This window comes from Microcaecilia unicolor, chromosome 8, assembly GCF_901765095.1.
Source record: "Microcaecilia unicolor chromosome 8, aMicUni1.1, whole genome shotgun sequence".
Lineage (NCBI taxonomy): Eukaryota > Metazoa > Chordata > Amphibia > Gymnophiona > Siphonopidae > Microcaecilia > Microcaecilia unicolor.
In genome coordinates this window covers 73616773-73688861 of record NC_044038.1, presented here as the reverse complement: position 1 = coordinate 73688861, position 72089 = coordinate 73616773, and the positions used below count along the sequence as shown (strand labels likewise).

Sequence of the window (72089 nt, the reverse complement as noted above, 5' to 3'; positions counted from 1 at the left end):
GTCCAACTGCCACCTGAAACTGAACATGGCCAAGACCGAACTTCTTGTCTTCCCACTCAAACCCACTTCCCCTCTACCTCCACTCTCTATTTCGGTTGATAACACCCTCATCGTCCCCGTCTCATCTGCCCGCAACCTCGGTGTCATCTTTGACTCCTCCCTCTCATTCTCTGCGCATATCCAGCAGATAGCCAAGACATGTCACTTCTTCCTCTACAACATTAGCAAAATCCGCCCTTTCCTCTCTGAGCACACCACCCGAACTCTCATCCACTCTCTCATTACCTCTCGCCTTGACTACTGCAACCTACTCCTCACTGGTCTCCCACTTAGCCACCTATCCCCCCTTCAGTCCGTTCAGAACTCTGCTGCACGTCTTATCTTCCGCCTGAACCGATACACTCACACCACCCCCCCTCCTCAAGTCACTTCATTGGCTTCCGATCAGGTACCACATTCAATTCAAGCTTCTGCTACTAACCTACAAATGTACTTGATCTGCAGCCCCTCCTTACCTCTCAACCCTCATCTCCCCTTACGTTCCTACCCGTAACCTCCGCTCTCAAGACAAATCCCTCCTTTCAGTAACCTTCTCCACCACCGCTAACTCCGGGCTCCGCCCTTTCTGCCTCGCCTCACCCCACGCGTGGAACAAACTCCCCGAGCCCATACGCCAGGCCCCCTCCCTGCCCATCTTCAAATCTCTGCTTAAAACCCACCTCTTCAACGTCGCCTTCGGCACCTAACCTCTACACCTCTACCCAGGAAATCTAGTCTGCTCAACTTGACATTTCGTTCTTTAGATTGTTGATAATAATGACGTAAAGCATGCCTGGCGTTGAAACCTTGGTGTGAGCGGGTTCCCTGATGAAGATATTCGAAACGGGACCGTAGGAACCGGCACAGTACTGAGATGGAACAGGTGCAGTATTGAAAAAAAGAAAAAAGAATATGACAAGTGAACGGCTTTACTTTTTCTAATTAGTGAACAAGTTATTTTTTAGTTTCACTTAGACATCACAGTCATTCAATTTAGAGAATATATATATATATTTTTAAAATTTTCAATAAAAAGTATAGGGATAAAAAATAAATATTTGAGGGTTTTTCAGTCGGTGATGACTTTTTCTACATGCTATAAAATTAACACTGATGTGTGAATATAGCTGTAGTAGTTGAGACTTTTCCCTCATTTACAGAATAATCACTGCTTTTGTAGTTATTAGATAGTAATGCTAAAATGTTTGTAACGTCAACATAGCTTAAGATAATTAAGGGACTTATTTTCAAAACAGAAAAACATCCAAAAAATGGCACAAACATCCAAATCACTATTTTCAAAACCCATTTTAAGACATTTTTCTATGCAATTCTTCTGCAGTGCATCCAACTCACAAGGGAGCATGTCAGGGGCAGAACTTGGTTGTTTTCAAAACTTGGACTTTTTCTGTCATAACGGAACAAAGCAAAAACGTCCAGGGCTAAAAGTTAGATGTTTTGGTCTAGACCTGTTTCAATCATGGCTAAGTCACAAAAAGGTGCCCTAAATGACCAAATGGTCACTGACCCCCTCCCACCCCAAATTTGTGAAGGAACCAGCCTCTATGACTGCTTCAGATGTTATGGCCAGTCCTATTAGAGCAGCAATCATGGTCCCTGGAGTAGTCTAGTGGTCCGTACAGTGAACTGTAGAGAAGGGAACCCAAGCCCATGTCCCACTCTAACTAGTACACTTGTGGTGAAAAGTGTGAGCCCTCCAAAACCCACCAGAAACCTACTGTACCCACATATAGGTGATAATTGTATGCATAAGGGCTATTGTAGTGGTGTAGTTGGGTACAGTAGGTTTTTGGTGGATTTTGGGGGTAACGGTAAAATGTGTACCTGGGACCTTTTATGTAAAGTCCACTGCAGTGCCCCCTAGGGTGCCCCACTGCTCTGCTGGGATATCTGTGTGGCCAGTCTGCTAACAATGCTCCCCACCCCCATACATTCCAATGACTTGTTCTTGGACGTTTTTTCCTTGGAAATTATGGTCCATAAAAATAGACACACTGAGCACAAAAACATCTAGCAAATGGCCATTTTTGAAACAAAAAGATAGATGTTTTCTGGTTTAAAATCACTATGTTCGCCAGACGATGTTTGGACATTTTCACCGAGCTATGGGATTGACATATCCTATATAATAATTTGCACCTCCAACGTTCCATCACTGTCTGGCTGCCTGGGTTTGTAACATCTCATGACGTCAGCCAGCCTCCAGCGTTCCATTCCCCCTCACTGCCCCGCCCTCGCGTCAAAACGTAATGACATCAGAGGGCGGAACAGTGAGAGGGAAGGGAACGCTGGAGGCAAGCTGACATCAGGATGTTACCAATGGAAGGGAAGCCAGCCAGGCCAGCCAGAAAATGATGAGGTACAAAGGAAGAGAGAATCGCGCCACATCAAGGGGAGGGCAGGGCAGAAGAAGAAGAATCTATGGACATGGATGGGATTGGATGGGATGGGAGGAGAGGACAAGAGAGAAAAGAATCGCGGGACATGGATGGGAGGGCAGGGAAGAGGAGAATCGCTGGACATGTAGGGGAGGGAAGGGAAGGGAAGAATCGCTGGACATGGAGGGGACGGGAGGGCAGGGGAGAGACAAAAAATCGCTTACAAGAGAGCCTTTCTGGGGCCCGTTTCATTGTTGAGGAAATGGGCTTGGTTCCACTAGTTATATACATGCTGACAATGTTCAGATAGTTTTTCTATTGACAAATTCTTTAAGTCAGTGTTTCCCAATTCCGGTCCTGGAGTACCCCATGCCAGTGAGGTTTTCAGGATATCCACGATGAATATGCATGAAAGAGATTTGCATATAATGGAGGCAGTGTATGCAAATCAAGCTCCTGTATATTCATTGTGGATATCCTGAAAACCTGACTGGCAAGGGATACTCCAGGAGCGGATTTGGAAAACACTGTTTTAGATGATACATTCAAATGTATTACAACTAGTTTGAAGGGTATTTCAAGATGGATGATCATCCATAGACTAAAATTAAACACTGAGAAAACCTCTTTGCTTTGGATGGGAGGTAAGCAGTTTCCAATATCTCTGTTGAATTTTAACTTTGATGGTAAGATCATTCTTCTCCAAACAACAGTGAGAAGTTTAGGGTGTGGTTAGATTCTACCCTAGAAGGAATATCCCAGGTAAATCATGTTGTATCATCTGTCTTTGTACAGGTATATTTTCTGCATCAAATTCATACATTTTTCTCACTAAGGGGCCCTTTTACAAAGCTGTGGTAGTTTTACCATGACAATGGTGTGCGGCAAATCGGTCCTACTGTCAGGCTACCACATGAGCCCGGCAGTAGTTCCGGTATGTGCCACTTACCATTTCCAGTGCTCATAAAAAATGGTTTTTTTTTAAATTCTGGAGGCTTACCCGATTACCACTGAGTTAGCACAGGAGCCCTTACAAGTGCTTAACTTACTGCACAGCCATTTCTGTAAAAAAAAAAAAAAAAAAGGCCTCCTTTTATCCTATGCAGTAAAAGGGGGCCTCAGTGTGAGGCAAACCATGCGCCAACTCCACCGCAGGGGTTCTTTTACTGCAGCTTGGTATAAGGACCCCTAAATGAACATCAAAAGGTTATGGCCATAATCGTTTTCTTGGCTATATTACTGTAATTCTCTGTATTTAGGTTTCTCTAAGATTTTGTTATCCCACTTACAGTTATTGCAGAATACAGCAATATGGATCATCATGCAGAAAAATAAAATTTAACAATGTCACCTTTATTAAAGAAGTTTAATTGGCTGCCTGTTGTGACAAAGATTGAATTTAAAATTTTACGTTTTGCTTTTACATTTTTATATGGAAACTGTCCTTTTTATTTTCTAAAGCTTTGAAAAGTTAGATTCTGTCAGGTTTATATGCAACCTGTACACATCAATAAATTTGAGATTCCATTAGCTTCATCTATTTGTTTAAACTCGTCACGCAACAAACCTTTTGGTTTTGCAGTTCCTTTGTTACGGAATTGTTAAGATGTGAAACTGATTATCTAAGTTTTAGAAAGATTCTGTATTCCTGGCTATATTCTAAGGGCCCTGTTTACTAAGGTGCGCTAGAGCTTTTAGCACATGCTAAACACTAGAGATGTCCGTATCTTCCTATTAGCGCGTGCACCTACTAATTTTAAGCACGTGTTAAAAATGCTAGTATGGCTTAGTAAACAGGGCCCTAAATATTTATATGAACTATTAAGAATTATTTATATTGTTTCCAATGTTCCTATTGTCTATTATGTTTTTTAGATGAATGTATTTTTATCATTGCAAACCATTCTAGTTATTTTGTTAGAGATGGTATATAAATATTCTATTTATTATTATGATTATTTAAAGTCTGGTTAGGTGAGTTATAGGGGAATGGTGTGCTTGGAAGGGAGAAAGAGGGGCAGATGGAAGTAGGGTTGCTACCTGGCAGAAAGGCTTGTGCCATCCTGGTTTTACCTTAATTTCCCTATGAGACCCTCCTATGAATGTAAGAGCATCCTCACTTGCCTTTTTATGACCAGAGATTTTGCTAACTTTAATTATGTTTGTTGGGGGGAAAGGGAAAGAAAGGCATGTCCTCTCTCTGCTCTACTTCTCAGAGCTGGGGTCCCTGAATCCTCAGCCATGCCTATGACTTCTGATGGGTCACAGTCACCACTGCTAATTCTCCAAATGCATTAGAGTTGACTATAGAATCACAAATCTGAGCATCCCCAAGGATGAATATCCTTGACTGAAAAGCCAGAGAGAGGAAGCCCAGGGTGAAGGGACAGAGTAAGTGAGCAGCAGTTTCTCTCTGTGGAATTCTCTCTTCCACGCCACCTCCCTGCTCACCATTACTTAGATCCAAACCCATCCTCAAACCTTAAACATAACAACATAAGCTTTGCCATACTGGGACAGACCGAAGGTCCATCAAGCCCAGCATCCTGTTTCCAACAGTGACCAATCCAGGTTACAAGTACATGGCAAGATCCCAAAACAGTACAATACATTTTATGCTGCTTATCCTAGAAATAAGCAGTGAATTTCCTCCAAGTCCATCTTAATAATGGCTTATGGAATTATCCAAACCTTGTTTAAACCACGCTAACTGACTGCTTTTACCATATTCTCTGGCAACGAATTGCAGAGTTTAATTACAAGTTGAGTGAAGAAATATTTTCTCTGATTTGTTTTAAATTTACTACTTTGTACCTTCATTGCATGCCCCCTAGTCCTAGTATTTTTGGAAAGAGTAAACAAGCAATTCACGTCTACCTGTTCCACTCCACTCATTATTTTATAGACCTCTATCACATCTCCCTGCAGCCATCTTTTCTCCAAGCTGAAGAGTTCTAGCCGCTTTAGCCTTTCCTTATAGGGAAGTAGTCCCATCCCCTTTTTTTGTTGCCCTTTTCTGTACCTTTTCCAATTCCACTATATCTTTTTTGAGATGCGGTGACCAGCAGTGTAGCAAGGGCGGGGCGGTCCGCCCCGGGTGCACACCACTGGAGGGGTGCAGAGAGCAGCTGCACACCTGTTGGCTCCGCTGTTTCCCTGCTCCCTCTGACCCGGAACAGGTTGTTGGAATGTAATTGTATTTTACATGCATTGCCTGTCACCTATTATTTCTCTGTGATTACTCTGTGACCTCTGATGTGAATTACTTAGAGAGGTCACATAGCTATGCAACTTCCTGTGGGGGTTAGACACAGCAGATGCAGCACATGCAGCACATGGAGAACATGGAGCTCATGATCTCTCCTAACCTGAGAGGATCTATGGTGGTGTGAGCATCCATTACCATCTAAGCACATGGAAGGAGCTGATAAGACAAATGTATAGTAATATGTATATATAAGCCTGTCTGATTATAATCTAACTACAAACTGTGAGTAAACAGATGTTTTGTTACTTCAACTTTAAAGTGACTCAGCAGTGAATTATTCAGGGGGTGAATGAGAGAGAGATGAAGAAAGAAATTAACATTTCTAAAGCTGAAGCTGTGTGTACTAAAATCTGCTAATTATTTACTACAAATAATCCAACAAAAGGGTTATGGGCCCAGGGTCCAGGAATTGAAAAAGAAGAGAAATATTACCAGGCAGAAAAAAAGCCACATTTTTCTCTTAAGTTTTAAAGGAAAGATTCAGTCTGTCTCTCTCTCCCCCCACACAGCAGACAGAAGGCTAAGAAAATGGCTGAGGGAAGAAATTCACCATTGTTCTATTCTCTCAAGGTGCCTAAATTAACTGAGTTTAATTATCAGCAGTGGGAATTAAGATTCATATGTCTCCTTCGAGCAAAAAGATTAAATATATGCTTAGACCAAGACAGAACAGCTGAAAATATGGCTGAATGGGACAATGCAAACTATTATGTGAAGTGCATGCTTTTGGAAGCTCTCTCAGAGAAACAAGCCATATTAGTGGAGGGAAAAGATACACCAAAGGACATTTTATGTAAACTGAGAACTATGTATGCAACTACATATGCAAAGCAGCAACCAATTTGGTTGGCAGAGTTGAATGAAACCAAATTAAGGGATAAAAGTAAATGTAATGATCACATTATGCATCTTATGTCTTCATTTCAAAAGTTAGAACTTTCTGGAATTCCCATGTGTGATGCATTGAAAAGAGCATTTCTTTTTACCTCACTATCAAAGAAGTTTGATGTTTTTAGGTCTGTAAATGAGGCCATTGAAGGGCAATCTTTTGAACAGACAACATCAAAACTAAGGCAGGAATGCATAATAAATGATTCTGAAGAGATCTGTTCTCAAAGTCAGTCAGAGAGAAATGAAACAAATTTCTTGGCAAAGAACAGAGGAAGGCGGAGCTATGGGAAAACTCCACCCAAGGGCAAGCTGATTTGCTACTCATGTGGAAAGGAGGGACATGTATCTAAATGGTGTAAGGAAACACAAAACACTCCCTCTAGCTCACCTAAGCCAATGGAACTAAAGAATTTTCAAACCAGGAAATGTATGAAGGACAAAGATAAACACAAGGGCTTTCTAATGGCAGAAAAATCTTTGACTATGGTAAATAACAATTCAAATGAAAGTACTTGGATTTTGGATTCGGGGAGCACATGCCATTTAACCAATTCTAAGGATTTCTTTCAGGAAATGTGTCCAGAGGAAGGTATTCTTAAAACTGCAAACGCAGGGACTGCTAAGATCCAAGCAAAAGGTATTGGATTCTTAAAATGCAAAGTGTCTAATGAAGTTAAAGAAATTCCTGTAAGTGATGTCTTGTATATTCCCCAAGCAGTTTGCAATATGCTTAGTGTATCTACATTAGATAAGAAGGGATTTGTGATTCATTTTGAAAACAGTAAGTGCACAATCTCTAAAATGATGAAGTGTATGCTGAAGCTTTTATGCATAATGATGTTTATAAACTGAGCATTTCAGGTGAAGCCTCACATATGGCGCAAGTAAGGAAGAATGATGGTAAATGTAGTCTGGAAATCTGGCATCGCCGCCTGGGACATCGTGATTCTAAGGTGATCCAGGATCTTTACAGTAAGCAACTGGCCACCGGCATTCAGATAAGTGCAAATGCTGGTAAAATGGAGAAATGCATAGACTGTGTTACTCAAAAAGGTGTAAGACCCTCATTTCCTGCATACACAGGAAATAGGAGTAATAAAGTGCTGGACTTAATACACAGTGACTTATGTGGACCGTTTAATATCCCATCATTGGGAAATAACAGATTTGTGCTAATATTCTTGGATGATTTCTCTAGATATTGTGTGGCCTATTTGCTGAAAGAAAAAAGTCAAGTCACAGACATGCTGAAGAAATACGTAGCCATGGTGAGCAATAAATTTGAAAGAAAACCAAAGGTTCTTCAGACCGACAATGGTGGTGAGTTCACTTCGCAAAGCATGCGCACATTTCTAGAACAAGAAGGCATTCAGCATATCACAACAGTAGCTTATACACCAGAGCAAAATTCTGTTGCAGAGAGAAAATTTAGGTCACTTGTGGAAATGACCAGATGTATGCTGTCAGATAGCAATCTCCCTAAAAGACTATGGGGGGAAGCCATTCTCACAGCAGTGTACCTACAAAACAGAATGCCAACTAAAGGCGCTGAGCGCACACCACATGAGACATGGCATGGTAGGAAGCCAAACCTGTCACACATAAGAACATTTGGAAGTACAGCATATGCTCATATACCAAAGCAAAGAAGGCATAAGCTGGATTCCACAACAGAAAGGGGCATTTTAGTTGGCTATGCTCCAGGACACAAAGGATATAGAATTTTAAATCTGAAAACTGGCATTGTTGGCATAAGACATGTTACATATTTTGATGAAAACAAAAGGGTTGATAAAGGCTGGATTATCCCAGATGAGCCTTATCATCCAGAATATGAAACTAGAACCATAATAGACATGCCAGTGTATATAAATGCCATACCAAGGCAGATGTCTGAAAGCAACTCATCTGTATCTAACGAGGAACAGGCAGAGGAAGCAGACACAGAAAGGATCATTGAAGAAGACAGTACAGTTGGAGAAGGGGAATCAATTGGAGAAGTACTCTCAGATTTAGAGGATGCGGAAAGGTCAGACCAACCTGTTGTCAGACGCTCACCCAGGGAAAACAAAGGTGTTCCACCCCCAAGACTGTCTTACTTAACAAAGTCAGCAGAAGCTCAAGAGCCCTTAACATGGGATGAGATTGAGAAAATGCCAGCAGAAGAAGCTGCTGAATGGCATAAAGCTGCACAAGAAGAAATTGATGCATTGGATAAAAATAATACTTGGATTCTTACAAAATTACCTCCTGGCAAGAAAGCTATAGGATGCAAATGGGTATTCAAGTTAAAAAGGAATGCACAAGGAAAAGTGGAAAGGTATAAAGCCAGATTAGTGGCAAAGGGATATCTTCAAAAATATGGAGAAGATTTTGATGAAGTGTTTGCACCTGTAGTGAAACACACGACAATCAGAACACTTCTGAGCATTGCAGTCTCAAAAGGCATGCAAGTCAACCACATTGATGTGAAAACAGCGTTTCTTCACGGAGATATAACTGAAGATTTGTACATGGAACAGCCAACAGGTTTCATAAATACAAAACAAAGACAGCTAGTGTGTAAATTAAACAAAGGTCTTTATGGATTAAAGCAAAGTGAAAAATGTTGGAATGAAAAATTGCATGAAATATTGACAAATTTAGGATTTAAGCAAGGTGAAGCAGATAAATGTTTGTACACTAGGTGCACAAATGGACAATATGCATACATTTTAGCTTTTGTTGATGATCTGCTCATTGCAAGCAAAAGTGAGCAAGAGTACAAGGACATTGTAAAGTGTTTAAACCAGAATGTTGAGATAAAAGAACTGGGTAATGTGTCATACTATCTTGGTATAGAAATTGAGAAACAAAATGATGGTTCTTATCTTCTAAGCCAGAAGCAGAAAATAAATGAGCTTATTGAAAGTTTAGGTATGCAAGATGCCCAAGTTGTAAGCACTCCCATGATCACTGATTTTCTGAAGGATGAAACAGTAAGAGAACCTTTACCAGATAACATCCAATATAGATCAGCCATAGGTAAGCTTTTATATCTAGCTACTACATACAGGGCTGATATAGCAAATGCAGTAGGAATTTTGAGCAGAAGGGTCAGCTCACCTACCAAATCAGATTGGACTGCAGTTAAAAGGATGGTAAGGTATTTAAAGGGTACCATTGATTGTAAATTAAAGATTTCAGCCAATAGTAATCCAAAACTAATATGTTACTGTGATTCAGATTGGGCAGGGGATCATTCTAATTATAAATCCACAAGTGGATATGTGTTTATGTATGGAAATGTACAAATTTCATGGGCCAGTCATAAACAAAGTATTGTGAGTTTGTCTTCTACAGAAGCTGAATATGTGGCCGTATCGGAAGCGTGCAGAGAACTGATGTGGATTGAAAAACTTTTGCTGGATTTTGGTATAGCTGAACAGAGACCAATCCAGATAATGGAAGATAATCAGAGCTGCATCCGACTGTCACAGAATGACAAGGTTCAGTCACGTACCAAGCACATCGCAACGAAATACCACAACGTGCGAGAGTTGGTGAAAGAAGGGGTCATCAGTCTACACTATTGTCACACCAGTGAGATGACAGCTGACATCATGACCAAACCGTTACCCAGAGAACATTTTGTGAATCTGCGTATAAAGCTTGGACTTTGTATGAATAAATAATTGCATGACAGTTATGCATGAGAAGGGGTTTGTTGGAATGTAATTGTATTTTACATGCATTGCCTGTCACCTATTATTTCTCTGTGATTACTCTGTGACCTCTGATGTGAATTACTTAGAGAGGTCACATAGCTATGCAACTTCCTGTGGGGGTTAGACACAGCAGATGCAGCACATGCAGCACATGGAGAACATGGAGCTCATGATCTCTCCTAACCTGAGAGGATCTATGGTGGTGTGAGCATCCATTACCATCTAAGCACATGGAAGGAGCTGATAAGACAAATGTATAGTAATATGTATATATAAGCCTGTCTGATTATAATCTAACTACAAACTGTGAGTAAACAGATGTTTTGTTACTTCAACTTTAAAGTGACTCAGCAGTGAATTATTCAGGGGTGAATGAGAGAGAGATGAAGAAAGAAATTAACATTTCTAAAGCTGAAGCTGTGTGTACTAAAATCTGCTAATTATTTACTACAAATAATCCAACACAGGTTACTTCCTGTTCCGAGGGAGCAGGGAGCCAGTGGAGCCGAGAGCCGCACAGCTGCTCCCAGCAGCCAAGAATGCACCCCCGGGGGGGGGGGGGGGTTTGATGCGTTGGGAGCGGGTGTCATTGCGCCGGGGGGGGGTCATGCTGTACCCGGGGGGGGGGTCATGCTGCACCTGGGGGGGTGCGCATCGGCGATCCGCCCCGGGTGGCAGCCGACCTAGGAATGTCACTGGCGGTGACCAGAATTGCACACAGTATTCGAGGTGTGGTTTTACCATGGAATGATACAAAAGCATTTTTAACATCCTCATTTTTGTTTTACATTCCTTTCCTAATAATACCTAACATTCTATTTGCTTTTATTTGCTTCTTAGTTGTTGACGCACATCGTACAGAGATGTCAGTGAAGAATGCATTCTCTGAATAAATCCATTTTCTGCAACTTGTTATAAACAAGTTTTTGAAACCTGGACACTCCCGCTGCAAAGTATCTACATACATCTGGGGGCAGGAGGGCTTTGCTATGTAGATCATTATCAGAATCCCAGAAAAGCACCAGCCATACATGCAAATCCTGAATATAGCTAGTGAGGAGATTCAGTGAAAGGAGATTTAAAAAATAAACACCACATGCAACCTTAATAATAAGTGCACACCTTTTATTAATAAAAAAAGAGAAAAATTCCTGAAATAAAATATATCAAGACAACATACAAAGAAGAGCTAGAAATAAGAACAAATGTAAAAGTGATATAACCAAGAAATAGGCAAGTTGATGTTTTGAAGTTCTGAGCTTGTGCTAATTTTTCTAGTGTACACCCCAGTAGGGTTGGGCAGCCATTTCCTGTGTTGTTTCCAGAAATGTTTGTTTCGATTGTTTTTGTTTGGCTGTTTTTTCATCACAGGAGCAGTCATATAGGGGTGAATTCTATAAACCGCGCCAAAAAAAGCAGTGCTGAAAAAATCCACTCAAGTGTATTCTATAAGTTGCACCTAAAGTTAGGCGTGGTTTATAGAATAGCAGTTAAGCACAGGGTCGTGTGTAAATTTAGGTGTGTCCATTTGTACAAATGAAAACATACTGCGAAAACCCTACCTACATTTACACATGGAACCCCCTTTTCTATAATTGCATGAGTAACTCAAATACATGCCCAGGCTCCATCCCAAAACACCTATGACCCTCCCATTTCTGCGCCCCATTTTCTGAGATGTGAGTAAAATTTAGGTGCAAATCATGTGCTTAAAGTACATAAGTACATAAGTAATGCCATACTGGGAAAAGACCAAAGTTCCATTGAGCCCAGCATCCTGTCCCCGACAGCGGCCAATCCAGGTCAAGGGCACCTGGCAAGCTACCCAAACGTACAAACATTTTATACAAGTTATTCCCGTGTACATGTACACTGATTTCAATTCGCACCAATAATTGTTTGTTTAAAAGCCAATTATTGGCACTAATTAGGGGGATAATGATCAATCTTTCTATTAGAATGTACGCTCTTTTCCTGATAGCATGAATATGCTGTTCACGCATGCGCAGTAGCACATTATTGAAAAAAAATGTGTGCTCTTTTGGAAATAATGCACTCTTTTTCCACATAGGATGCACTCTTTCCAGAGAGGGGGCTATTATTAGCAAATAACAAAATACAAATTTCTGTGATGTTTTTTTTCGTCTCTTTGTCGGGTTTTAACAACATACAATGACACAAAATACGTAATTTTCATTTCCCATATTGTTACATATAACAGCCCATCTCTACACCCCAGGCAGTATTCTAATGTGAGGCTGGGTGGGGTTATACCAACAGGATGCTCTTCATCCATAGAAAACCTCTGTTGGCTTAGATGTAAGTGGTCTGTGCTACTGTGCTTGGGGGCGGGAGGAGGGGTAGTAGGTTAGGAGACAAGTAAATAAGGTCAGTTCTTGGTTTTCGCCTCTTCACTGGTACCAATACCCACTTGGTTGCAAAGTGATCCAGAGCAGCAGCTAGTGCTGCTCTTCACAGGAATCCGGAAGTCTGGATATAATCGCTGGCAGAAGGAGGCTGTAGCACAGCCTTTCATAATGATCCGGTTGTGTGTATCACCTGGAGTTGTACAAAAAGAGAAAGCAGACTTTGTGAAACACTTTCTTATGTTAATGTCAGTGGCATAGCCATGGGGGGCTTTGACCCCCTCTTTGGGCTCAGGCCTCCTCCAAACCTGCGACACCCCAAATGGTTGGCAAGGTTGCCTAAGCCCCGCCAAAGAAATTAGGTGTCTAAGTTGCTCCCCTCCACCTATAGCTGCTGCTGTAATGCGGAAATTGGCAGCGTGCCTCCAGCATCGGCGGCTTGAAGCATGCTGCTGACTTCCACATTACAACAGCAGCACAAGTTGGAATGGAGTGTCTGAGGCATTTAATTTCTTTGGCAGGTGGGGCTTCGGCATCCGTGCCAGCAAAGGTACTTTAAATGCACACGGAATTTCAGATTGGGCGGAACGTTGGGTCTTGGGGGGGCTATCAGAGTCTAGGCCCTTGGAGACCAGAGTGATAGGGCTTACTAGGGGTAGAGGGGTTGAGAGGGGGCTGTAGGGGTATAGTCAATAAAACATTCCATATTCTTGCTGGATTGTTGGCCATATTTCCTTGAATTCAAAATTTTTGTGCACATAAAAGCACTAGGTTACAGGGGGGTATGGGATGGGGGGGGGGTAATGTTAAAACAAAAAAGTTAGATGATGGTTTTGATTGTCTGATTTGCATTATGTCTATTTTGTTAGTTATATTTTGGATACCTAAATTGTTGTTTGCAATCTATTTGAATGTCACCAATAAAAAATTGTTGAAACATAAATGCACACAGAAGGGGAGAAGGGAATGCATTGCCCCCTGTCCAGTCCACCCCTGGGCTCCCCCAACATTGGACAGCTGGTTATACATCTTTTTAATGCATGTGTCACTACATGTGGATCAGTGTGTTCATAAATAGAAACTGAGGACTCCTGCCTGGTTAATCATGCTGAACGAGTTGGAAGGGGATATTCAGTGCATCCAGGTCTAATTTACTTTTTTAAAAGATGCTGATCACCGCCCCTGGTCAACTTGTATGCTTCAATGAATTGTTATGTGAACAGAAGCTGAGACAACCTCCACATGATACAAAGTTAAAGTCAACAACTTTCTGCAACTTTTAATGCATAATTACTATTTATTTGCTGTTTTGTTAAGATTCAAATAAGAAAACAGTAAATATGACAGGTGCAACAGCTGGGACATCCTTCCAGTCAGTATTCTGTAACATCTCCTTTGGCAGAAACAACAGGGCCAATATTCAGACTGCAGGAGGGAACCAGCTACTTCTTGGGTTTGGCAACAAACCTGGAAATTCAATGTCAGGACTGTATCCAGTGACCAGTATTAAAATTTCTGGGGGGTTTTTGCTGCTAAAAACATAGCTGGTTAAGCTGATATTCATTAGCTGACCGGCTAAGTTATAGGAGCCAGATATGCATGGGTGTAGTTTGGAGGGGGGAGCATTGCCCCCCCCCAAACGGCTTGCATGTTGGCATCTCTCTCCTTCCAACTCCTTCCTGCAGGCTCCGGTGTCACTCCTCCACCTCTCCACTCTCCTCCCACTGCAGCCTTTCCATCTTCGAGGCTGCTGTAAGCGTAAGCATGCTGCCTTTGTGTGACACAGACACCTTCTCTGTATTGCGACTTCCTGTTTCCTCATAGGTAGGTTGCTCGCTGCAGAGAGAAGGCTTCCAAAACTAGGTCCTGCTGTGCCTTATCTGTTAATGCTGTGGTACAAAATTCAAGTTTTAAAACTAGGGGGAAAAGAGTATGAAGATGAGTTGATAAAGTTTGCTTTTTTTATATTTTTATTCTGCCTATCACTAACCTACAATTCCTCCTTTAAACCCCAATCTTTAAATTCCCAAAGCACAATGTCACATTTACAAAGCTGGAAACTAGGTTGTGAGCCCTTGGGCCACTGCCGAGGAGCAGCAGTGGCAGGCAAAACCACCCCACGCTAGAGACAGGGCAAATCTCAGGCAAGCAGTTAGGCTTCACCTGCACTTGGCCACTTTTCACCCAGAGTTGAGCTCTGGGCTTCAGGTGGCCAGCAGGACTTGCTGGACAGGGCAGGACTGGATAACAGCAAGGCAGCACAGGGACTGAGGGTCAGAGGGGAAAGGGAGGAACATGGGCAGCAAGGCAGGAGACTGGGCAAGGAAGGGAAAGCTAAAGGGCAGAACAGAAAGCTGCAGAACAGCCACTAAACAGGGAACAAACACTGACTAACAAGACACAGAACTAAGAGCTGCAAGCAGCCCCAAAGCCATAACACAGACAAACAGAAACTAAACACAGAATTACAAACAAGAAACCAGGCAAGGAAAGCAAGCAAAACCTAAACTAAACACAGACTAACTAGAAACAGGCAAGAATCTCAGGCAAACACTGGACTAGGAGAAGTGCAACAAGCACCAACATACCAGAGCCTTAGACGCAAGGCAAAGGCAAAGCCAGAGAGTTTCAAAATGGCTAATAAGCCCAGCAGCAGCTGAAGCTCAGGTGCAGCAATCACCAGGCAACTACGGGTGCTGTGTAGGTTCAAACAAAGCAAGCAAGTCTGGAAGATCTGGACTGGACTGGGCTGAAGTCTGGACCGGGTAGGAACAGCAAGACAGTCTATGGCAGTTCATAGCAGCCACCGGTTCTGGCCACCAGAGGGCGAGGTGAGCACAGATGTGACACACAAAGCAAAATAATCTTCACTTACCAGAGAAATGTCCTCTTCTCTCAGAACTTCTCAGAAACAAACTGAAGTGGGACCTTTCCTATTTATATAGGTTTGGATCTAAGGGGACTGCTTCAAACAGACCCTTTCAAGCTAACTCAGTAATCAGATTATCCCTTAATAACCTCTGCAAATATTCTACTTCCTCACACCTCAATTAACACCTAATTCAGGTCAGTAGTAGTGCTACCTTTCCAGCAACTAAAGAACAGAAAATAACTGTCTTTTAGAACAAGATTTGAGACTTCCTACTATCCTTTTTAAAGTTCTTTGACTTTTAAGTTTCTACTTGTAGAAAAAGTTTCAGTTTAAAACTATGGAAAAGGGGTTGTACACTATGGAAGCTAGTTAATAATGCTTGCTTTTTTCTCTCTCTCCACCCCCCAGACTAAACTAGGTCCTGCTGTACAGCTAAAGCCTGTGCCAGCTAAGGTGGAAGCTATCCAGGGTTGGCCCACTCCCGAAACTAAAAAGCAAGTACAGTGCAATCCGCTTAAGTGCAAGGGTCTGGGACCAAAGAAATACATGCAGTTTACCGGAGCGTGCACTTAACCGTTGTGACCCAAAGAAGCTTGATATCTGATAAACATATGTACAGTATTGTTTATTATACGTACAGTATTATACGTTAGGCTTACTTGAAGTAATCAGTCATAGTCCTCTGTACACTCTTGTGTCTGTGAGTTCCATAGACTATGTCTGCCAGATAGTAAAAACTGTCATAGCACTGACATCCAGTGGCCTCCAGATAGGCCCACACGGTGTTGAGACTCTCCAGCGCTCTTGCAAAAATGACAGGAGGTTGTTGAATTTCGTCAGCATGTGTCTCGCTGCTCATTTCATCATCTGTTTCATCATCAGCTGTTGCCTGCGTGTAGGCGCATATCTCGACATCAGTGCTGTCGTCAGCTGTTTGTAGATCGTAATCAACAGCTATGTAGTGATGAAACTCCTCTTTCGTAACACTGGCTGGGATGTCAATAGCCTGTTCATCTGACGCGTTTGCAACAGCTGCATCTGTTTCGCCCATCTCCACATCCTTAACAAAGCTTGCCCACTTGTAGCAGTTCACAATGGTTGCCTGTGTAACATGATTCCAGGCTTCTTTCTGCATATGTAAGGAATCCAACAGTGATAGATTATGAGCCGGTTCAACAGCATGTTTATCCTTGCCAGTCTGGTCATCCATAACGCTCATCAGACGACATAGCACAAGAGCCCGATAATGTTTTTTGAAATTGGCTATTATGTCCTGATCCATAGGTTGGATCAGAGAGGTAGTGTTTGGTGGCAGGAAGACCACCTCAACGTTAGACAGCCTGACATCATCACTGTGTGCAGCACAATTATCACAAAGCAACAAAATCTGACACTTTTGTGCCCGCATTCTAGTGTCTAACTTCTTTAGCCACTGCTTCCAAATTTCCCCAGTCATCCATGAATTTGCGTTAGCCTCATATGATACAGGAAGTCACTTAACATTCTTGAAGCAACGGGGCTGTTTGCTCTTTCCAATGACGAGTGGTTCCAACTTCTCACTCCCATCCATATTGCAGCAAAGGAGGATCGTCAGTCGGTCCATCGATGTTTTACATCCTGTAGTTTCAGCTTGTTTGAATGCAAGTGTTCCATCAGGAATCGCTCACCAGTAGAGACCGTTTTCGTCTCTATTGAAATGCCATGAGGTGCAAACTCGTTCAAGATGGTAGGAAGAACTGAAACAACCCAATTTTCAGCACCAAAGTCATCAGCATCTTGTTTTTCACCATGCTGTTTCTTGAATTTTATGTTATTCTTCTCCTTCCATCTTTCCAACCATCCAACAGTGGCTTTGAATTCAGTTAGTCCAAGACTTTCAGCTAGCTGATTAGCTTTCTCCATAAGCAGTGGACCACTGACAGGAAACTGTCTGCTCCTGACTTGAGAAAACCACCGAAGAAGAGCATCTTCTACATCCTCAGCTTTTCCCTCCCGTTTACATTTCCTGTATGGATTTGTAATGTTTTGCCAGTCTTCCAGAAGCTGATCTTTCTGCTTCAAGATACGTGAAATTTGACTGGGATTGACACCATATTCTTTAGCAATAGATGCTTGACTTTGTTTTCTAATTTTTTAAGAACTTCTATTCGTTCAGCTAGTGTTAAAGTCTTACAGTTGCGCGATGACGACGACTCCAGTGTACACTCTAACAACTTTCTTTCGCTTATTCTGCCTTTGGCAATTAACCAATGAGATTTCAAATTTATTGCCCCTTTGTCACGTGCCAATTGATTTCCATATTCCATGCGTACGCTCATGCGGAGTCGTTCCTGCAGAGGAGCGGTCTTAAACCATGCATATAACGAATCTTGCACTTATCAGTGGTGTGCTAAACCGAAGTTTGTCCCCATAGAATTTGATGGTGCCAAAAACGGGACCGAAGTATGGCATGCAGTTAAACAGAGCATGCGCTTATCCGACGTGCACTTAAATGGAGTGCACTGTATTGGCCTTCCTTGGAACAGCGGGGTATTACACTACAGCACTATAGCCAAGCCCCTGACGGACATGACTAAAAGGAGACTATCCCAAATCATTACCTGGTCGCCAGAATCAAAAATTAAAGACAGCATTAGCTAACAACTAGATGCACCTGATTACCAGTAAAGATTTGTGGTACAGACTGATGCCTCGGCATATGGCATTGGGGCTGTACTCGGTCAAGTGATTAGCAGAGGGGTGGAGCACTCCATTGTGTACCTGAGTAGCAAGCTCCTTGACAGAGAGGTAGCTTATGCCACTATTGAAAAAGAATGTTTGGCCTTAGTGTGGGCCTTTAAGAAACTGCAGCCATTCTGTATGGGCGAGACTTTACTGTCATCACAGATCGCAATCCATTGGTCTGGTTTAAAAGAGTCTCAGGTGAGAATGGGAAGCTACTTCGGTGGAGCCTGTCCCTGCAGATGTACAACTTCACCATACAGCACCAGAAGGGCAGTGAACATAATAATGTTGATGGACTCTCCAGAACGTAAAAGCCAGAACCGCCCTGACACTGGACTGTCAAGACCCAATCAGGAGTCTATAGAGGCCACAGTCCAAGTTCTCTCTCTTAAGGGGGGAAGTGGAATGAAATGGTGAATTTATGAATTCTAAGAATATTTCATGGAAGTGTATTTCTCTAGTTTGGCCAGCAGGTGGTACATGTTTATGTTTAAAGCTGTCACAGGAAAAATGACTGTTCCTTCTTTAGGTTAACACAGAAAGGAAGTAACCTGCAGTGATGTGGTCATCTACTTTTATAAAATATTATTCTGGGCTCTGAATGGCGCAGGAGCTCAAATTCAATCAAAATGTACTGGCTTTTTCCCCAGTCTCAACCAGGGAGAGGAGAAAGAAAGATCTCTTCACTGAGACCCTGTGAGCAGTTATATTCTGTACCCTGTGAGCAGCTATATTTCCTGTACTTTCCAGGCACTATCCAGGTATTGATTAAATGTTTAGATAGTTTTAATATTGATCCATATTCAGTTACCTGTTATTGTTTGCTGTTTTTGTTCCATCTGTTTTTATGGTTCACTGTTCAATATTTTTCTGACAACAAACCTTTTTAGCTTGTCTAGACTGACTAAGAATCTTGGTGGTTTATGTTCTTGGGTCTGTGGGTGCTTTCTAGGAACTGGGGGACCCCTGGAGTGTGACCCCTGTGTCCAAGAAATCACTGGGGAATAACTTGTGGGTGGGAGACTCACACAGAGGCAATTGGAACCTAGTACGTGGGGGTGGAGGGTTGCTAGTGTAGAGCATAAGCGGCAGGTAGACCTGAGCTCTGCTGGAGATAGACCCTCTAAGAGGCCGCAATGTTAGCCCCAGGCGGGTAGCTAAGCGTTCTGTAACACCTAGTTACTCTCTTCAATAGGATAGGGGGCAGTTCAAGGCCAATTATGATTTTAGAATTGTGTTAACAAAGAATCTAGGTTTGGTGTGATTGTAATTAACTGGAAAATGTTAAAGGGTTGATAATATTGTTAAGGGATTTATACTGAATTTGAATTTTTATTATTGAAAAAGATAGGTATGTATCTGAATGTAACTCGCCTTCGAAAAAGTTATGAGCTAAATAAGTATATATATAAATAAATAAAATACATGCCGAGACCAAAATAATTGTTAATAAGGTGAAAAACAATAAAATTGTATATTGCTTTATAGTCCCTGATCTATTGAACCTGGTTCTGAAACTTATTGTTAGAAGCAGCTCCTTGTGACTCTGGGCAAGTCACTTAACCCTCCATTGCCTGCCGCATTGAGCCTGCCATGAGTGGGAAAGCGCCTGCCATGAGTGGGAAAGCGCGGGGTACAAATGTAACAAAAATAAAAAATCCTATTTTAAATTAAATTAAATTTGTATACACTGTCTCTCTTATGTATGCAGATTTAACTTATGTCCAAAGGAGTAGGGTGAATGGACACATTGGAGCCGACTCTGTGGGTGCTGTGGGTGCTTGAGCACCCCCAATATTGAGAAAATTCCTTGTATGTGTCCAGGGAGGGGTTATTTCCATTGGGCTTAGCACCCCCAATAATTTTGAAAAGTTGGCTCCTATGAATGGATGGCACTTCAAACACAAATCATGGAAACATAAGTCTATGGCATAAAGATGCTTATTGTTGTGGATACACTCAAATCATCTGAAGACAACATGGAGCCGAGTTTCGGCATAAATGCCTGCCTCAGGAGTCTTTGCTGGTGTGAGAATGTAATTTAAGTGTTAGAAACAGTGTGTTGAGTAGTCTAAATACTTAAGTAAGTAATCTTTAATAAAATGTGGTGCTGCCTGAGAGAATCGCAAAAGTGCAATTGTGCGAGAAAACTTGTGTTTAGACTACTCAACACACTGTTTCTAACACATAATTTACACTAGCAAAGACTCCTGAGGCAAGCATTTATGCCGAAACACAGCAACATATCTTCATAAGGGTTGAGTGTATCCACAACAATAAATCTCTTTATGCCATAGACTTTTGTTTCCATGGTTTGTGTTTGAAGAGCCATCCATTCACCCTACTCCTCTGGATATTTGTTTCACGTTCATAGGAACTTTGCAGTTCCTCCACCTTGGTGGTTCTTTCCACACCACCTCGGTGGTTTCTTTTCCCATCTGTAGATTTAACTTATGCATATTCATTGTGAATTTCATGAAAACCTGAGTGGCTATGAGGTCCCCAGTAGTCTTTAAGGTTATAGGTTTTGGACTCTCAAGGCCCTGACTGGAAGAATGAAACTGTAGGGTTGTACCTATGATATCCAGACACTGAGTCATAGCACCAGTGCACTTCATCTTCTTCACATGCTCTGGAGAACAGCCCCCCTGCTCTGAGTCCGCACAGCTGTAACACTCCACACCATTTTCCTTCCCAGGCTCAGATTCTGTACGTGAGAAAGAACAGACAGGAGATACCGTTAAGAAGATATGAGATGGATCTACTCATTCACTTCTAGTGGCAGAAGCTCAAATTAAGACTCCTTAGAGCAGAAGTGATTCAACTCAGAAGATACATAAGCTAAAGAACTAAGGACAGTGACTGGAGCAAGTTACAAAGACAGCAACAGAGATGACAAACAGGTACAGTGAAATTGAACAAGACCACAGTAACATTCGGCAAGGAGGAAAGGAGAGAAGGTCCATGGCGTTCTACTTGTCCAAGCAATAGATACACTCTGTGCAACTCATCCACTGACAACCTCCCCCCCACCTGCCTGCTTCAGCACCACAAATCATAGGAGCCAACTTTTCAGAATGGTTAGGGGTGCTAAACTCATCTTAAAGTACCCCTCTTGGACAAGTTGAAGGCATTTGCTCAATAATGGGGCTGCTCAATCATTCACAGCACCAACAGAGCTAGCACCTATGCAATCAATGAGATGAGATGGTGGTCTGGGAGCAAGTTTTGCACCCCCTTCATATTTGCAGCCACTGCGCTCACACAGCCCTTGGCACGGCACTGTCTGGATATATATTTAAACACTGTGGCTGGCATTTAAAAGAAATGTCAACTGCAGAGCTTGAATATTGTCCAAGTGGTTTTAACCAAACAAAACCGAGTATGGCAGGACCATAGGACTTCCACAAAGGAGCCCAAGCCAGAAGTCATAAAGTGTATGTACAAAGTTTATTGTTCAACAAAATTATTAAATAGCACCAGCACTGCATATCTGGGCCTGACTAGACTGAAGCTAGCTGCCGAAACTTATGTAGGTCACAGCCAAAGGCCCACCTTCCGATCCAATCCTTCTCCCCCAAAGGCTTTAAGCCCCATAGGACCTCTCTCGGGCTTACTTTTAACATCCATAGGAGTCGTTGGAGCAAGAGCAATCCCCCTTGTTCCTGCTCATCGCAGCATCATAAGCAAAATGGCTACCGCAACCTCTAACAGTAGTCTCAAAGTAGTATCTAGAGGTGGAAGCAGCCATTTTGCCCTATGGAAGGGGGCCTACAAGGTATTGGGGAGCCCCATGTTGAGGTTTAAAGCCTTTGGGGGAGAGGAGAGGGGAAAGGAGGCGATCAGATTGGTAGGTGGAATTGGCCTAGGGGAGGGGGGGATCGGATTTGGCAGGGGGACCTTTGACCTTACAAAAGGGTGGGGAGCCCATAAAGGGGGCCTTGATTTTGAGGAGGAGGAGCAGAATAACAAGGCATGTCATGCAGGGGGAAAATCAGTTGTTGGAGGGGATTCTGAGAGGGAGGTTGGATCACATGGGAAGGGATAAGGAGGGATTGGGGATTGCTCCTGCCATGCCGATTCCAAATTCTAATGGCTGCCACGACCTCCAGCAGCAGTCTTGCAACTGGAGAACACTCCTGCCATGATTAGGCCACTAGACCACCAGGACTTCTAAGGTAGGCTTGGGGGGTGGGCCAACAGGTGGTAGGAGGGTGACGCTTTTGGTCAGGGGGGCCCACTTTCTGTTGAGGGGACTGGGAGGGTGTGTGCGACATGCTTTTAGTAGGAGGGATTGCGCCATACTGGTTTCAGTTTCAGCTGAAAATGTGTGGTTCATTTAGGCTACAAATTGGTTTTGGCCAATATCAAAAAAACCTGGTGTTGGTCGCCCTCTAGTGTGTATTATATGCACATACGTGCTAGTATTCTATAACCTATGCATACAATTGGTGCCTAACTTTATATGCCAGATTATAGAATGAGGGAGATAACCTTTTTGTTTGAATTATATATTCAATGGGATTATCTTTATTATCAGCATTTACGGCAGAAGTTATCAAAGTGGACTACCATGAAGATGGATCATTTTTACTACAACTCATGCTATTTTAACACAGATCCATCATCCTATTTTATGCAATGTTGACCTAGTTACTACAAGCCCAGGTTAACAGTAAAATAGCCCATCTTCATTGTAGCCCAGATTGAAAACTTTGCCCCTTACATTTGAATCTAATCATGTTTTTAGCATAAATTATGCTGAAATGCAGGATATCCTAGGGAGGTCAAAAACTTTCTCTCAGCATTTTATTCACCCTTTATTACAGCAGCTCCTGGAACTTTCCACATTATGTACTGATGAAGGCATAGCAGACCTTATATATGTCTACATTGCAAAGATACATTTAAGCTGACAATCTTAGAATGACCACTAGTATGACTTTGAACACTCATTGTCCCATCAGGTTTTGTTTTCTTTCTCCTTGGCTCAATACCCTTCTGAGTAAATGATATATGGAATTATCCTGTCCCATGTGATAATAATAATCAAAGCTGCCACCAAAACTAGAGAGGCTGGTCAGTTAAGCCCCTTTTAATATCAGACCAAGTCTTGATGAGACACATGACATATCAATTACAGACACGTAAAGACACACATCACTCATACCAACGGTTTCACCCCTTGACAGAATTTTAAATAATCAGATTCCAAAGTATTCCATAACACTGGACCTGCCCTATCTCACATACTAACTTTAGCCTCCTCCTTCATCGAGGTACAGACAATAACCCACGGCATGCGATTAACAACATGTGGAGACATTCCATCTTGTAGCCAGAATGGATGCTTAAGTAATTAGATCAGGGCGTAGCCACGGGTGGGCCTGGGTGGGCCCAGGCCCACCCATTTTCCCTCCAGGCCCGCCCATCTGCATTGCTGTCTCCCTTTTGTCCCACAGAGGCAGCGCTTCCTTCCTGCCCTGTCTTCTCCCGAAGCTCGGCTGCATCGGTCCCTCCCTGCAAGTAGAATCCTCCTTCGCCGGTCGCGCAGCTACGCTCCTCCCCCTGCCGCGTCTATCTGGCCCTCTGTGATGCACTTCCTGTTTAGGGCCGGATGAACGCGGCAGGGGGAGGAGCGAAGCGCAGCGCAACCGGCGAAGGAGGATTCTACTTGCAGGGAGGGACCGATGCAGCGGAGCTTCGGGAGAAGACAGGGCAGGAAGGAAGCGCTACCTCCGTGGGACAAAAGGGATAGAGACAGCGCGAAGGATGCGGATGGGCGGACCTGGAGGAAAAATGGCTGAGCTGCTGGGACATGGGAGGGAGAGGAGGAAGGGGCTGGAGGGAAGGGAGAGAGTTGCTGGGACATGGGAAGGAGAGGAAGAAGGGACTGGAGGGAAGGGAGAGAGCTTCTGGGACATGGGAGGGAGAGGAAGAAGGGACTGGAGGGAAGGGAGAGAGCTACTGGATATGGGAGGGAGAGGAAGAAGGGACTGGAAGGAAGGGAGAGAGCTGCTGGATATGGGAGGGAGAGGAAGAAGGGACTGGAGGGAAGGGAGAGAGCTGCTGGGACATGGGAGGGAGAGGAAGAAGGGACTGGAGGGAAGGGGAGAGCTTCTGGGACATGGGAGGGAGAGGAAGAAGGGACTGGAGGGAAGGGAGAGAGCTGCTGGGACATGGGAGGGAGAGGAAGAAGGGACTGGAGGGAAGGGAGAGAGCTTCTGGGACATGGGAGGGAGAGGAAGAAGGGACTGGAGGGAAGGGAGAGAGCCTCTGGGACATGGGAGGGAGAGGAAGAAGGGACTGGAGGGAAGGGAGAGAGCCGCTGGGACATGGGAGGGAGAGGAAGAAGGGACAGGAGGGAAGGGAGAGAGCCGCTGGACATGGGAGGATAGGGAGAGAAAGAGGGGAGATGGATGGAAGGATGCAGAGAGAAAGGGGAGAGACTGGAAGGATGTGGGGAGAGAGAGAGAGAGGGGAGACTGAACAGAAAAGGGTAGAGAGATAGAGACACTAGATGGAAGGATCAGGAGAGAGGGTAGATGGGTGGAAGGATGAGGAGAGAAAGAGGGAAGACACTGGATGGAAGGGTAGGGAGAAAAAGGAGACGCTGGATGCAAAAGAAAGAGGGGAGCTGCTGGATGGAAAGAGGGAGAGGACAGAGTAGGGAAAGACTGGAGAATAAGAGGAAGGGGCATGTGGAGAACAAAGGTGAGGAAAAGATGAAAAGCCATAGGTGGTGAATGGACAGGAAACCCTGGCAAGAGAAAGACGAAGGAAAGCAGAATCTAGAGACTGGGAGCAACACAGTGAGAAAAAGTAAATGACCATACAACAAAGGTAAAGAAAATAATTTTATTTTAATTTAGGATAAAGTAATATGGTACCTGTGTTAATAAAGTTTCAGAGACCAATACTTCCTTCCTTAGGTCAGGAGAGGATACCATAACAGCATTATGCTGACCTGAGGGAGGAGGTTTTGGCCTCTGAAAGCTCATTGAAAAGGGTGTTAGGCTTTTAAATAAATTTTCTGAAACCTGATGCACTGAAAAGCAGCACTTTACCCCTATGTGACAAATGCATCTGATTAGTGTGACTAAATTTTGCTGGGGAAGGGGGAATAGAGAGAAAATTTTGTGCCCACCCACTTTAGGTTCAGGCCCATCCAAAATTGGCAGTCTGGCTACGCCACTGGCGTAAATTTTGTTCACATAGTTATTGATAACCAATGTATGATTTCAAGTCAAGGAGTAATATTTAGAACAGCCAAGTGTTATCCTAACTGCTGCATTTTGAACTATTTGCATTGACTGGAATGTAGACATTGGTAGTTCAAGATAGATAGCATTATAATAATCAAAAGTCGACAGACAGCGTTCTTCATTTTGTATATCAGCAAAAGTAAGGGGAGGGGATTTCCTGTGACATAAGCTTTGTGCTAAGGGAGTAATTCTAGAAAGGGAAAGGGAAGAGAGATGGGATTTGGTCAGTGGTGTGCTGGTAAATTTTTAACAACAGGCTCTCTCCCTGCTCCACCTCTGCGCCCCCCCCCCCCACACCTCTATGCCCCCCCACCCCCCACCCCCACCCCCGCCAAAAAAAAAAAAACAATTGCAGAGCTGGCTATACCCGGGGAGGGAGCGTGCTTTCAAACAATCCTTACATCCAAATTTACCTTCTTTTAATGTAAAAAAAAATCTTTATCCTCCATCTTTTAAGACACTGCCTACCTGCTGGATAGTGATGGCACAAGGAAAGCAAGTGAAGACTAACTCAAAATAACCTGGCTGTTCCTTAGATGGGCACTAGTATTACAATATTGAAGATGCGACCATACGATGACTCTGCGGTTATGCTCCACTAATAAGTTAAAAGATTAACTGGATTTCTTGAAAGGATTATATAAACTTAGGATGCAGGACTAGAGACACACACATACACGTATTTAGCCAATATCATAATTCTTCATGTACAGCCACAAATCAACTTTTTAGGGTGGATAGTGTTCACAATGAGCTCCTTTTATTATCGACCAGATAGAGACAAGAGTTTTCAGTTTTGACACAGTATAATTTATCACAAGAACAAAATATAAGAAAACCAATGGGCTGCATTAGGGGCTTATGGCCCATTTATGTTTAAACAAAAGAAATCTGTAAGAAACAAAATATTTTTATTTTGACTAATAAAACCACTTGCCCCTGAATCATGTTCAAAACAGAATAATCAATTTGTGTATCTAAAAGGTAAACTTCTACCAAACAGATTAAGATCTGATTCCATGTGCCCCAATGAAAGGAGAGTTTAATTCTACTTCCATTTAATTTCAATATATTCCATCATCATCTTTATAACACAAGGCTTCCCAAGGTAGATTACAACAACAGTTAAGATGAACCCATCAGGAAACAGGATATCCTCACTGAAATTTGGCCATCTGTATTGTATACAGACAGTGTATTTATTTATTTTTATTTTTTTAGTGTAGAAAAATGAGCACAAAATACAAAGTTTAAGATTGCTATTTCTACCAGCTATAATAATTTTTAAAGATGTTTTAGTGATATTCAATTGTTATTTCATGATATTTATATTATATGGAAAGCTTTCAAATAAATAAAAAATCTGTCCAATAAGTAAAAAAAAAAAAAAAACGAAACAAAAACTTTGTCCTCCACCTTTTAAGGCACTGCCTATCCAATTGAAACAGCTTTAGACTTGTTACAGATGGACCAAGAATTAAAAAAAAAAAAAAAACGAGAATGTGGATGCAGCAGATCATAGGTTTGATTGCTTTGTTTGGTTCACTACAGGACAGCTGTGGGGGGGGGGGGGGGGGGGGAGTGAAAACAAAGATTAAACAAATTGGTTTCCTTTCTTACCCTGGAGTAGATCGGCTGCCTCCTTAGTCCCGACAGTGTCCTTTGCCTACCTGCAAGTAAGTAACGATCAGGTCGAACTGCGGCAAGGGGATGGGGAGGAGAGGTTGAAGGAGGGAGGCAGGGAGAGGGAGCAGATACGGAGGGAAGAAACAAAGTTCAATGCATGGGGCAGTGGGAAGGGCAGTAGCAGGGGACAGAGAATCAGGAACTCGGACGGACGATGCACACTAACCTCTTGCCTGCAGTGCAGCACAAGGAGGCAGGGTTGCCACACACCACGCATGCACCAATATCAGGTGACAGCTGGTGTGTTTGGGCATGCGTGCCTCCAGCCTCCTGCTGCAATTTGTGGAAAAAAAAAACCCCATTCAAGTCACAGCTGAGAGCAGAACAACCGGCTCTCTAAATTGTTCAAAAATTAACAACCGGCTCTGCAGAACCGGTGAGAGCCGGCTCCAGCACACCACTGGATTTGGTATACCGCCTTTCTATGGTTGTAATCAAAGCGGTTCACATATTATATACAGGGACTTATTTTGTACCTGGGGCACTGGAGGGTTAAGTGACTTGCCCAGAGTCACAAGGAACTGCAGTGGGAATCAAACACAGAGAAAGCAGTAACATTTACACGTGTTTATATATCCTCTTACAGTATGGTTCTATAAAGGAAAGTAGCTGCTACTTCCCTTTATACAATAATAGGCTCCTAATAGCTGCCCCTTATAGAACTGCCCTGTAAGGGGGCAATTCTGTAACTGGGTGCCTTGATTAGGCACCCCAAGGCCATGCAGTAGAAGCCTATTCTACAACAGAACGTAGGCACCTAGGTTTCATTATAAAATACTAGTGTAACCTGGCATCAGCTTGCATAACATTTAGGCACCTGTATTTATGCCAGCCATAGAGTTAATATAAGTGCAGGTATCCATATAAATTACAGTATTCTGTAAGTTACACACATAAGTGGGGGCCCCACCTTTGCTCCGCCCCTGTGTATTCTGTAACTTACACACAGAAGTGGTTTGCCCCGCCTTTGTGCCACCCCTGTGTATTCTGTAACTTACACACAGAAGTGGGAGCCCTACCTATGCTCTGCTCCTGTGTATGTAAATACCTGCTATGTAAGTTAAGTGGATACTTCCAGGATAGCGTTTAGGCAGAATATTGGCTTTTTCTAAGTTAATGCACACACAAATGTAAGTGCCTAGGTACAGTTCTATAAAGGGCGCTAAACGTTAAGCACCTAAAATCTATACAGTAAGCTAGTATCCTATAATGGCAAATTTGTGTACTTGATCCATTACCCACTCTATGGCAGGTGCAAATAGGCCTACATGCAGCAGTTACACACTGAACTGATAGTATTAAAGCCAGTGTGTGCTTAAATAGAAAGCCCTTGGCCCGCCCATGTGAACGTCCTCTTTGCAGTTACATGCTAAAACACTTAGGGTCAAATTATAGAATAGTGTCTAAATGCACTTTGGTGCCTGTCATTTCACCCCCATTTTAGTGCTTAACTGCCGCATGAGCGCCTAAAGTTAAATGTCCAACTGGTGCCCAAGTTGTGGCACACTCTCTAGAATTTGAGGGGCCCTTTAAATTTGCAGGTACTGTTGGAGGATTTGATGCACACACTAAGCTTCCTGTGCCTGGTATTTCCCAACCAGATTGCCACGCTAGTGCTTCAGTGGCAGATCCAGGTTAAGATTCACCTCTCCCTTTGAGAACTGGCCTGGGAAAGGCAGTGTCATCTGTTCAGGTTGCTCCAGTGCAGCTCGTCCAGTCAAACTGCCTGCACTAGCCTAAAGAGAGCTTTATCTAAGATGACAAAGACAGCAACAGACAAGACTTGGAATGGCTGTCAGGTTTCCAACAGCTATACAGGATGCAGTCACTCACCTGCAAACGTCCCAGAGTTGCATGCAGATCCCTTACAGCACCTCATGGCAGCAGAGTACGAGAGGGGCTGGAGACCATTGCTGAATGCTGCAAACTCTCCACAGGATGTAAGGTTCCCGCAGCCTTTCAGCATTAACCGTGTCTTTTCATCTGCAGGAAAGGGGACCACACAGGTTAAATGGACACACACAACAGAAACGCACATACACATATGTCAGGGGTCCCAAACTCTGATTCTGGACTTTCACATACAAGTTGGGCTTTCACGATATCTGCAGAAAAAATTTGTCAGATTTCTTGGCGTTATTTTGGTTAGTCTGTGGCCCTTTACAACCAGAGTTTGCAGTTCCTAGTCTATATGTCTGTCTACAAAGAAACATGTAATGAAGAAAAGACATGCATATTCCCTAAAAGCTGGGGTGAAACCTGAGTGCCTCTGGCACCTGTGGAGGTTAGGACCCCAAGAGATGCTACAACCTCAGAATGTCAGTGGAAGGGCCGTTAACACGAGACAGGCTACAAAATAGCTGGTTGATATTCAGTCCATGGCGGTCAGTTTTTTTTTTTAAATGCTGACCACTTCGGGCAGAATTAGCTGTGAATATTCTGTGCCAGGCCATTTTGTGGCCAGACCTACAATGGGCAGGACCAAATGGGCATTGCTCCTGCTCATAGGACCCTCCCTGGATCACCATGAACTTTAAGATAGGCCTGAGGAGGTTTACGGGGGTAGGAGTGAGTTGGGGAGACTGATTGGTAAAAGGGGCACTCAGGGAAGACAAGACCATAGCAGAGAGATTAAATTAATTCTTTGCTTCTGTCTTCACCAAGGAAGACGTGGGGGAGATACCAGTGACAGAAATGGTATTAAATGCTGATGAATCAGAGAAACTGAAACAAATCTCTGTAAACCTGGAACATGCTATCCTAACTTTAATCACTTACTTAACCGGTTAGCAGTCTGAATATGGCTGCTAACCAGTTAAGTCCTGGCTCATCCTAGGTCCCCACCCATGGACCACCTCAGCATTACTCAGACAGTGCAAGAGAGGTCTGTGTTGATATTCAGTGGTACTGTACACTTAAGTGACACTGAATATCAGTACTAAGGTAGCCACAGTGGATTTAACTAGGATAGGTTTATCGCATCATCAACTCTCCCACAACTCTCCCAGGTTTTAGCTCCCTATCTCTTTGTCAAAGTATAGCATAACTTATTAGGATATTCAGAGACCCTTTTTCTCACAGAACGGAACTAGAGGATAGTGAAGAAGCTTACTTCCTGTCACAGCACCCTCAATAGAGATCTCCATGCATTGAGTCTGCTCTCCAGTGCACCTTACTGTAGGTAACTGGTCACCATTGCAGCTAGCAGGATTTCCATTACACACGTAGCACTGGATTCCATGGTCCTTTGTAGAACTGACATCTGAAATGGAGGAAAGACAAGAACATGAGTTTGGGCAGAAAATAACGATAGAGAGAATAATGTGAAGTGGAATGGCCAAAGCTGGTGCTTTCTGCTGGCCACTGCCTGGGGTGTAGTCACTGAAAGGGAAAAGGGTGCTACCCTCTCATTAAAGCTTGTTTCCTGATGAGTTTGTGCTGTTTCCTGTTAGGAAAAGACAGGCAGATGAGAATTTGTAGTCATGTAATATGAATTCCACCCAGCAAGAGAATTTTCTGGAATCTCATCAAAGATCCCACCCAAGACAAACTTTGAGTATTAGGGTTCCTGTGCTTCTCAATGATTTTAATGCAGATTTCTCTGACTTCCATGAAACTATCCTAATTTGTGACCATATAAATCCACAAATAAGTTAATAATAAGAAGGAACTGCCTCCATACTCCTTTTAGGGCTAACAAGCCTTGAACTGGCAACCCTGGACAAGAAAGGCCGGGAACCTGCAGAGAAGCCACAGAAGGAAGAAAACTAAAGCACATTTATCATTCAGTCGTTAGAAAGTAGACTCATCTTCTCTGTCTTTTCCTTTCCTTCCTTACCTTCCCCCTTTATTCTATTCCTGCTTTTTCTTTCCCCTTACCTTTGTTTTTTTTTTTTGTTTGTTTCTTGTGCATATGACACAATTTGTTGTATCCTAAGCAGGTCATCTTAGTTACTATGGAAGAAAGAGGTGACCTAATATTCTCTACTGCTTTATTTTTGGTCTAATAAAGGGTTATATTTTGGTTTTGAAAAGTTAATTATGTGTTTTGAAAACTCTGCTCCCTCTTTGAGTAGTTGCTATATGATATGTTTCCCTCCTGGGTATTTCTTTTAACTATTATATGTTACCATATTTAAATAGTTTAATTATGTGGTTTGCCATGCATGTTTTTTTAAGTATCACCTTTTATGATTATTTGTTGTATTTATGTATTTACATATTTATATATTTACTTCAATGTATGTTTTTAATAGCTATATATTAATGTGTTTATATTTGTTTATTTGTAGAATCTCTATGACCCCCTGAGGAAGGCATGTTCCGAAACACAGCCGTGTAGAGTCGTTTAGCTTCTAGTGTGTTAGTATGTTATAAAAACCTTTTTACATATACAAAGTAGACACACACTTTTATTTCCACTTGTGTTTCTCTTTTTTCGTTCCAGTCCAGATAGAGGCAAAAATGTGCTCCTCATCTTGTTGGATTTGGCTGCACCATTTGCTACAGTTAAAAGGCCATTCTATAACTGAGAACATGCCTCGTGTGCATAAGTGCACAGAAAAGTGTCATTTACATGTGTAAGTGCACTATGCCTATTCTACAAGGCAGGAGTCCTCAAATCCAGCCCTCAAAGTCCACAACCCAGCCTGGTTTTCAGGATTTCCACACTGAATATGTATGAGATCTATTTGCTTGCAATGGAAGCAGTGAATTCAAAAAGATCCGATACATATTTATTGTGGAAATCCTGAAAACTAGGCTGGGCTATGAACCTCAAGGACTGGATTTGAGGACCCCTGCTGTAAAGGCAAGAGTAAGTGCTATATTGCATAACTGCAAGGGGGTGTACACATAGGCAGAGCATAGGAGGGACATGGGCAAGGCTGCCCCTTATATGTGCAATTTACTGTGTTACACATGTTTCATGCTGCAGTTAAGACATGGCTCTCACTGAATGGATAGTTGAGATGGTCCTCACTAGAGAATGACACAAGGATGGGGACAAACTTTGTTCCCGTGTCACTTTCTACTTTGAAGTCTATTAATGAACTGTACTGTAATTTATGTTTGATACAGATGACAATATTTTTATTTTTTGGAAAAACAAGCAAACGTGCTGGCCATAGCTAGCAAAATTTGCATAGGGGATCCTGTACATCCTGCTACCAGCATATCTTCTAAGAAGACATCTTCCACTGCAGGAGGGACTGTGGAAGACAGGAGAGCTAGACTGAATCCTGAGATTGTTGATGACTTCTTATTCATCCGCAGATTAAAAGATCATAACAGTGCTTTATAGGGCATAATTCTCCCCTCTAGGGTATACAGAACAGGTTGTATTTTGTACCCCTGGACAATTTAACAGGGTGGATTAGGATTCTTTGGGGTAGTAGAAGTCAGCTATTGTTGGGGTTAGAAGGGTAGAGGGTGGTGGTGGTGGTGGTGGGGTTATTATAGCTGCACTATCATAATGTATTCTTTACCATGTATGTATTACTCAGGAAACTTCTTGCACTACCACAAATTATTCTTGACCATATATGTATCACAATTTGTTCCATATACACTATGTCCCATATGTGATACCATGTATGTATACACCTTGAATGTTACCATGTATGTATGCTCCTTAATGCAATACCAATTGTAATTCTGTTACCCGGAAATGTACGGCAAATGTAAGCCACATTGAGCCTGCAAATAGGTGGGAAAATGTGGGATACAAATGCTACAAATAATAATAATAATTTGTAATTTATACACAACAGTTGCACAGCATATTGTTCATTTTTATACTTTAATAAAAAGATTTAAATATAAAATCATAAGTGTTCGAGGCTTCTGCAGATGAGAACAGAGCCCATGGGGGTGGGGCAGAGACGGGGACAGGGTGGGGATGGAGACAGGGCTTGCGGGGACGGGATGGGGATGGAGACAGGGCCTGCGAGGATGGGGTGGGGACGGAGACAGAACCCATGGAAATGGGGCGGGGACAGGGACAAATTTTGTCCCCGTGTCATTATCTAGTCCTCACTCTGCAGTTAGACATGCCCATTGACCTTGCATAAATGCCCATGCCTACCATTAGGCATGCCAATGCAGATTTACACTGGTACTCTATAACAGAATCTGGATGCCCAGATACCATTGTAGAATAGGTACTCCCTGCACAGCATTGGGTCACCTAACAGGGGGCACCCAGTTATAGAACTGCCTCTTACCCATCATAGCCCTTTATACACCTTTGAGACTTCTAAGGTGCTCATTAAACGTATTTAATTCAAACTTCTTACACTAACTTTCAAGGCTCATAGGGGCCCTTTTACTAAGCCATGTAAGCATCTATGAGCGCCCAACGCATGCCAAAATGGAGTTACAGCACGGCTACCGCATGGCCCTTGTGGTAATTTCAATTTTGGTGTGTGTCCACTATGCGCACCTGAAAAATATTTGTTATTTTCTGGCACATGACAGCTATGCGCACCAAGTAGCATTTGGCATGCGTAGGTCATTATTTCCTGGTTACCATGTGAGATTTTACCACTAGGTCAATGGCTGGCGGTAAGGTCTCAGACCCAAAATGGACACACGGCAATTTTGATTTTGCCACATGTCCATTTTCGGCAAAAATTTTAAAAAGGGCTTTTTTACAGGCACGCTGAAAAATGGATTGGCGCGTGCCCAAAACCTGTGCCTACACTACTGCAAGCCATTTTTCAGTGCACTTTTTTTTTTTTTTGTTACATTTGTACCCTGTGCTTTCCCACTCATGGCAGGCTCAATACGGCTTACAGGGGGCAATGGAGGGTTAAGTGACTTGCCCAGAGTCACAAGGAGCTGCCTGTGCTGGGAATTGAACTCAGTTCCTCAGTTCCCCAGGACCAAAGTCCACCACCCTAACCACTAGGCCACTCCTCCACCCCTTAGAGGTCTTCCTGACTACCTCTCTGCTCTCAATCCCCTAATCCCCAGCACGCCTTCTCCACTCAGTAAACAACCGTCATCTTGTCCTTCCTCATCCTAAAGAAGCTCAATTAGAATCCACCCCCCCCCCACCGCACTTCCTTTTTTGCAGCTCCTGCCCAATGGAACTCCATTCTGTTGCTGATACGTTCTGAACTGATACTTTCTGAACTTTCCTTTAAGAACTTTTTAAAAAGCTTTGAAAACCTGTTTTTTCGAACAGGCTTTTAATTAATCACATAAGATTAATGTGCAATTTTCTTTAAATTAGTCACCTTACTTTCTAACTCTTCTTATTCTCTTACCTATCTACATGTTCCATCTTTGCTTATACCCTTCACTACCAATTATAATGTTCTATTACGTATTGTGTAGTCATTGCAAGTCATATACCATGCCATACTTTGTGTTGTTATTTGAATATTTTTGCTGCTGTAATTGCTTATTGTTGATGTTTGATCTATTCTTATTGTACACCGCCTTGAGTGAATTCCTTCAAAGAGGCGGCAAATAAATCCTAATAAATAAATAAATAAGAAAGTTGGGTTATAATGCACGTTTAATTCTTCCCCTTTCCCCGGTTTTTGGTCTAAGAATTGTCTCTCTCTCCTTTCCTTTTTTTCCTCTATTTTACCCTTCACCTTTGATTGATTGTGCTACCTCTGAGTGATAATGTCTGTTCTATCAAATATTGTGGTTCTCTTCTGAAATTTTCTGTTTTTAATCTACAAACTGCCCAGATTTGCAAGTTAGCTTGGGTGGTATAGTAAGTACAAATAAACTATAGACAAAGGAAATTATACGATGTGATACCCCCCCCCCCCCAGCGAGCTTTCTTAGGAATAGCTCCCACACTCTAGAATTTACTCCCAGAGGGGCTACATCTAACTTAAGACTATCTCTACTTCAGGAACCAGGTGAAAGCCTGACTCTTCTTCTCCCAAGTCTTTAATACATAGGGTAACTAATTATACACCACTCCACACCCGAACTAGCTTGCTACACACACTGTAACTTAGATCAGTTCCTTATATCTTGTTTAACTGTTCAAAGAACTTGCATTGAGTTTAGCCACCCATTTATTTATCCCAACTGACTCTGTACCACCCATCTTGTCCCCATCTGCACTTGGCCCCTTGGCTACATGGTAAACTGTGTTGTAGAAAAGCATTAACATCATATCTATGTGATTTGAATGTTCTAATGTGTGCTCATTAGATGTTTCATTAGTATTATGCTGACATCGTATCTGTTATTTGAATTTCAGTGCTGTTAAATATGTATATTTTTTATACTGTTTCATGGTAGTCCTATTATTAGGTTTCAATTTGCTGTTTTCAAGTTTACCTCATTTATTGTATTTATGTTTATATTTGGGTGTTTTTACTATTATGCTATTAACAAAATTGTAAGTTTTATGTTAAATTTTACATGCTATACACCGCCTTGGGTGAATCTCTTCATAAAGACGGTTAATAAAGCCCAAATAATAAATAGTTATTATGCAAATTGCTCAGTCTTGGACTTTATTTATTTATTTATTGCATTTGTAGCCCACATTTTCCCACCTATTTGCAGGCTCAATGTGGCTTACAGAGTATGGTTATGACAATCATTTCGTGATAACAGGTACAATTCTTAGTGTTTGAAGCTTAGGTGAAGGAAGATAGTCATAATCATTTCATGATAACAGATACAATCATTAAAGTTTGAAGATTAGGTAAAGGAAGATAGACGAAAGGTGTTAGGTAGGATATAGGTGAACTGTAATAACTGTGCGGATTGTTGAGGTAGTTTTGAAGGTTATGTGTTTTCTTTGTAGGCCTTTTGGAAGAGATGTGTCTTCAGAGATTTGCGGAAGTTAGTTATTTCTTCAGTAGCTTTCAGATCTGTAGGTAGAGCATTCCACAGCTGCATGCTCACGTAGGAGAAGGTGGTGGCGTGTATCAGTTTGTATTTTAGTCCTTTACAGCTGGGGAAGTGTAGATTGAGAAATTTGCGGGATGATCTTACAGCGTTTCTAGGAGGCAGGTCCACAAGGTTTAGCATGTAGATTGGGGCATCCGCGTGAATGATTTTGTGTACAATCGTGCAGATCTTGAACGCCACACGTTCTTTGAGTGGGAGCCAATGAAGTTTCTCTCTTAGGGGTTTTGCACTTTCATATTTAGTTTTTCCAAATATGAGTCTGGCGGCGGTATTCTGTGCTGTTTGGAGTTTTTCGATAGTCTGTTCTTTGCAGCCGGCATATAGTGCATTACAGTAGTCCAGGTGACTTATTACCATTGACTGTACCAGGATGTGGAAGATATATCTCAGGAAGAAAGGTTTTACTCTTTTGAGTTTCCACATGGAGTGGAACATCTTCTTCATTGTATTCTTCACACGAGTATCGAGTGTGAGGTTTCGGTCGATGGTCACTCCAAGGATTTTTAGGTTTTGTGTAACGGGAAGAGAACAGTATGGTGTGGTTATTTTGGAGTAGTTGTTTTTGTTATGTTGTGAGGTTAGTACCAGACGTGTTTTCTCTGCGTTGAGTTTCAGTTTGAACGCATCAGCCCAGGAGTGCATGGTTTGGAGGCTTTGGTTGATCTCGTTGGTGATTTCGTTTAGATCATATTTGAATGGGATGTAAATCGTGATGTCGTCAGCATATATATAGGGACTGAGGTTTTGATTGGCGAGAAGTTTGGCTAGCGGTATCATCATTAGGTTGAAGAGAGTTGGTGATAGGGGGGATCCTTGGGGAACTCCGCATTCAGGTGTCCATGGGGGTGATATGTCCGTATTGGTTGTAACTTGGTATGATCTTGTGGTCAGGAATCCTTTGAACCATTTGAAAACTGTGCCTCCTACTCCGAAGTATTCTAGTACATGTAATAGTATTTCATGGTTAACCATGTTGAAGGCGCTGGACATGTCGAATTGTAGGAGAGTATGTTATTCCCGGTTGCAATTGCTTGTTTGAATGAGTTCATTGCAGATACTAGTACTGTTTCAGTGCTGTGATTTGACCGCAATCCTGATTGAGATTCGTGCAGAATTGAGTGTTTAGTTAGGTATTCAGAGAGTTGTTTCGTCACTATGCCCTCCATGAGTTTAGTTATGAGTGGAATAGATGCTACTGGGCGATAGTTGGTTAGATCCCATTGTGCTTTTCTTAGCATCTTTTGGCAGTGGAGTTAGTAAGATGTTTCTTTTCTCCATGGGAAAAAGACTGTTTTGAAGCTGGCAAGGGAGGGGGCATTTGCTCTTGTCAACAATCCTGGGACTGGCACCTATGAGAAGTCATGAGCTGAGATATTTTGGCTAATGCAAGTGAGTAATGGGTCAGGTGCAAGTAGAGGGAGGGGGAGCTGAGGAGGACAAAATGACCTGTGACGTTATTTCTTCGCAGATGTTGTCCTAAACATAAATTTATTTATACTTAGAGTTTGGGAACATGTGAAGTCATTCTGATCAACTGATAAGGGCAAAGAGCTTTGGTGAGAAAGCTGGGGTCCATTGAAATGAATAGGGTCAAAATGGTATAAAAAGGGGAGTCAGAAGGGTATTAGAATCAGAAGGCTCCGGAAGGCTGGGGAGAGAGATCAGACTGCACCTGCTGTGTGAAATGTTGTCCCATCATGGTCCATGATGAATGCCTAATTTGCCTGTACTGCTGTTGGTGAGATTGTAATAAACTATCTTCTTATATCCCAGCGAGTCCTTCTGATTATGGAGCTTGTTAATTCCTGGACTGTGTAGGGGCAGTCCGGGGAAATATGAGGTTGAGATAATTGGTGGGAGCATGCAAATTATTTACAGGAGCCAGCATGTTCTTACACTCTCTCTAGCTATTGATGGCTATGGTTTCACTGAGAAGCAGGTTGTAAGAAATCTGGGTGTTTGGTTGGATATAGATCTGACCCTTACAACCAGTTTACTTGTTGTTCATGAGGTGGCATCATTAATTTTGGACCAGAGGGATTTGGCCATTTTGATTCATGCATATGTTATTTCTAGACTGGGTTATTGTAACCAGTTTATATCAGCTGGAGATTGCAGGTAGTACAGAATACAGCTTCTTATCTCTTTATGAAGGAAAAATCTTTGGACCACATAATCCCTGATCTTGGCAGAACTTCACTGATTGCCAGTTGAATATTTAATCTATTTTAAATTACTTTGCTTGGGGGTTTTTTTGTACCTTGAATTTGGAAGGTCCAATGTATTTATGGAATCTGCTTGGTAGGTATGAACCCTCTAGAAATCTTTGTTCTTCACAAGCTTTGCTTGTAATACCTAGTAAATAGAGGGCCTCTTTTACAAAGCCGTGCTACTGATTCCCAATGCGGCAAATGAGAGGAAGCCCATTCAATTCCTATAGACTTCCTCTCATTTGCTGCACAGGAATCGGTAGCACAGCTTTGTAAAAGAAGCCCAGAGAATGCAGCTTCCTCACTCAAAAATCTTTATGGTGACAGGACTCAAACTGTGGAATTCACTGCCTTTAGAGATGTGCTTTGAGACTTTTAATTCAATTTTTAAAAAGAAACTGAAGAATTGGTTTTAAGGAAGGTGAATATATAGGGTGATTTTAAGGACTGTAAAAGGGTTTACTCTTTTGAAAAATACAAAGACAAGGGCACATTCCATGAAAATACATGGTAATACATTTAAAACAAATAGGAGAAAATATTTTTTTCAGTCAATTGCCAGAGGATGTGGGAAAAGCAGTTAGCATAGCTGGGTTTGAAAATGGTTTGGACAAATTCTTGGAGGTAAAGTCTATAAACTGTTACCAGCAGCGTACCAGGGGGGGGGGGGGGGGGGGGTGGGGGCGGTCCGCCCCAGGTGCACGCCGCTGGGGGGGGTGCCGCGCGCCGGTCAGCATTGTTTGTTTCCATGCTCCCTCTGCCCCGGAACAGGAAGTAACCTGTTCCGGGCAGAGGGAGCATGGAAACGAATGACGCTGACCGGCGCGCGGCACCTCCCCCCCCCCAGCGGCATGCACCCAGGGGGGAGGGGGTTCTTTTGCCGGGGTGAGGGGTGTCCTTTCGCCGGGGGGGTCACACTGCACGGGGGGGGCGCTGCACCCGGGGGGGCGTGGTGCATCGGCGATCCGCCCCGGGTGTCAGCGCCCCTAGGAACGCCACTGACTGTTACTAAGGCAGACCTCAGAAAAGCCATTGCCCTAATAAGTCTTCTGTTTTGCAATGCTGTTCTTTTGTCCGTTATTGTACACCATAGTTTTATGACATCACAAATCAGCTCTTTGTGGGCGTCTTAGTTAAATACATACGCCACGTTGGACAGCTTTCCGTGTTGAAGATGAGAGCAACAGAATGCTGAGTGAATTTATAATTCCTTTACGTTGTTATTCTGGATGTTATAATTTGAACACTTTGTTACATCTATATTTGTTTATTTGGAGTTTTAGATCATTTTTGGGCACACTCCCTTTATAAAGCTTTGGGCAAAATGGGACCCCGTCAGAAGTATAAGATAAGTGTGCTTAAAGTTGTGATCATATGTACTATGCATTACGCATAATAAAATTGATTTTTATTTATAAGAGAAAAAAGTTACAAAAATTATAAAAGAGGAAGTTGTTATACATAATAAAGTGACTGAATAAAAGGCGTCTTTTTGGGCAATGATGATTACAAGTCTTAGAGGTGACTAAGTTTATGAGTGAAGTCATTGAAGTATCACTGGCGATTTATGAGGCCTTTTCCCTCCGTTTTTCATGTATGTAAAATATAGTGCTTATCTAACCCACAATATTTGTTGATATGGAATTATTTTCCTATGAGGTTGTGGAGTGTTCTCTGAGTTTACATTTTTATTAGCCAACGCCATCACTTTTATGTAGTCCAATTTGGTTGCTTAACTTTGGTGGCTAAATGCTGAATATCGATTCCACCCCCAGATTGCCTATAAAATAGCCAGCTCTCAGTTTAGCGGTCTGTGATGATATCCAGCAGCACTAACTGGTTAAATGCCACTGAATATCAACAGATAGCCCATTACAACCAATTTCACCAGCCTGGAGCCATTTCTGGCTAGTTAAATTGCTTTGAATATCAACCCCTAAGACTATCTAAAATAAACACAAATTAATTTTAGACCTTTAAAGCAACTAACACTTAATTTTTATGCTCTAAGTCTGTCAGAGAACTGCTTAGAAGTCAGCCACACTCCATACTTGATAAAGGATTTCCCCTATCCATCTCTTGGAAATCTCAGAGGTTCTACAACTACCTGTGGGGCCCTTTTACAAGGGCGCACTAAAAAATGACCTGCAGTAGTATAGACGCGTGCTTTGGGCGTGTGCAGCACCTGTTAAAAATGCCTTTTCTTTTTTTTTTGCCAAAAATGGACGTGTGGTAAAATGAAAATTGCTGCGCGTCCATTTTGAGTCTGAGATCTTATCGCCAGCCACTGACCTAGCAGTAAGGTCTCACACGGTAACCGGGCAGTAATTGTCTACACGTGTATAATGCCAATTACCGCCCGTGCTCCAGAAAATAAAAATATTTTCCAGCGCATGTAGCGGATGCATGTCAAAGATGAAATTACTGCAAGGGCCACACAGTAGCCGGGCAGTAACTCAAAACTGACACGCATAGGCGCCTACTCGGCTTAGTGAAAGGGTCCCTGTATCTCTCAAGGAGGCGGGGAATACTTGCAACATAAGCATCAAATAAAGACACAGTGATTCTTACCAGGAATGAGGTCCGAGTTGCATAGCTCTGTGTTACAGCACTGCACACTCTCGTAAATTTGTGTAATTTTCTTGTCTGTTGTTGTGGTCTTGTTGCAGGTACTTTCATTTCCTGCCAAACAGCCCTTGACCAGGATTTCTCCATACAGTGTCCCTAGAAGGCCAAAAAAAGAAAAGGTATCAGCACTTACAATGGGAAATAATGTATGTATCTTACCTTGGAGAGGTAGACGTAAGTTTGGAAGACTGATGGCTATGGGAAGAGTTACCATTAGATATGTCCAATCAATATTGCAAATGTGTTTACTAAAACATGGCCCTGAGCAGAAAGATTCATGCATGATGATATGCCAACTGGTCAAACCACAAAGATCCCCAAGGAGACTTCAACCCATTCAAAATACAGCAATCAGACTAATCTTCGGGCTATCAACAATTGAGAGAGTCTCCCCTTTTTATATCAAACTACACTGGCTACCCATTGAGGCGAGTGTTTTTCAAACTGGCATGCTTCCATTTTAAAACACTACAAGGACTCATCCCTAGCTATCTGCTAGCTCATTTCTGTTTCACAACCTCTACCAGAACTAGGAGATAGGAAGCTGCTAATTTCTTCACTTTCCCTTCATCTAAGTGTAAGAAGAGACTACTACTCTTGGACAAATCTCTTGCTGTTTTCTCCTTCACAATCATATCTCATGTTTCAAAGGAAGATAACACATGTTCTTATTTAAGAAATATGTATTATAATTTCTGCTTGCCTCCAAAGCAACCATTGTAATTCTCAGAGGAATGTTCTGATCGCTATATCCATTTAAGCTGTTTGTAAACTGCTTAGAACTGAAAAGGTGTTAGCGAGGTATAAGCCCAAATGTAACGCAATATAATTATTTAAACTTGAGGAGAAACATTCCTCACATTCTGGGTGGTGATGGCCAGGAGGGTGTCATCATTGATGATACATTAAAATATTTTGCTTGGTGTGCAGCGGCTGCTAAGAAAGCAATGGAGAATAAAACTGAGAATAATATACTGCCTTTATATTGCTCCATGGTGCAACTGCACCTCAAATATTGTATGCAATTCTGATCACTGCATCTCAAAAAAAGGTATAGCAGAATAAGAAAAGGTATAGAGAAGGGGGAAACCAAAATGATAAAGGGATCGGATGATTTCCCTATGAGGAAAGACTAAAGAGGTAGGGCTTATCAACTTGGAGAATATACAGCTGAGAGGGAATATGATAGAAGTCTATGAAATCTTGCTTATTTACTCTTTCCAAACATATAAGGGCAAATAGGGCACACAATAAAGTTGTTAAGTAGTAAATTTAGAACAAATTGAAGTAAATATTTCTTCACTCAACATGTAATTAAACTCTGGAATTTGTTGCCAGAAAATGCAGTTAGTGTAGCAAGGTTTAAAAAACATTTGGACATGTTACTAAAAGAAAAGTCCATGAACCATTATTAAGATGAACTTAGGGAAAATCCATTAAGATAAGCAACAAAAAATTGATTTTACTCTTTTGAGATCAACAGGTACTTGTGACCTGGATTGGATACTGTTGAAAACAGGATGCTGGACTTAATGGATCTTTAGTCTGTCCCAGTACAGCAATACTTATGCTCTGAATTAATCTTCTCTTTGGGACTGAGTTGAGAGAACTTTTCTGAATGTTTCCAATAGCCTCTTAGGACCTAAAGTGGTGTAGAGAAATGCTAACAGCAGACTCAAGAGTGAGAGCCTGCAATAATCAGAAGAATATTTGCCAAGATGTTTATGTTGATTAAAACTTTGCTATACCACATATTCCAAGCTAGTGGGTGTACTCGGTTTACAATTCTACTAAAACCAACAGAGAGAAAAGAATGCAATAATAAAAAGGACAGAAAAAATAGGCAGACCATTCAACCAAACACAATTACACAGGACACCCATCCAAAGAAAAGGCTATCACAACCAACATTCACATAGGGACAATGAATGCCAACTGAATCATCCTAGGCCAAACCTTCCAGCAGAGAACTCATTACAGGTTTAGAATGAATGTAGAAAAACCAAGGTGAAATAGTGAGCCTTGAGGAGAGCCTTAAAATGAGAAGAAAAAAAAAAACGTTCAGCACCAGGAGCATAGCCAGACTTGAAATTTTGGGTAGGCCACCCCACACTATATATAGCCTCAGTGGCCCATCTCTCCCTCTTTCTTCCTATTCATCCTCTCTGCCCCTACTCACATATAATTTTTCTCCCCGTCATCTTTCTCACCCTCCACCTGCAACCTTGCATCTGCCCCTCCCCCCACTGGCATCTGCCTGTCTCTCTCTGAACCCCCCCCCCCCCCAATAGTATACCTCCAAGCAGTCACAGGTAGCGATTCCTGTAGGCAGCCTGCGCCGATCCTGCAGGCTTCTCTCTACTGCGTGCCCATCAGTGAAGAAACAGGAAGTGACACCATTGAGGGCAGGACGCAGTAGAGGGCAGCCTGCAGGCCAGCGCAGGTTGCCAACAGGAATCACTGCAGGCAATGGCTCAAAGGTAGACTGTGGCGGCGGGGGGTTCAGAAAGTGATGGACATATGCTGTGCCACCAGCAGAGAAGAGAGAGAGGAGTGAGACACCACCAATTAGGTGTTTTTGGGGCCACTAGACTGGGTGGGCCTGAGGCAAGAATGGGTGAGCCTGTGCCTACCCAGTTATCATCTAGAGAACGAAGCGTGTGAGACAGAGTATAAGGAACCATTAGAACAGAGAAATACAGGGGGACACCAGAATGAAAAGCATTATGAGCGAGAGTTAGAATCTTAACTGGGATTCAAAACTGAATCAGAAGCCAGTTTAGTTGAATAAAAAGAGGAGTGACATGATCAAATTTGCCAGCCTTACAAAAAAAGCTTGCTGCAGAGTTCTGAAGAGTTTGAAGTCGTTTGACTTGAGGCTTGGAGGGTCATTATCGATATAACGTCTAAATTTGAATTTGGACATTTTACACAAAATGTCCAAATTCTGAACAGGAAAGAAGGTCATTTTAGAAAAAGAAAAACATCTATCTTTTTTCTTGAAAATACTACGGATGTTTTATATTTTGGACATTTTGTGATTTAGCCAGTTTGTTTGTTTTTTTTTGGTACATTTTGGAAAAAAAAACATCCAAGTGCAAAACGTACAAAATCAAGCCACTGGGATGTAGGAGGAGCCAGCGTTTTTAGTAGAATGGTCCCTCTGACATCCCAGCACAACAATAGGGCCCCTAGGGGGCACTGCAGTGGACTTCATAAAATGCACCCAGGTACACATTTCACCAATGTTCCCTTACTTTGTCTGCTGAGCTCCCCCAAAACTCACCCAAAACCCACTACCCCCAACTGTACACAACTACCATAGCCCTTACGGGTGAAGGGGGCACCTATATGTGGGTACAGTGGGTTTCTGGTAAGTTTTGGAGGGCTCACAGTTTCCTCCACAAGTATAACAGGTAGGAGCCTGGGTCCACCCGTGTGCAGTGCACTGCACCGAAAACTAGACTACTCCAGGGACCTGCATGCTGTTCTAATGGACCTGAGTATAACATCTGAGACTGGCATAGAGGCTGGCAATTAATGTTTTTCATCACATTTTTGGGGGGTGGGAAGGGGTTAGTGACCACTGGGGGAATAAGGGAAGGTCATTCCTGATTCCCTCCAGTGGTCATCTGGTCATTTAGGGCATTTTTTTGTGCCTTATTTGTAATAAACCAATAAATGGCTATTATCTTATAAAGGATTGTTGGAAAACAAACAGAAAATCTAGAAAAACACTTCAGTATATCCAACTATCGTTGTTTTATAAATGAATCACTTCAAGCGTTAAACTAGTTTCAATATTCAAAAGACCTCAGCGATGTCCGTTGCCATTATATTTCTTGTAATGGCAGCGTTAAACAACATCCACCATCTTCATCGGTCCACTATCAAATTAATAGGACATTTTTTTAGAAGTTTTAAATTTCAAATTTACTTAACTTTCAAATGATTTTTAGAGTCCTCTAATTTCGGACTCAGGGGGTCGTCAGCCCGACATATGTTTCGCCCGAGACCGAGCTGTCTCAAGGGTCTACCCCTGCATATAAGCACACAAAACATATTACTCTCATGCAAAAAACCCTAAATATCTTCTCAGGGAAATCTACCGAGAGAATATTGATACAACACTTACCAAATTAGTTTTTGGTCCAATAAGACTAGAGGGGGAGGAGCTATATACGTCACTCTGAGGTGATATTTAAACTTGTAGAAAAAAGCCGGCGCCATCTTTGTTCATACTTAAGCAGGGCAGAGCTGGCGCTGATACATCAATAGGGTAAGTGTTGTATCAATATTCTCTCGGTAGATTTCCCTGAGAAGATATTTAGGGTTTTTTGCATGAGAGTAATATGTTTTGTGTGCTTATATGCAGGGGTAGACCCTTGAGACAGCTCGGTCTCGGGCGAAACATATGTCGGGCTGACGACCCCCTGAGTCCGAAATTAGAGGACTCTAAAAATCATTTGAAAGTTAAGTAATTTTGAAATTTAAAACTTCTAAAAAAATGTCCTATTAATTTGATAGTGGACCGATGAAGATGGTGGATGTTGTTTAACGCTGCCATTACAAGAAATATAATGGCAACGGACATCGCTGAGGTGTTTTTCTAGATTATTTGTAATAAAAACACATCTCGTTCAAAACGTCTTAGTCCTGGATGTTTTTATTTTGTTCCATTATGGCCAGTGCTTTTTTTGTGCCGGTACGCAACGGTACGGCATACCGGCACCTTTTTTTTTTTTTGCTCCCCCCGCCCCGTGACGGACGCAGTGCCAGCCCCCATTTCCGGCCGCTGCTGCTTCTCCTGTTGAGCAGCAGCGGCCGCTACACAAAGAAAAAGATTTTTAAAAAACGTCAAACCTGGCTGAAACGCAGCACCCCGGCACTGTAGACAGCCATTAGACATTGGCTGTTGCCCCGCAGCCGCTCCTCCTCTTGCCTCTACGTCACTGCGCTCCTCCGGGGTCTTCCTCCAGCGGCAGTGACATAGAGGCAAGAGGAGGAGCGGCTGTGGGGCAACAGCCAATGCCTAATGGCTGTCTACAGTGCCGGGGTGCCGCGTTTCAGCCAGGTTTCAAAATTTTTTTTTTAATCTTCTTTTTCTTTGTGTAGCGGCCGCTGCTGCTCAACAGGAGAAGCAGCAGTGGCCGGAAATAGGGGCTGGTGCCGCATGCGTCGCGACTTCGCGCCGTTCGCGGGAAACTTGGCAGGGAGAGGGAAACCAACAGAGGGAAGGATTGGGGAGAGAGAGAGAAAGAGGGAAACCAACAGAGGGAAGCATTGGGGAGAGAGAGAAAGAGGGAAAATAACAGAGGGAAGGATTGGGGAGAGAGAGAAAGAGGGAAAACAACAGAGGGAAGGATTGGGGGGAGAGAGAAAGAGGGAAAACAACAGAGGGAAGGATTGGGGAGAGAGAGAAAGAGGGAAAACAACAGAGGGAAGGATTGGGGAGAGAGAGAGAGAGGGAAAACAACAGAGGGAAGGATTGGGGAGAGAGAGAAAGAGGGAAAACAACAGAGGGAAGGATTGGGGAGAGAGAAAGAGGGAAAACAACAGAGGGAAGGATTGGGGAGAGAGAGGGAAAACAGATGGAAGGATGGGGAGAGAGGGAAAAAACAGATGGAAGGATGGGGAGAGAGAGGGAAAAACAGATGGAAGGATTGGGGAGAGAGGGGAAAAACAGATGGAAGGATTGGGGAGAGGGGAAAAACAGATGGAAGGATGGGGAGAGAGAGGGAAAAACACAGATGGAAGGATTGGGGAGAGAGAGAAAGAGGGAAAACAACAGAGGGAAGGATTGGGGAGAGAGAGAAAGAGGGAAAACAACAGAGGGAAGGATTGGGGAGAGAGAGGGAAAAAGAAGATGGAAGGATGGGGAGAGAGGGAAAACAGATGGAAGGATGGGGAGAGAGAGGGAAAAACAGATGGAAGGAGAAAGAGGGAAAACAACAGAGGGAAGGATTGGGGAGAGAGAGAAAGAGGGAAAACAACAGAGGGAAGGATTGGGGAGAGGGGAAAAACAGATGGAAGGATGGGGAGAGAGGGAAAAACACAGATGGAAGGATTGGGGAGAGAGGGAAAAACAGATGGAAAGATGGGGAAAGAGAGAGGGAAAACAGATGGAAGGATGGGGAGAGAGAGGGGGAAAAAACAGATGGAAGGATGGGGAGAGAGAGAGAGGGAAAAAACAGATGGAAGGAGGGGGAGAGAGAGAGAGGGAAAAACAGATGGAAGGATGGGGAGAGAGAGAGGGAAAACGGAAGGATAGGGAGAGAAAGAGGGAAGACGCTGGAGGGAAGAATGCAGAAAGAAATAGGGGAGACACTGGAAGGATGGGGAGAGAAAGCAGAGCTGCTGGATGGAAAAGGGGAATAGAGAAAGACTGGAGAATAAGAGGAAGGGGCATGGGGAGAACAAGGGTGAGGAAAAGATGAAAAGCCACAGGTAGATGAAGGAAATTAAAGAATGGATAGTAAGAATGAATTAAATCTGGACAGAGAGAGAGCCTGAAAAATATTGAAGAAAGCAAAGAAAAAGGAGACAAAAAGTGACAAATGGCACAGAAGAGTTAAGCGAAAACAAAGGAAAGGAGAATCACAGACTGGGACCAATATGGAAAGAAAAACAGTCACCAGACAACAAAGGTAGAAAAAAAATCATTTTATTTTCATTTTAGTGTTTGTAATATGTCCAATTTGAGAATTTACATTGGCTGTCTTATTTTGCACTGGGTATGCTACTACTACTACTTAGCAAATCACGTTATTTTTTTCTCCTATAGTACTGTAATATTTTCAATGACGTCTGTTTATATGCGCCATGGCTGGTATAGGGGGTGTGGTTAATGTGGGTGTGGCTATCATAGGGGTGGAGCCATATGTGGTGACCCCGCCCATAATGAGTACCGGCACCTTTTTTTCTACAAAAAAAGCACTGATTATGGCTGAAAAACATCTAAGTCTTAGGAATGCCCAAGTCTCACCCTGAATACACCCCTGAAATGCCCCCTTAAGATTTGGGCGTACTTCTGATGGACTTCATAGAAAAACGTCTAAAAATAGGTTTTGAAAATACTGATTTGGGCGTTTCTGTGAGAAAAGCATCCAAATGCAGACTTATGTCACTTTTTAGATGTTTTTCTCTTTTGAAAATGAGCCTGAAAGGGAGATATGCTTTCACAGAGTTGCAGTAGTCTAACCTTAAAATGAGAAGAGCATGCAAGATGAAGGCATCCACTATTTTTTTCTTCCTAGTTTGAATAGCTGCAAGATCTCTATTCAAAACTATTTATATGCTCATCTTTGGAATTAACCCATAAATTGTTTGGGCCGAAAATTAAAGACAACCTGCTATATATTATAACTTTTGGATGGATATCAAGATGTCCGGCCAAAATTTGTGCACTTAGGAGGAGGAGGGCCAGGAAGGATCCTGTAAAGGAGAAGGGCCAAAATGTTTCCAGATAGTACTAACTAGATAACATTATCTGTTTAAGTAAGAGTGCATAAAATAGCTGGTCTAACTTAACTAGATAACTTATTCGTTTAAGTTTAGGACTATGCATTCAGCAGTCCAACTTAGACTAATAGGGGGTAATTCTTTAAAGTAAGTTTTAAAATTTATTTGCTAGTAGCATAAATGTTTAGAAAAGTAGTATATCCACTCATATGTGTGCGTACATGCCAGATATGCGCCTAACTAAGCACTACTTTATGACTATGTGCACATAGGTGGCTCAAGACAATCTGCTGCCTGAGTCAGAAAATGAGCTGCCACCTTGGCTCCCCAACCCCCTTCCCCCAAATGACCTTTCTCCTATCTTTTCTTGTTTTTCAAAAGAAGGCGGTGGCAGCGACTCCCATAGGCTGCCCTGCCACTGGTCCTGGCTCCTTCTCTCTACTGCTTCTCTGATGTAATTTCCTGTTTCCTCGGAGGCAGGTCACCCGCAGTAGAGAGAAGGGGCTGGGACTGGTGGCAGGCCAATCTATGGGAGTCACTGCTGCCGCCTTCTTTTGAAAAACAAGAAAAGAAAAAAGTAATTTCAGGGAAGGGGGTTGGGGAGGGAAGAGCGGGGGGGGGGGGGGGGGGGGGGGGGGTGATCCTGCCTCACAAAAGGTGGCCTACTGTTAGGACCAGTATTGTATGTGCATATCTTCGATGGCATGTATTTTGCAGGTTGACATACATATGGGCAGAGTCTGGGCAGAGAGCGGGCATGGTGCAAAGCTACACACTTACATTATATACTTCTATAAGTTACACAAATATCTGTAGAACACATCCAGCTGGCTGGTGTAAGTGCTTGCGCTTAAGTGCATATGCACTTACCTGGCATATGCAGGGATTCTCAACCCGGTCCTCAAGAAACACCTAGCCAGTCAGGTTTTCAGGATATCCACAATGAATATGCATAAGATAAATCTGCATGTATTACCTCCTTAATACTCTCATGCATATTCATTATGGGTATCTTGAAAACCTAACTGGCTAAGTGTGTCCCAAGGACCAGGCTTAGAACCCCTGCCCTAGTGTTTTATAAAGGGAAGTAGGTACCCTCTTGGCTCCTATACATCGATGCACAGTTATAAAATTGCCACCATAGTATAGATGAAAATGTGCTTAAAGATATTCAGATAACTTATTCTGCTACATATCAACCTCTGCATTATTAAAGGCTCGATGTAATAAGTTGCACTATCCTTTAGCATGGTAATTTGATTTTGATTTTCCTGTGCTAATCCTGCTTCCAATGCAGTACGGTATTAGTACAGAAAATCTGCAGGAAAATTACTATGTTACAGGGCAGCATGGTTGACATATAGCCCACTGAATTGGGAATTGCGCCTGATGTAAGAAAAGCATATTGAATTTTGACACTTTTTTTTTACTTTCCTTTTACTACAGAATCCTTCCTTCAGCTCAGAACTGATGTAAAGAACGTTCATGGGAGCAACAGATTATGTGAAGTGAAGTGAAATGCTTCACCTCAGAGTCACCCACAACTCAAGGTTATCTAATACAGGGTGCTCCTGTCCCAGGCATCTCTAGCTGGGACACCCCAGGACAGGGCATCCCTGGATCACCCCAGCATAGGGAGGCCCTGAACCAGAGAACCTCATGCCGCTGCATGTCCCTGGAGGTAATACTTACCTGGTCTGGGGAGACATAGAGGTAACCTTCTCTCACCACCACCATATTGAAAAATGGAGGGTGTGACATCTGGAGCAACCCCTAGTGGTGCATCACACATAGGGTTACCATAGGACAAACACACACAAAAATGGTTGCTACCTTTGCTACAGAAATACTTAATCACATTAAATGTGTAAATGGATTTTAGTTAATGACTACACATCAAATAGTGACTGACTTACAATACAGCAGTAGTCAATAATCTACTTTTCAAAAACTTCTGGATTTGAGTTTGACTGGGTCTGAGCCCAAGCATACTTATCAGAAGAGAAGATGTCTCTCAACATCTTTGACTGGCTTCTCAGATACATGTGAAAGTATTTCTGTGACATATGCTTCTTTCTCTTTAGCACCCCCATGTGTCAAGACTGACTAATAAGCCAGAGATGGTTTTTCTCATTAGGTGGGTAGGTGTCTTGCTCATTGGCACATAAAAGAAAAAAAGGATATTGTCCTAAAATTAAAAAAAAAACTGAAGGACATATCTGAAGAAGTCCAAAAGAAGGACATGTCCTCTTAAAAGAGGTATGGTAACCCTAATCACACTGCTAGGGTTCAGGCACTGCCATTTTACTAGATGTCAGTGGTGAGAGAAGGATACAGCAGGGAGTCCCTGGACCAGATACCCCAGGAAATGTTTATGGATGGGAGTAGGGGGTTGAGGTCAAGGAGTCTGGACAAAGAGGTGGGAAATGTGGGGTACAAATGTAACAAATAAATAAATGCCTCTCTTCCTGTCAGTATGTGAGTCAATCCTACTACTACTACTTAACATTTCTAGAGCGCTACTAGGGTTACGCAGCGCTGTACAAATTAACAAATAAGGACAGTCCCTGCTCAGAAGAGCTTACAATCTAAAGGACAAAATGTCAAGTTGGGGTAGTTTAGATTTCCTGAGAAGAGGTGTAGTGATTAGGTGCCGAAGGCGACATTGAAGAGGTGGGCTTTGAGCAATGATTTGAAGATGGGTAGGGAGGGGGCCCGGCGTATGGGCTCAGGGAGTTTGTTCCAAGCATGGGGTGAAGCGAGGCAGAAAGGGCGAAGCCTAGAGTTGGCGGTGGTGGAGAAGGGTACTGAAAGGAGGGATTTGTCAAGAGAGCGGAGGTTACGGGTGGGGACATAAGGGGAGATGAGAGTAGAGAGATAAGGAGGGGCTGCAGATCGAGTGCATTTGTAGGTGAGTAGGAGAAGCTTGAACTGTATGCGGTATCTGATCGGAAGCCAGTGAAGTGACTTGAGGAGAGGGGTGATAAGAGTATATCGGTTGAGGCGGAAGATAAGATGTGCAGCCGAGTTCTGGATGGACTGAAGGGGGGATAGATGGCTAAGTGGGAGGCCGGTGAGGAGTAGGTTGCAGTAGTCAAGGCGAGAGGTAATGAGAGAGTGGATGAGAGTTCGAGTGGTGTGCTTGGAGAGGAGGGGGCGAATTTTGCTAATGTTATAGAGGAAGAAGCGACAGGTCTTGGCTATCTGCTGGATATGCGCAGAGAAGGAGAGGGAGGAGTCGAAGATGACACCAAGGTTGCGGGCAGATGAGACAGGGACGATGAGGGTGTTATCAATTGAGATAGAGAATGAAGGGAGAGGAGAAGTGGGTTTGGGTGGGAACATAATAAGTTCTGTCTTGGCCATGTTTAGTTTCAGGTGACGGTAGGACATCCAGGCAGCAATGTCGGATAAGCAGGCCAGTACTTTGGCCTGGGTTTCCGCAGTGATTTCTGGTGTGGAGAGATAAAGCTGGGTGTCGTCAGCATAAAGATGATAGTGGAAACCATGAGAAGCGATTAGGGAGCCTAAGGAAGAGGTGTAGATTGAAAAAAGAAGGGGCCCAAGGACAGAACCCTGGGGAACTCCCCTCTCATGCACTCAGAAAAGCAGACATTTTACTCCCAGTGCAGCAAACTGCTGCAAATTACTGCAGCAATGTGCACTGTTTTTCCTATCAACTGCAGCACACACTTTTTTAAGGCCATGGTAATTTGCACACCATTATTTTACTGCATCAGGAGTAAAAGGTTTATTTGGTGCAAGTGTTAGAATACTGGGCACTTAAGCTTACCACATGGTTCTAACACAAGGTTTATTGCATCGAGCCCCAAGAGTTTTACTTCTGCTTTAAGTGGTATCACCATGACAAGGACCAATTTGAACAGTATCACATCACAGAAAAAGGCTCGTTTTTTTGCAAATGTGATATTGTGCTGACATTGCATAACTACTGATGCATGCAGCAGTTCTCCTTTGCCAGCACCCGATGCTATGTGAAGGAGAGTGAGATTGAATGAAAGAATGAATTTTGCACACAGCAGAGGGCACCAGTACTGAGAGAAGCAGTTTCCTCATGCAGAAGCTGTCTGTAGATGCAGAGTACCCCTGGTTTGTTATTTTAACCGTGTATGTGTGCTTCTCTGTGTGGATGGTTCTTTACTCTTAAATTGGAGTTCTTTTTCCCATTTTCTTGATTTTTTTTTCTTTTAATTTTGTTTTTTTATTGTTAACTGCTGTGACCTATATTTTTTCTAAATGGCAGTATATCAAATATTATTAATAAATATAAACATTCCCAGCACAATGAGCCAAACTGAATGGGCTACCAGAGGGATTAAAAACTGGGCCGCCAGAATGAAGAACAAGGCCACAGAATCCAGGCTCCTAGTGAGTAAAGTGGGGCTGCCAAAGGAGACACTCAGACAAACAGGATGGGAAGAGGCCAAGGTAGGTTGGAAGACTTAGGAAAAGTTGAAGCAAGCTTAGAGAACCTGATAAAGAGAAGCAGAGGATGTGGTAACAGCAGTTAGTGTACTGGGTTAAAAAAAAAGGTTTGGACAAGTTCCTGGAGGAAAAGTCCATAGCCTATTATTGAGATAGACATGGGGGAAGTCATTGCTTGCCCTGGGATTGGTAGCATGGAATGTTGCTACTATTTGAGTTTCTACCAGGTACTTGTGACCTGGATTGGCCACTATCGGAAGCAGGATACTGGGCTAGATGTACCATTGGCTTCCCAAGTATGGCTATTCGTATGTTGCTATGAGCTGCACTGGGAGGGGGGTAGAAGAGAGTGAAGAGAGGAGGCTGCACAGGGAAAGGACATATTGGAGATTGTAGAGGATGGAGTGAAAAGAGAGAGAGAAGGCTGTGGAAGATGGAAAGTGATAAAAAGAGAAGGCTGCAGAGGGTGGTAAGAGATGACGAGATAGAGAGAAGACTGTAGAGGGTGGGGAGGGATGAGGAGAGAGAGAAGGCTTCAGAGGGTGGGGAGAGATGAGAAGGCTGCAGAGGGCAGAATGATGGGAAGAGGTATGGGGACAGAAGACCGCAGAAAATTGGAGGTAGGATGAAGGTAGCACAAGTAAGAAATGTGGGGAGGGAAAGAGAAAGGAATTGTTGAGAGAAGAAGGTGAGAAAAAAAGAAGGCCAGGAGTGTAAAGAGAAAAGAATAAATGAAAAGGCAACAAAGTAAATGAAATGGAGCTGTAGAGAGAGAAAAGAAAATGCCAGACACAGGGTAGAAAAAGCATTTAATCCTACTATTACGTTTAAAATGCAGCTAAGAAATACTTGCTGCAAGAAGATGGATTTTGGGGAATTGTTTCCAGAGTTAAAAACCTACTCATCAGTCTCTCTTCAGTCAGGGTTGGGTAATTGATGATTAAAAGAAGGAGAGTCAAAAGCTTCGCAGGATTCAGGTCAGTCATGTTCTGCAAGTTTACATATCTCTGCCCTGCCCTGATTGCAGCCCATCCCTGGATCTATTTCCACCACTAACCACCAGGGAATTCTTGTGTCTTTCAAAATAAAGTTGTATTTGTTATGTACGGTGCACAATTTCAAAGAACAGGCAGGCAGGTCCACCAGGGGGAAGATTCCCCAGGCCCAGCCTCCAAGGAGAGCCCTGCGCCGGCGATGAAAAGAGACTGCTTTGCCAGTCAAAGGTCCTTCTTCCTGCCGTGTCCTGCTATGCAGAAACAGTAAGTTACTTCACAGGAGGTGGGCCATGGCAGGAAGAAGGACCTATAGTCGGCAGAGTACTCTCTCTCGTTCGCTGCTGCGGGAGGGGGTGGCTTTAGGGGTGGTGAGGGGGAAGTGGCGGCAGTGGGGCCTAGAAGATTGTTTACCCTAGGTCCATCTTTGTCTCTTGGCGGCCCTGCAGGCAGGCAGCAGTTGAACACTGCATTGCAACTAATAATGATAAGGTAAATATTCAGCCAGTGGCATCAGTGGATTTTTGGACACCATCGGCTTTATGTCCAAATATTCAATGCCAGGTCGTGTCCGGGCACCAGAACTGAATATCCATCAATGTGCAGCCAGCTATCACTTGTCTGGTTAAGTGTGATATTCAGCACTAAACCACATAAGTTAAACCAGAAAGATAGGACTGTGTTTCATATGGTCCAATTTGTCCAGTTAATTTATTTGGTTAAGTGCTGAATATGGGTACTTAATTGAATGAGTGCCAACTCTACCCATGGACTGCCCACAAAATTGTCGGCTTCAAGTTTGGCAGTTATTGTTGATACTTAGTGGCACTATCCAGTCAAGTGCCACTGAATATCAGCAGATAGCCCCACAGAAACGATTTAATTATTGACACCGATATTGCTAAATCAGTCTTTATAAAATATTTTGAAACAGCACTTCTGAGATTCTCCTAAAAACCAGCCATCTTAACAAGCACCTTACTAAAATGGACAGTAATATCATGGTATCAGTGCCATGATAACAACATATGACCACCTAAACTTCCGGAAACTCCTAAAAACTAACCTGTTCAAAAAGGCATACCCTAGCGATCCACTTTAAATGCCTTAACCCTGCAACACAACAAAATATAAGCTGGTACTGGACATAACCTAACTCTTCCTTCTCATGATTCCCAATGTATCTGTCACACATGAACTTTACTTTACCATAACCTCACCCTGTATTTGTTCATACCGGTATTGGCGATCGCCTCTACAGTAACTATGTAAGCCACATTGAGCCTGCAAATAGGTGGGAAAATGTGGGATACAAATGCAATAAATAAATAAATGATGTGACAGCTTAGTAGGCTTAAACCCATGCTTTCTCCAGACGATTTCAGAACAGATTTGTAAACTATGATATTATTAAAATTAGATTATTGCAATTCTTTACTGTTAGTCCTCCCTCTGGTTCAATTTGTCCACTACAGCTGGTTCTTAATGTTGCTGCTCGTCTGGTGGCAGTTATTTCTCACTATAAACATATCAGACCACTACTCCAATCATTCCATTGGCTTCCACTCAGGTTTTGTGTGATTTTTAAAAGACTGGTAGGGTTGCCAAATGGAGTCTTTTTTTTTTTTTTTAAGGAATGGAATGGGGAAATCAGAACTACAGGTCCCTGCATGCAATGGGCCATGGGGTACGCCCAGGATTGGATCAACCCTGTTGAGTGAATCTGGATCCAATTGGCAACCCTACCAGTATTTTTAAAAAATCACATGAAACCTGATTGGAAGCAAATGAAGTGATAAGAGTAATGGTGTGATATGTTGACAGCAAGAAATACCTGCCTCCCAACGCCTGTTGGGTGAATCTGGATCAAGTTGTCAACCCATACGGCTCTTGGATATGGAGCTCCTCATTATGGGGTCCTTTTACCAACCTGCGGTAAAAAGGGCCCTGCAGTAGCAACAGCGGCTGTTTTTACCACATGCCAGGCCATTTTTACCACAGCAGGTAAAAAGCCTGAATAAACACATAGCCATAAGGTCAGTGGTGTGCTGGAGCAGGCTCTCACGGGCTTGCAAGAGCCAGTTATTAAGTTTTTAAGAATTTTGGGAGCTGGTTGTTAAAGTAGGGCCCTCCATGGCTACTTTAACAACTGGCTCCCAAAATTTGGGCTTGGGCCCCCTGCTGAATTCTCTTTTACTTTGCTGGTGGGGATGCTGAGCCCTGCCAGCCAAGTAAATAGACTGCTACTGCTCCCCGCTCCTTGTTTCCAGCTCTGAGCAGCAGGCTGGGATTTCTCCAGCATGTGTGAGAAGTTCCAGCATGCTGCTCAGAGGAAGACGTTGGGAGTGGTGGCAGTCCATTTATTGGCTGCCAGCAAAGGTATGCCTAGTATGCCTGCACCAAGGGAGGGAGGAGAGAGAGACAAGTGTTGCTCCCCCCTCCCCCCGGCCACCCCTGGCCCTTCCAACTGCAGAGCTGGCTATGTCCGGAGAAAGAGCCTGTTGTTAAAAATTTACCAGCACACCCCTGAATATGGTGACCTTGCACTTACTGCGTGGCCATTCGGCGGGGGAATCACTTACTGTCACCCACTGAGCTGGCGATAAGGGATCCGTGCTACTCAGTGTGCAGCACTGCCTGATTACCGCAAGGCAACCCCCTGCAGTATATATATTTTTTAAATCCAGCAGTGCTGGAAATGGTGCACGCTGGAGGTGGAATTTCTGCCGGCAGCCATGTTGGGCCGGCGGTAGTCTGGGTTACCACGTAGCAGCCCTTTAGTAAAAAGGTCCCTCTATGCTTCTGTTTTATGGATTTATACTCCTGCTAGGGAAGTGGACAGTGGAGGCACTCATAGGCATACAGTAGCTAACTATTCTTTCTTTCCTACCTGACATTCGTAGTTCCTTCCTGCTCTGTACTTATTTTATTGTAAAAACCGCAAAGAAGGTGCTTGCCAATGGGAGGTATATTAAATAAATATCATACTTGAAACTTGAATTATGATCAGACATTCAGAGGTATCTAACCACTCTGTCACACAGGAACATTCATTTTAAGGAGAGTAAAGCTGTACGTTTTCTATTGCTCCCGGCATTGTCAACCTCCAGCTGCTGAGGGCCTCCGCTAGCCTCCAGTATCCTTTTTGTTACGTCTGTGGCCGTGACCACCCTCAGACTTACCCTGTTTCTGGGAGTCAGTGGCTGTGCTGGCTTCTGCTTGTCTCTGTGTCTGTCTCTGTCTTAGTTTCTCTCTGGCTCTGTGTGCTGATTGCCCTACTGAACCTCACCTGTGTGGGCTATGCCTTTTCCAAGATGGCTGCCGCCGACTCCTGTATGCCAGGATCCAAGATGGCTCCCGCTGGGCTGACTTCTCTGTGTGTCAAGCCTCTGTTTGGATGCAAGGTGATTGCTGCAGCTGTGCCTCTGGTGTGGAAGGGCTTTATTAATCACTTAGAGACTACAGCCCTGGCCTTTGCATTTCATTTAGGGCCCTGGTGTATAGAGTGCTCTGTACACTGTTTCAGTGTTTGCTCTGTGTGAGTTTCTATGTTTGACTAGATAGCTTAGGCACCGTGTGGCTTGTTAGCCTGTGTATAGCTTTGCTAGTGCCCTGTGTTTGTTTAGACTAGCCAGCTTAGGCACCGTGTGGCTTGTTAGCCTGTGTATAGCTTTGCTAGTGCTCTGTGTTTGTTTCCAGTGCATGACTTGTTAGCTTGGGCACAGCTTTGTTGTTAGCTGGTGTATGGCTTTCAAGTCCCCTGAGTGTGCTCTGTGTATGTTTCTTGTGTATGACTGGTTTGCCTGGGTATAGCGTTTCTATTAGCCTAGGTACAGTTTACTAGTCATTGTTTTAAACCTGCCGACTGCCAGAACCCGGACAGTCCCTGCCTGTCGGCCTTGCCTGTGCCTAGGTGCCAGGGGGCACTCCTGGATCTTCATTCCTGCTGTTCCTGCTTGCAAGTTCCAGTTCCGGGTTTTCCTGTAAGTCCTACCGGCTGCCAGCACCTGAGGGCTCAACCCTCGGGGAAAGGTGGTCAAGCGTAGGTGAAGCCTAGGTCCAGTGTGTTCCAGTCCAGCGGGTTTCACTCCTGTATGTTCCAGTCCTGTGGGCCCTCCAGTGTGTTCCAGTCCAGCGGGCTCCACTCCAGTGCGCACCCGTCCGGTGCGTTCCAGTTACGTGTATTCCGGTGTAGAACTCCAGTCCGGGGTTCCGGTCCAGTTTTGTCTCATCTCTACCTTGGAGGTGATCTTGCCTGCCACTGCCGCTCCACGGTAGTGGCCCATGGGCTCACGAACCCAGTGCTCCCGGGGAAGAAGCCTGACAGTATGCCAAGGTCCTCGAGCACGCAACACTTTTCCACATGGATCTGGTGTGATGGCACACGTTGTCAGTGCTGAGCTCACTGCTGTCTAACACTCTTGCATTTCCAGCTTTGCAGGTAGCACGTTTGGGCCAACGACTGCGGGCATCTTCTTGTTCCTCCAGGCTGCTAACTTCTTCTGCTCCCCAGGACTCCCCCTGACGTTCTCCGTCTGAGCCTATTTCCACCCAGCCTGCCGCATGATCGCTATAGTCTCCTGTCCCGACCACCACCTGTTGAGCATTACATCAACGCCTTTGGGACCACTTAGTCTGAATATCAGCTGGTGCCCAGTTAACTTCTAGGTCAGCAGTCAAACCTGGATTTTCAATGCCGGGAGTCGCACATACCTCAGCACTGAATATCCAGAGTCAAGTCAACTCACAGCTGGATAGCTTGTAAGCTGCTCATCTCTGCAGGCTAAATATTGACCTGATAGTTTTAATGACTGGATTTTTATGTATATTTTATCGTGGTCTGCCTAGTAAATAGTGCGTAATATGTGAATAAAAAGCATAAATAACACACTTACTGACTGAATAATCTAGATTACCATTCCACATGGGGACTTCTGCGACACTTCTGCAGCATGGCTGCTCCCTGGGGTTTAATTGTGGTTATATATGTCCAATATCTTTGAAAGGTAAAGGATCTCCTCATTATATTTATATGTTTTAACTGCAAGGGTTACAACTTCCAGGTCCTTACCATTCAATTTGATTAAAGTAGAGGTGCAGAAGGCCGCATTGGGCTCACATGTAATCACGTTTTGCTTCTGAGGTAACCAGGACACTCCTTGGTATTGGTAGCACTGGAGGCTGGAAGCTGAGAAAGAAAGTCAAGTCCTGTTAGTGAATGAAAGATTTCTACTAACCGATCGATTGTCTATTTCAGAAAACAAATCAATCAACTGTGAGTGGTGGCAATTTGACAAGGAGAAAGAGAAACTCAACTGTGAGTTGTAGCAGGCTTGGTTTCAGAGTAGCAGCCAATCAACTTCTGAAAGAATAATTGGAGTCCTATAGTGGGGCCTAGTCCGGTTTTGGTTTTAGACATGGGGGGGGCCCAGGAGCAGAAATTAAGTAGGGTGCCCCTGATCCCCTCTCCTCCTCCATCCCCCCGATCTACCCACCTGCATTGCTACTACGCAGTCTGGGCATTTCTCTTACCCTTCTACCTACCACGGTCCATCGCCCTCCCTTCCCCTCACCTTTCAGTCTTCTTTAAAAATATATTTCCCTTCTCAGAAGGGCTCCGACACAGCACCAATCCTCACAAACTGCCTCCAGCTACCTCAAAACTTTCCCTCTTTGCCGTGATCCGCCCAGGCGGAAACAGGAAATTGTGATGGGGGGGGGGGGGGCAGATCGCAGATCGCGGCAGAGAGGGAAAGCTTTGAGGCAGCCAGAGGCATCTTATGAAGATGGCCGCTGCACCGGGGCCCCTCTGAGAAGGGAAATACATTTTTAAAGAAGATTGGGAATATGAGGGGAAGGGAGGAGGAGACAGACTGTGGTAGGGAAAAGGGGAAGAGATGCCTGGACCGCGGGGCCTCCTGGAGCTGTGAGGCCCAGGCCCCAGGGCAACTGCCCTGTTTGTCCCTCCTAACGCTGGCCCTGAGTGGGGCAGTTGTGTAGAGGATGGATATGGTGGAACTTAACAACACTACCCAATGCTGTCAGGGAACATACACTTAATAAATAAGAGGAAACTTCTCAGACCTGGTCTTCAGAAGATCACAGCCTTTTTAGCAATACATTGAACTAAGCAGAGCAGACATGGTTACAGGACACAGTTCTGGATTGTCTGACTGTGGTGCCAATTTTTATTAGTTTTATTACTCTCTAAATAATGAATATATGCCAACTAATATATCCGTATAAGTGTAGCCTCTGCAATATTGAACTACGGGATCCGGGTTTTGGAGACCCTTGTTTGAGATGCACCTAATAAGGAGGTAGATATTTAGAAAGACTTACCAGATTAGTATTGGTGATAATTGCATAAGTCCTTTTGTTTAAAAATTTTGTGATGGCCAACGGATACGTTTGGGCTGGATAACTCGATGTCCAGCCAAAATTTATCCATGTGAGAAAAGGAGGAGGCAAGGGGCACTCTGGGGGCACATCAAGATGTTTTCCAAAGAACAGCAATATTCAGCTGCCATCTCTGGATTCTTTCATGCGAATATCTTGGTTGTAAATATCGCAGGCCTTAGATATATGAATAAATAATTTGGATAGCTTTAATCTGCAATATTCAATGGGGCCAAAATATCCACATACCTGACTGAATATCAGGCATAAAAAATATTCAAATAATCAGTTCTCTTTATGCAGCGCTTGCCCCGTTGAACATTGGCCCCAAATTGCCTTGTTGAATCAGCACTTGGATATCTATGTGCCATAAGCCCCTCATAATAGTTTATGAAACCCCTTGTATGTAAACTCCTGTTGTCTCAGTCTTGAAGGCCCAGTTGTGCTTTTTTGGTTTGTATACTTTTTGTGTATGCTGTTTTTCCCTCTCTTTTTCCTCGGAACTGTATGGACAGAAAGTGCTACATTCCAAGGTGCAAGACAAAGCGTGAATATCTCACAAACACAGCTGCAGAGTGATAGGAGGCAGCTCCCTAGTGCAGTGGGTACTTATGTACTGCTGCTACTGAATCATTTCTTCACTGTGTCCAGGGAAGGGTAATTTGTGTTGAGTGTGATCTGGCTCTAGGGATGGGCTTACAATGACATGAGAAATGTCAGCAGCATATCCCATATCACTGCATGTCATTAAAACCCCAAACAAGCAGAAAAAAAACTTGAAATCTATGGGGGTGGGGGGGGGGGGGGCTTGTTTGCCAACAATGCTGCGTACTCTTTCGAAAGAGTGGGCCCCATTGGATGTGCGTGAACTGCCACAATGCACATTATTCAATTAGCATGCACATGCACATCAGTGCAAGCTATTCAGAAAAGAGGGTACACTCTTTCAGAAAGACTATACCCTTTTTCCAAATAGAATGCACTCTTTCATAAGTACATAAGTAATGCCACACTGGGAAAAGACCAAGGGTCCATCGAGCCCAGCATCCTGTCCACCACAGCGGCCAATCCAGGCCAAGGGCACCTGGCGAGCTTCCCAAACATACAAACATTCTATACATGTTATTCCTGGAATTGTGGATTTTTCCCAAGTCCATTTAGTAGTGGTTTATGGACTTGTTCTTTAGGAAACCATGTAACCCCTTTTTAAACTCTGCTATGCTAACCGCCTTCACCATGTTCTCCGGCAACGAATTCCAGAGTTTAATTATGCGTTGTGTGAAGAAATATTTTCTCCGATTTGTTTTAAATTTACTACACTGTAGTTTCATCGCATGCTTTCAAAAGCAGAAGTGTAGCCAGACCTGCCATTTGGGTAGGCCCTAAGTTTAACCTGGGAGGGCCCTTTCCACACCCACCCCCGTACGTACATACAGGTTTTTTTAACCCTTCCCTCTGCCTCAGCGGGCCCATCTCTCCCTCTTTCTTCCCATTCATCTTCTCTGCCCCTACTCACATATCATTTTTGTCCCCATCATCTTTCTCCCCCTCCACCCACAGCCTGGCATCTGCCTGCCTGTCTCTCTCTGTCCCCCCCCCCCCCCCCCCCCCCCCCCCCCCCCCCCCCCCCCCCCGTAGGTAACCTGTGCCGGTCCTGCAGGCTTCTCTCTACCATATGCCCATCAGTGAAAAAACAGGAAGTGATGCCATTTAAGGCAGGCCAGCTCAGGTTGCCAACAGGAATCACTGCAGGCGATGGCTCGAAGGTAGACTGTGGGGGCAGGGGGTTCATAGAGAGATGAGCAGATGCTGTGCCAGCAGCAGAGAAGAAAGAGAGAACGAGAGGAGTGAGGCACCGCAAATTAGGTGTTTTGGGAGGCACTAGACTGGTGGGCTTAAGGCAAGAATGTGTGGGCCTGTGCCCACGAACAAAACAGTGAAGATGACTGAAAAAATAAAAAATATAAAAAATAAATAAAATATACAAAATGAAAAATACACAATAAAAACACAAAAATTAAAAAAAATATTATTCAAATATGTGTATAAAAATAGAGCAGCGACACTTTGGTTGTTGAAATTAAAAAATAGACTTTATTTATCAGTGGATAGCAGGGAGAAAGGGACTCGACACAGTTGAGACGAGACGCTGCTCTGATCTTTTCCGCTTGACTTTGTTTCAAGTTTTGTTTAACGCTATCACATAAGAAAGAGATACATATATTCTCTCCACAATTTGAAAGGTATAACAAATCAGCATACAGTGAGAAGACTCCTGACGCAGGCCTGTATGGCCGAAACACAGCTGTGTCGAGTCCCTTTCTCCCTGCTATCCACTGATAAATAAAGTCTATTTTTTAATTTTAACAATCAGTGTCGCTGCTCTATTTTTATACACATATTTGAATAATATTTTTTAAACTTTTTGTGTTTTTATTGTGTATTTTTCATTTTGTATTTTTTATTTTTTTTATTTTTCCAGTCATCTTCGCTGTTTTGTTCGTCATGGGCCTGTGCCCACCCATAGCTATGCCACTGTTTGAAAAATGTGCACTAGGACCCAGATTCAGTATATCGTGTTAAAAAATCGGTGTTGAAAAAATCTTTGCTCAATGCTGTTCTGTAAAAGGCACTGAAAGATGAGCATCCATTATAGAATAGCATTGAGTGCCAATTTCGGTGCACAAATTTGGACGCCAGGACTTACGCTTGCTAAAACCAGGTGTAATTCCTGGCGCCCAATTTGGGGACACACCTCCAGTATTCTATAGCACTATGTGCAAATTTGTGGAACACCCCTGATCCACCCATGTACCCTCCCATGGCCATATCCACTTTTGACTTGTGCACCATGGGATTTGGGCGCACAAATCCAAATTGATGCCAATTAATACCGATTAGCTCCCAATTACTGGCACTAATTGGCTCGTTAGCCAATTTAGTCAGGGCACTCATCTTCAATCAGCACCCAATTATAGGTGTCATTTATTGAATCCAGGGGTATATGACTTTGCTCCTGTGACCAAAAAATGGCCAAATGAAAATGACTGAAATGAACATTTCTGGAAATGAAACAGGAAAGACACAAGACAAAAGTTTTCTGTCAGTCCATCCCTAGTTGTCTCCTATGTCCCCAAACCAGCAGAGAAAATTCCAGCAACTCATCATTCTTCTAGACTGGACTTGTTTAATGCTCTTACAAGGCCAATGCTGTCATTTCATGATCTTGAATAGCACCACAGAGAGACCTGGAGGGGCATTTTCGAAAGAGATGTCCAAGTTGTGATTTGGACGTCCTTGCATAACGTCCAAATCTAGGGGCGGGGAAACCCGTATTTTCAAAAAAAGATGGATGTCCATCTTTCGTTTCGAAAACACCGTCAGAGACATTCAAATCCTTAAATTTGGACGTCCCTAGACATGGACATTTCTGACTTTCAGCGATTTTCAAAACCAAAGATATCCATGTCAAAAATGGACAAATGCAAGCCATTTGGTCGTGGGAGGAGCCAGCATTTGTAGTGCACTGGTCCTACTGACATGCCAGGACACCAACCGGGCACCCTAGCTCCCTTACCTTGTGTGCTGAGCCCCCCAAAACCCACTACCCACAACTGTACACCACTACCATAGTCCTTATGGGTGAAGGGGGCACCTAGATGTGGGTACAGTGTGTTTTTGGTGGGTTTTGGAGGGCACGCTGTTTCCTCCACAAATGTAACAGGTAGGGGGGGATGGGCCTGGGTCCGCCTGTCTGAAGTGCACGGCACCCACTAAAACTGCTCCAGGTACCTGCATGCGCTGTCATGGACCTGAGTATGACATCTGAGGCTGGCACAAAATATTTTTAAAGATGTTTTTTGCGGGTGGGAGGGGGGTTAGTGACCACTGGGGCAGTAAGGGGGGGGGTCATCCCTGATTCCCTCCGGTGGTCATCTGGTCATTTTGGGCTACTTTTTGTACCTTATTCATAATAAAAACACGTCCAGGTGAAACGTCCAAGTGTTCGTCAGGGACGTCCTTGTTTTTTTCGATTATGGTCAAAGACATCCAAGTGTTAGGCACGCCCAAGTCCCGCCTTCACTATGCCTCTGACAAGTCCCCTTGAAATTTGGCCGTCCTTGCAACGGACTGCAGTTGGAGACGTCCAAAATCGGGTTTCAATTATACCGATTGGACGTCTCTGGGAGAAGGACGTGCATCTTCCATTTTATGTCGAAAGATGGACATCCTTCTCTTTCGAAAATGAGCCACTGTTCACCTTTTCTATCAAGTGCATTTGACCACATACCCCTGAGTACCAATTATACCTCTCTATAGATATATATGAACCGTTAACTTGACAGAATTTTCTAGGCCTACAGACAGTTCTGTCTGTTTGGGTCCTGAGGGGTGGGGGGGGGGGGGAACTCTGTCTTCAAAGTCCTTTGTCAGGTATTCTGGTCTTTCTCCTCCACTTTCTTCTGTTTCTCTACTCACTCCACATACCCACTTCATCTCAGGGACTTGGATTAAAATGTAATTTACTGGGTTAATGAAAAAGATCACAGTATCTATTAATTCACAGTTCATTATGAAAAACTCAAATCACTCATTCTAGATTTCAGTTGATCTTGGATGAAGTTCTCCATCAGGGCTCTTCTCTCCTGCTACTTTCTCCTGTTGTCTAAGCCCAACTGTTTCTTCTACACTGGAGCTTCTCTTCCTCTTTCCTCCGAAACTCTGGAGTGAATGAGTTCATTCCACAAACACATTTGAATGTACTCTAATGCCTTTGTGTGTCATTGATCAGATCCAGTTGGGGAGAGAGGGAAGTGATGCTGACAGCCTGCTCAGCTATAAAGTGCAATGGTGGATTTGCACGTTAGGAACCATGACGCCTGGAGGCCTAAATTTAGAAATTGATTGGACAGCTGCGATGTAATGTGATGTGATGAGATTAGTGGGTGGGACTATAGTTACTGACATTCTGAGCCTTGAAGCGTTATAAAAATGCAACACTGTGCATGGGTGAAACAAGCACTAAGATGGCAGACACCGATGCAATGTGGAAAAACTATTTTGCAATTTAGGTAAGAGAAGTGTTTTGAAATGTTTTCTGACCACTATTAGTATCTCAAGGAAGTTGACTGTATGTTTTATTCTTTAGTTGAATTTCGGACCACACCCTGAGGCAGCGAATTGCGAAACATGCCACATGTAGGTGGAGGCATCCGTGTACTGCACATTTTTTAATCTAATGTGAAAGATACGCAAGTGATACAAATGGAAGCTGTAAAGCATTTTAAAGTATTTTGATACAAGTTGGAAAATATTTTCTAAGAATAAAGTTCAAGATGGTTGGAATACAAAAGGAGTTTGGATCTGAGTGATGTTATAAACAGATTGAAAGATTGAACAGCTGGGTTGAAGATTATTCACATTTTGCACTAGAGCAGGCACCTCTAGACTATTTTACAGATCAGTGTATACAAGGGTGGAATCTGGGTGAAGCATGGGTGGGACTCCCATGCGGGTAGCTTATAGAATACTATAAGTTATGTGTGTATGTCCAGCACTTAGGCTCAAGCACCTATACCTGCTGTATGGCTCATGCCTAATCACATATGCATGTATACACCCTGTTATGCTCTACATTACTTTTAGCATAGGCTTCTCTAAGTGCCCAGTTATAGAAGTGACCCCTTAGTAGGTAGGGTATCCCTTCCTTTCTCCCAATAGGGATTCCCCCTTTTTTCTCCTGCTTCTTCTCAGGCGTAGTATTTCTCTCTCACAAACTACAGCCTTCTTTGATGGTTTGAGGTTCAGGTAGCAGATTTTAAAAAAAGGTTTGGATAGCTTCCTAATAGAAAAGTCCATAAGCCATTATTAAGATGGGAAAATCCACTGCTTATTCCTAGGATAAGCAGCATAAAATCTGTTTTACTCTTTGGGATCTTGCCAGATATTTGTGACCTGGATTGGCCACTGTTGGAACAGGATACTTGATGGACCTTTGGTCTGTCCCAGTATGACCACACTTATGGAGGAGTAGCCTAGGGTTAGTGCAGCGGACTTGATCCTGGGGAACTGGGTTCGATTCCCACTGCAGCTCCTTGTGACTCTGGGTAAGTCACTTAATCCTCCATTGCCCCAGGTACAAAATAAGTACCTGTATATATGTAAACCGCTTTAAATGTAGTTGCAAAATACCACAGAAAGGCAGTATATCAAGTCTCATTTCTCTTTCTCCTTTCCCTTATGTTCTTAACTAAGCACATCATTTGCTACACCTAGATGTGTCAACTTAAATTTGCCACTGACATTGCGTAAGAAGGCACCTACACATGGGTGTGCCAATGCCAACCTTACACTAGTATTCTAGAATGGAATCTTCGTGCTAAGGAGTTGTTATAGAATTGGTGCTAAGTGCATGGCATTGGGCACCTAGACTGAGGTACCAACTCATAGAATTGTTCCCATGCCTTCAAATATTAATATCTTTAATGTAGACAAGATAACTGTCATGGCTGCTTAAGCAGAGCCTATACATTGTTCATGGAAATCACAGGGAACATAGGCCTGAATCAGGAATTTCCTATTCTGGAAAACCATGACCACACGCCAGCACAGACGTTCAAGCTCTTATTTTGTTCTCCTCTTTGATTCATTGCTTGGATTAGTTGTTTCTAATACTGCTTTTCCCTCAGGGTTGTGTATGCAGTCTCCCAAATCAGTCAGTCGTGGATTATAAGAACAGCCAGTCAGCTGTGAGTTCCAGTGGATTCAGTCCAAATGGCCTCAGACACTTTGGGATCAGTATTCAACTCCAGTTATCTGGGAAGCAGCATTTGTTAGCTGGATAACTAGTGCTCATCAGGCTCAGGCAGTGATATCAAAGTGCATTCTCTGGATAATGCGGCTGAATATCATGTCTGACTATCTTCGCACCACTTTTGGGTAGTGCCAGGGCAGAGCTAAGATGCAGCCAGAAGTTGTCTGGGTATTGCTTGATATTATGCACTGGTACCAGGCAGATTAAATTTAATGTGGACAAATGCAAAGTGATAGAACAATCCAAATTATAGTTACCTGATGCTAGGGTCTACCTTGGGGGTCAGCACCCAAGAAAAAGATCTAGGTGTCATTGTAGACAATACACTGAAATCTTCTGCCCAGTGTGTGGTGGCGTCCAAAAAAGCAAACAGGATGCTAGGAATTATTAGGAAAGGGATAGTAAATAAGACCGAGAATACTATAATGCCTCAGTATCGCTCCATGGGGTGAGACCTCACCTTAAGTATTGCGTTCAGTTGTGGTCACCGTATCTCAAAAAAGATACAGCAGAATTAGAAAAGGTTCAAAGGAGCAACCAACATGATAAGGGGATGGAACTCCTCTCGTATGAAGAAAGGCTAAAGAGGTTACGGCTCTTCAGCTTGGAAAAGAGACGGATATGATAGAGGTCTACAAAATCCTGAGTGGTGTAGAATGGGTAAAAGTGAACTGATTTTTCACTTTTTCAAAAAGTGCAAAGATCAGGGGACACTCAATGAAATTACATGGAAATACTTTTAAAACAAATAGGAGGAAATATTTTTTCACACAAAGAATAGTTAAGCACTGGAACTTGTTGCTGGAGGATGTTGTAACAATGGTTGGCATATCTGGATTTAAAAAAGGTTTGGACAAATTCCTGGAGGAAAAGTCCATAGTCTGCTATTGAGATAGACTTGGGGAAGTAACTGCTTGCCCTGGGATTGGTAGCATTGAATGTTGCTACTATTTGGGATTCTGCCAGGTACTTGTAACCTGGATTGGCCACTGTTGAAAACAGGATACTGGGCTAAATGGACCATGGGTCTGACCCAGTATGGCTATTCTTATGTTCAAGTTAGGACAACTACTGTACCTGGATAACTTCCAGCTGGCACTGAATACCTGGATATTCAGTGCTGAGATTTGGGTATCACCTGACGCTTAATATCCAGGTATAAAATACCCATGGCAGTCAGTGCTTAAAACAAACTCAGTCCTCGAAGCTCCCATCCTTTCAGATTTTCAAGATTTCTACAATGAAATGCATGAAATCCGCTTGCACATAAGGGGGCAGCATGGAGAAGTAGCCTAATGGTTAGAGCAGTGGGCAGATCAGCAGGGGAACTGGGTTCAATTCCCACTGCAGCTCCTTGGTGACCCTGGGCAAATCACCCTAACCCTCCATTGCCCCAGGTACAAAACTTAGATTGTGAGCCTCCTAGAGACAGAGAAAGTATCTATGTATAATAAATGTAAACCACTTTGATTGTACTACAGAAAAGTGGTATATTAAATCCCTTTCCCTCATATATTTATTGTGGAAACCCTGAAAACTAGAATGGAGTGTGACCCTCAAGCCTTAGAGGCCCCTAGTTTAACAAAGACACTGACCTCCTTTGTAGTTAAAAAAAAACCACTCAGGATAGTTAAAACATTTCCCATGCATGGAATTTGTAGTACTTTTCAATCTGACCCTATTGAAAAACCGCTGAAGTCCAACATGGTAAATTCCAGGACCCTGGTCAACCCTTTTTCCAAGTTTCCAGTAGATGGTTCAGACTGAGACACTGCATTAGTGCTTCCCAACCCAGCTGGATACTGAAAAGTACTTAAAATGTATTTTAAGAAGAAATAAAGTTAGCTACAATTCTGGACAGATTTCTATGGTCTACTGGGCAGACTTCTACGGTCTACGCCCTGATCATAACTGAATAGATATGGATGGGCTGGATGGATATGGAGCTTCAGAACATTTAGTACAAGAACAGTCGAAATGGCTAGTACGCTGGGCAGAATTCTACGGACTGTGCCCTGAGAAAGACAAGGAATAATCAAACTCGGGTATACATATAAAGTATCACATACCATGTAAAATGAGTTTATCTTGTTGGGCAGATTGGATGGACCGTTCAGGTCTTTATCTGCTCTCATTTACTGTGTTGCTATGGACTTGTTTCATGTTTCTAAGATTATCTTTTCTGTTTCTCATTCATTTTCTTCCACACTCCTTCCCTAGTATTCTGTTGGTCATTCCTTTTTCTCTTTATCTCACTCACTCTCTCTTTTTCTTTCTCCCAGAATTAGTACATCTCACCTGTTGCTGTTATGATTCTTATGATGTATGAGTGTGTGTTTGTATCATGCTGTGTGTGTGTCCTTTCGCTTGTGTATGATGTGCACAATAGTCACTTCTTACCTAAGGGCAGTAGGATGGACGTGAATGTGATTCCCATCAGTATATTCATGGTGTTATTGTGCTGCCTGTATCTTTCTGGAAGGAATCCTCTGGTGCTGATGGCAGATGTAGGAGCAGCCTTTTCCCTGTGTTCACTTGTGCTCTGATTGCTGCAGAGATGCCACTGTCCCAGGTTGAGGGAAACAGAGGTAGATAAAAAGTCTGACACAATTACGGACAGGTTCTTCAGCAATCAGTTTGGCAGCAGGATATGAGGAAACTTGCTCTGTGACAGAGCGTTCCCAAAACCAGGCCAATACCAGCTGAGCTGGATAAGACCCAGTTCTCACCAAGGCTTGTTAGAACTTGCCCAAAACAATTGTTTGGGTTACTGAAATTGTCATAATATCAGGTACATCTAAGCTGGATATAATGGTGATGTTGTTTATTGCATCCCACAAACCTGAAACATCCTTTTTTTTTTTTATTACATTTGTACCCCACGCTTTCCCACTCATGGCAGGCTCAATGCAGCTTACATATTATAATATACAGGTACTTATTTGTACCTGGGGCAATGGAGGGTTAAGTGACTTGCCCAGAGTCACAAGGAGCTGCCTGTGCCTACAGTGGGAATTGAACCCAGTTCCCCAGGACCAAAGTCCACCACTAGGCCACTCCTCCACGCCTGCCCCTCCCCAGACACAAACAAAAACACATCAGTAAACACATACATATTATAGAGTGCTTCTATTTCCTCCTGCTACTGGCTAAGTGTGGTCTTACAGTCATCAAGGTGAGCAGAGTGGTTGATGTGGACTCAGGAGACTGTGCTTGCAGTGCGTCCGTGAAGCTGATCTACAGAAGGGAGACGCTATGCAGTATCTGAGGTGAGTGATGTGAGAAACAACTAAGGCTGCATTGCGATGTCAAATGTTGGTGGTGTGAGATGTGGACAGTGCATGAAACAGGATCCTGTTGGAAATAATGGAGACAAAAGAAGTAAGGAATCGATGTTCAAAGGCACTTCTCTGGAGAGGAGAGGAGCTGCTCCTCGCATAAGTGCTGCTGAGAAGGATATTTCTCAGTATTAACTAGTGGTGCCGCTGAATATTTTCTCTGACCGCCAGATAGTGTTGGGCAGTCCCGGCTGTTCTAACTTTATTCAGATATCTATCACCACTAACCAGATAGCAGAACAGTCAGCGCTGACTCCAAATACATTTCAGTAGTAGCCACTATTCAGATACTCTCACTGAATATCAGGACTTATTTTACCACAGCTGACATTTAAAAACTACTGACTGCCGTGAGGGAGAAAGTTTAACAGTTCTTCAGCCCCTGATACTCTACAATTGTCTCCTATCCAAGAACCCACTAAAACAAGGGAGTCATATGGCAATCTTTCAAGGGCTGCAAACCAGTCAAGTTTTCATAATATCCCTAATGCATATTCATATATCAATACTTCTTGACTAATACAATATGTTTTCCACAGCAAAATGAACACTCGAAACTCAATCATACCTGCATTAAAAATTACAATCTTTATTATGAAAACATTCTAATCTAACAATAAAACACTATTAATCTCACAATATCCTACCCCCTCCACACAGCGCAATCCACAAATGTCCTTCTCCAGTGATCATTGCTGAAATCAGAACAGCTGTAATACTTTCATTAGGAGTTCCAAACTGAAAATCCGTTTCACAATATTGTTCTCAATGTTCCCATTCTCCAAATCAGGGGCACTGAGCTTTTTCAACAATGAATACCTTATAAGTTCTAATAACTTCTGAAGACCAAAAAGATTTATGGGACCAGAAGATTTTTAACATGAGTTGATGGAATTGATGCCAAATATCCTACATTTTCCCCCAAAGACCAGTAATTCCTCTTCAGAAGTTATCAGAGAGAGTGAGTGAGAAGCATGGAAAGGCAGGGTAGAGCATGGAAGCTCGTGGTTCCTCCAGGCTGCCACAGCAGCAGTCGGAAGGAGAAGCAAGTGTCCCTATCCTTTTCCGGGGGAGGGGGTGAGTGAGCAGAGAGGTGAGGTGGGGGAGAATAGATCTTGGATGGCTGTATCAGGGAAGGGGAGTGAGGGAGGACATTCAAGGTGGAAAGGAGAGACACTGGATGGAACGGGGAAAGAAGAGACAGTGAATAGATGGGGGAGGCAATGCAAGGAATAGAGAGGGAGAGATGGTGGCAGGAAGGGAAGACACTGGATAGAAAGGAATGAGATGGGAGATGCTGCCAATGGGGAGATAGAGGAGAGAGATGCTAGGGGGAAGGGGAGACACTGGATAGAAGGGGAATGAGAGAGATGGCAGATGCTGCGGAGATGGCTGGAGGGAAGGGGGAAAGGGAGACACTGGAAAGAAAAGAATGAGAGAGATGGGAGATGCTATGAAGAGGAAGAGAGGGGGGGAAATGCTGGATAGAAGGGGGAAGGGGAGACACTGGATGGAAAAGAATGAGAGATGGGAGGTGCTGTGAAGGGGGAGAGAGAGGGGAAGATGCTGAATGGAAAAGGTAGTGGTGTTCCTGTGTCAGCTGCCACCCAGTGTGGATCGCAGCGGCGCCCCCCCCCCCCCCCCAGTGCATCACCTCCACCCTCCCTGGCACATCACCTCCACCCCCTC

The 72089-nt window shown here is 43.3% G+C and overlaps 1 protein-coding gene across 1 annotated transcript; it reads right to left on the bottom strand.

The window, feature by feature from the left end:
- Window positions 1-12693: 12693 nt before the first annotated feature.
- LOC115476783 (urokinase plasminogen activator surface receptor-like) lies at window positions 12694-69690 on the bottom strand. Its single transcript, XM_030213361.1, has 7 exons — window positions 69463-69690; window positions 58921-59037; window positions 40894-41046; window positions 30330-30479; window positions 29051-29200; window positions 20842-20973; window positions 12694-12863 (listed from the first exon to the last, which is right to left on the bottom strand). The coding sequence occupies exons 1-7, from the start codon at window positions 69509-69511 to the stop codon at window positions 12694-12696; spliced, it is 921 nt and encodes a 306-aa protein (XP_030069221.1). The 5' UTR covers window positions 69512-69690.
- Between the last annotated feature and the right edge of the window lie 2399 nt (window positions 69691-72089).

What these genes read in the sequence shown, in the direction of transcription:
- LOC115476783 (XM_030213361.1), bottom strand. Translation starts at nt 69,511, where the DNA reads ATGAATATACTGATGGGAATCACATTCACGTCCATCCTACTGCCCTTA. An exon ending in GTCCATCCTACTGCCCTTAG is followed by an intron (nt 59,038 to 69,462) that starts GTAAGAAGTGAC and finishes TTTCTTTCTCAG; the next exon opens with CTTCCAGCCTCCAGTGCTAC. An exon ending in CAACTCTGGGACGTTTGCAG is followed by an intron (nt 20,974 to 29,050) that starts GTGAGTGACTGC and finishes TCTCACGTACAG; the next exon opens with AATCTGAGCCTGGGAAGGAA.